Raw genomic sequence first — 72089 nt, 5'->3', positions numbered from 1 at the left:
TATTTTGATTCTTAAGTAATATACCGCTGTTATTATTATTATTTCGTTTCTAAAGAACGAATGCAATTTTCAGAAATGTAAGCACAAATATGAGACAGATATCCCGGCAGCTCATTCCCTTATTGTGTGACTATGGAAGCATTCCATTATACCGTAACTTGTATTAAAAAAAAAAAAATGTGCCGAATCCGTTGACTACATAATTGTTCCTGATTGCTTGGTATAGAAAACATTATCTGTCTCTAAACTTGACAATTCCACCTGGGAAGTCGCTCCCGTCTCTACGCTAAAAGCCTGCACACTGATTGAGAAAACATCTCCGCTTTTCCACTTTGCCTCTCGCTCTACATCGCTGTTTTTACGCAATTTAGAAAAATAGCAGCACTTACATTTTACAGGTGTGCGAATAAAGAATACAACGTTTAAAAACATAAGTGCGGCAATTTTCCTGGACTTTAAGAAGCAGATGGCTACCTGGACTCAAAAAGTGACCTATACAGTGGTGGGATCATAAGTGCAATAAAATGATGTTACACCGAGGGCAATGCCACGTGTCGATACAACCTGTTCAATCGCTTCATGACCAGACACAGTTTCAGGTTTTTTGATACATGTGGGTTTGGTGAAGGCTATAGAATTTTTGTCATTGGGGTTAGTCAAATACTTTTTGCCCTTTTTTTGAGATATATATGTATACTAGCAGTTACCCGCGACTTCGTCTGCGGGTTGGCGGTGGTGTTGAACCGCTTATATGTGTTGTCCCCCCCATCTCTGCCGCCAGTTCCTTGTCTCCCCATCTCTGCCCCCAGTTTCTTGTCCCGCCATCGCTGCCCCCAGTTTCTTGTCCCCCCATCGCTGCCCCCAGTTTCTTGTCCTCCCATCTGTGTCCCCCCATCTCTTCCCCCAGTTTCTTGTCCCCCCATCTCTGCCCTCAGCTTCATGTCCCCCCATCTCTGGCCCTAGTTTCTTGTCCCTCCATCTCTGCCTCCAGGTTCTTGCCCTCCCCCATTTCTGCCCCCAGCTTCATGTGTCCCCATCTCTGGCCCCAGTTTATTGTCCCTCCATCTCTGCCTCCAGTCTCTTGTCCCCCCATCTCTGCCCCCAGCTTCATGTCCCCCTCCTACATCGGCCCCAGTGTAGTAACACTCATCTTGGGCACGCTCCCTCACCGCTGCTTTCTCCACTCGCTTAGTGCTTATAGGTCGTGGGCTGCTGCCTCTGTGGCAGAGCGAGGCGCCGGTGTCAGGTTGCTATGACGCTGGGCCGCGCTCTGCTGCATATACGACACACACAGGTAGCAGCACGTGAACTATGTGCACTGAGCGAGCAGAGAGAGCGGCGGGGGTGCGTGGCCAAGGTGAGTGCTACTACACTGGGGCCGATGTCGGAGGGGGACATGAAGCTGGGGAACGTGGTTGATCCCTGGGGACACCCCCTCCACCCCGGGACACCCCCTCCCCCCGCTGCACTGACCTGTATGTGGAGTGTCGAGTGCAGCAGCCTCCTCCGTCCGCGATATGTGCAGGTGGCCTAGTATAGCTGTGGCTCCGGGACGATGTGGGCTGCCGCCATCTTGTTCACTGTGTCCCTGCTCAATCGGCACGCCCACATTCAGCCCCCAACCTATGGTGCCGCAGCCTGCCATGCACCAATAGGAGGTGCGTGGACAGACCAGCGCTGGCAGAATGCCAACTTCTACAGCCGAGCCCGGAGGGGTCTTTGGAGGGTCACGGTGATGATTTGAGGTGAGTGACCCACATTTTAAGTAGCCTACTTCCTTTTCCTGGCAAATGTGTGTGTGTGTGTGTGTGTGTGTGTGTAATTTCCCCAAAATCCATTCATGCCATGGCTGTGATTGAGGAACAAACATACAAACATACAAACACACAAACCCACAAACTTTCACCTTTATAATATTAATAGGATTGCCATTTTATTTTTGCTCAGTTTTTTCCTTTTTTTAGTATAGGGAAAATGTAATAAAAAAAAAATAATATGAAACATTTTTCATGTTTTCAAAGTGCTATTTAAATATTTATTAAAATTGATTTATTTGTTATGGTAATTCTCGTGAAGATGGCACAGAGTATTGTGTTGCTGGGGACAAGGCTAGTACCTGTGATTTGGGCGTGGTAACGACATTCTTTTTTATTTTACTTTGTTTTGTTTGTTTGTTTTTTTGTTTTTTTGGTCCTAATTTTTATGTAAAAGGACACAATTATTATTTTTTTAACACCAGGAATACAGCCCCTTTGCACTTACTGCAGAGCTGATTTACATAGTTACATAGTAGATGAGGTTGGATGAAGATATCAGTCCATCAAGTCCAACCTATAACCCTACAATCCCCTACAGTGTTGATCCAGAGGAAGGCAAAAAACCCCATGAGGCTCATGCCAATTGCCCCATTTCAGGGGAAAAAATTCCTTCCCGACTCCAATCTAGCAGTCAGTATAAAAACCCTGGATCAACGTGTCCTTAAAATCTAGAATCGATAACCTTTCGATTTGGGTCCTGGGAGCTCAAACTGTTTCTGGCTCTCGATGGACCACATGACCACCAGGATGGTGGACGCTGTATCATGGCATCTCCCCTAGCTATGTACAAGTACTCATTGAACTCTGTGCTAATAGTGATCAGGAAGGCAAGAACAGCAATAAATCAGCGCTGTCTTCTCTCTGGTCCGACTGTCACCGACAACCAGCAGACAACTGCTGACGTACAATGTTGTGCAGCTTCCACCTGGACGTATATAGTCAACAGGCATTTGGCAAAAAGTTAAACATGTCACTATTAACCAATCCAATTTTCCTTCTAAAGTCCCTAATTTATAAACCTAATATAAGTTTACCAAAAAATTTTTTGGAACTACAACTTTAGAAAAAAGCCACCTAAACCATAACATACTGTATATACTCGAGTATAAGCCAACCTGAGTATAATCCGACCCCCCCTAGTTTTACCACAAAAAACTGGGAAAACTTATTGACTCGAGTATAAGCCGAGGGGGGAAATGCAGCAGCTGCTGGAAAATTCCAAAAATTAAAATGATTTTTGGGTGCAGTAGTTGCTGGGTGCTCGGGAAGGGGAGGGGGTGTTTTGGTTGTCTGTCTGCCCCTTCCCTGAGCTTGAGGACTGTTTTTTTTTTTTCCCCCCACTTGGAATTCAGCCTCGCGGAATATAGGATATCTGCAGTGCTCCTTATTAATCCCTTCCTGATGGAAGAGGAGCACTGCAGATACCCTATATTCAGTAGACCGGGCACTGTCAGACACAGGGATACCTCATTTCTATTGCGACTGGTCATAGACCCCCCCCCCAAAAAAAAAAAAAAATAATAATAATAATTTTTTTTTGCTTGACTCGAGTATAAGCCGAGAGGGGCTTTTTCAGCACAAAAATTGTGCTTAAAAATTCGGCTTATACTCGAGTATATATGTACTTTATGGTAAGGGAAAGCTCAGCACTAACCTATTACCTGCTTGTATCAAATAGTCATGGCGTTTCCATACAGCTCTATAGCTTCCATTGAGTTTGGATACCTCCCTCCGTTGGTGGCTGCTTGTCTACAGAAGGGTATCATTTTGTCTGGTGGGATTTTTTATTTTAAAAACTGAAAAAAAACAAATTCCAAGTCATTTTCCAAGTCCCCCACTATTTGATCCCCCTCGACATGTAGGAATGACCGGTCACCGGCTTATTTTAGTATTCATTGTTTATACTATATTTCTCCACTGTTAAAGGGAATGTTTTGCTTTGCCATTGTCAGTGTTAGGTATAGTTAGACGTCTTATAATAGACAATATTTCTTTATTTCAGGAGTCACGCCATGCACCTCTCTCCTACACAGGCCTGACTATTTCAATGACTGGTCACAATTAATGAAACCTCTGTAATCATAGAAACAGTCATTGTGTTCCTCTGTTTGTCATCTTGTTTCCAGGTTTTCCTTCAAGCAATTAGTCGTTGGTGTCATGTCAGCCAATATGTCAGCAACCGACCTATGTTTTAGGTAGAATCAGATTTTATGCATCAAAACACAATCCAATATTTTTATAGCATAAATCTAAAATTTAAAGAGCTATTTCGGTCTTGAACGGATAGATTTTTTGTGGGACAAATTGTACTTTTTAATGGCACGATATAATATTCAATACAAGGTACTGGGATGTTGGAAAAAATACATTGCCCCATTTTCTTGCAGGTTTTTGTTTTTATGGTATTCATTGTGTGGTAAAAATGGCGTTACCTGTATTCTGAAGGAAGTATGATTACTGCGATATCAAATGTATACAGTTATATGATACCGCTACTGATTTTATGGGAGAAGCGCTGCAGGAAATGCGTTTCCGGTACAGTTTTTCCCACATAGTTTTTTCGATGTGGCCCACTATGTAAGGTCTTAGCATAAACCAAAATCTCATTCTTATTATTGGTACTGTAAAACCTAGCATTTTTTCTACCTCTGCAGCAGCCAGGCACGTATGTGTTTCCGTAATGTGGGATCTTAGCTTAATGAGGACCTTTCATGTCCTCAGGCACATGCCGTTTCATATACAGTCCTATGAAAAAGTTTGGGCACCCCTATTAATCTTAATCATTTTTTGTTCTAAATATTTTGGTGTTTGCAACAGCCATTTCAGTTTGATATATCTAATAACTGATGGACACAGTAATATTTCAGGATTGAAATGAGGTTTATTGTACTAACAGAAAATGTGCAATATGCATTAAACCAAAATCGCATGGATTCCACTCAGTATCAGCAGATTCTTGAGAATAATGTTCAAGAATCAGTGACGAAGTTGAAGTTATGCCGGGGATGGATATTTCAGCAAGACAATGATCCAAAACACCGCTCCAAATCCTCAGGCATTCATGCAGAGGAACAATTACAATGTTCTGGAATGGCCATCCCAGTCCCCAGACCTGAATATCATTGAACATCTGTGGGATGATTTGAAGCGGGCTGTCCATGCTCGGCGACCATCTAACTTAACTGAACTTGAATTGTTTGTCCAAAATACCTTTATCCAGGATCCAGGAACTGATTAAAAGCTACAGGAAGCGACTAGAGGCTGTTATCTTTGCAAAAGGAGGATCTACTAAATATTAATGTCACTTTTCTGTTGAGGTGCCCATACTTTTGCACCGGTCAAATTTTGGTTTAATGCATATTGCACATTTTCTGTTAGTACAATAAACCTCATTTCAATCCTGAAATATTACTGTGTCCATGAGTTATTAGATATATCAAACTGAAATGGCTGTTGCAAATACCAAAATATTTAGAACTAAAAATGATTAAGATTAATAGGGGGGCCCAAACTTTTTCATAGGACTGTACCACTAGAAAGTCGACAGTGCGCTGAATTCAGGCTTTCCCATTACGCGCCCCAGGACTGAAGATATCGGTGCCGTTAACGATCTCTGCCCACTGTCAGAAGGGCGTTCCTGACAGTCTAGCTGGGCTGTGAGGAACGTCCCTCCTGACACTACTCGTCCGTAGCTCTGTACTGTCAGAAGGGGCGTTCCTTACCACCCAGCAATGCCTCCATCTTCTTCTCTGGCCTGCCTCTTCTCCCGTGTCACCTTCGTGTCTTCATCCAAAAGCGCCGACTGTGCATGCGGGAGAGGCCACAGAAAAATGGCCGACAGACATGTGCAGTCAGCGCTTTTGGATGAAGACACGTCGGTACCGCAGGAGAAGAAGATGGAGACGTCACTGGTGAGTTTTCGAACAGCACAGGGAATACCCCCAGTGCTGTCTGAAAACTCATTTACATATGGAAGAAAGAAGAGGTTTCTCAGGGTGGCGCGGATCAGAATAATAAAGGTAAGAGAAGAATAGCTTTTCTTAAGTCTATTCCTACATGTACTTCTAATGATTAGAGATGAGTGAGTACTGTTCGGATCAGCCGATCCCAACAGCACGCTCGCATAGAAATGAATGGATGTAGCCGACACGCGGGGGGTTAAGCGGCCGGCCGCCGTCAAAGCGGAAGTACCAGGTGCATCCATTCATTTCTATGGAGCGTGCTGTTCGGATCGGCTGATCCCAACAGTACTCGCTCATCTCTACTAATGATAGAGTCCCTTTAAATCATTTATCACAATTTCTTTATTTTTTTATTTTACAATAGAATATATGTGACATGGTTTTGCCATTTATTTATATTAGCCAAATTTTAAGCCATCCCCGGAGAGAGGGGTGAATAGTGACACGCATGCTCGGCCGTAGTAATTCCTTCCACAATATACATGAGATACGTTTGTTATATTTTTGTACATGTGCACACCATGCTATCCATGTGTCATCTTATACGTTTGTATTTGCTGACATCTGTGTCTACACTTCATTTTTCCCCATTTACTGCATTGTGTTACATAAGATCGCCCCCCTCCCAAATGATTAAAAACCTCGACATATCTGAGATGAAATAAACGGCATTAAATAGAGACAGCTTATTGACTTCAAAGCGTTTGCTTTCAATGGAAAGAAATAAAACATGTTACTTCCCCAGTGATTCATCTCCCGAGGACCGCTTTCCACTGTCTACTTATATTTGCATATTTGCAGATTTTAATTAGTTTATTATTGTATTTAACATTTCGAAAAAGAATAATCAAATACATTCAAAGTGAGCTGAATAGACACCGTATCTCTGGCGTCACCAGCGTTATTTCCACAATGCCTCAATCTCTACGGATTTAACCCTTTCACAAACGTTTGGTCCGGATTCCACACGATTCTTTATATCAGGAAATGCGATATTGCAGATTTAGTCATAAATTGTATCAGATCCTAAAGAAAGGTGGGGCATTGATTTATTAAGGGGAACCTGTCACACACTTTCGGGACACTGAACACCACCAGTTCCTTATGGACTAGTCTCCCAAATTGTTCCATCCTCTATCCCTCTGAAATTAAAGGGATTATGCCATAGTATAGACCTGTTCGGCAGGGGTCTTGGTGGACACTTTAGGGTCCATTCACATGGAGGAATTTGGCGCTGATTCTGGTGCGGAATCTGGCAGCGGATTTTGACGTGGAATCCTCCTCAAAATCTGCTGCTCCCATTGACTTCAATGGGAGACACTTGCTTCTTTTTTCCACTAGCTAGTAGCGGAAAAAAGAAGCAAGCTGCCCTATCTTGCCACGGATTCCGCGGCTGTAAAAGCTGCGGCGCGAGGCTCAGGCCCATTCATTTGGACATAATCCATCGCGGTATGCCATGACGGGATGCCAGTACACTGCATCGGAATCCCGTTGCAGCAGCCACGACGGAATGTGTACACGCGGAACTCCGTGCGAACTAGCCCTATGGGTTCTTCTAGCTTTTTTTCCACTCGCAAAATTTTTCCGCCTGCAAAAACCAACGCAGTCAAAGAGATGCGTAAAATCTGTGTCATGGTATCCGCGCAGAATTGGGAATGGAATTTGCCAAATTCGTGTGGAAATCCCGTGCCAAAAAATGCGCAAAAAGCCAGGTATTTAAAAGGTATTTAAAAGCCAGTATTTAGCCTCTATCTTATGGATATCACCATACAGTGGTCAAAGTCCGTTCTATGCAGACCATAACTGAATACAATACAAGTAAGTTGAGTGACTAATGGGAGACGTCTTCACTGATAGTATTCATTCACCTTCCGTTTCGTCTTCATCTGACCCAGACCAGCCATGACGACTTCATCAAACAAACCATGTTCAAGAGACTATGCTACACCATTAAAAGGCATCTGTAATATAAGGACCCTGGAGTAATACATGCCACTGTATAGCATCTGTTACCGACCTCTGTTATACTACATTTTTAGGGATCTCGGTGGCTATATTTGGGCAGTTATCACTGAAGTTTCCCAAGCTGGAGAAGCCCTGCAAAGTGCTAGCAGTATAACATTGTGTATGATACAGCAGTAACCTGTGCAGCACAAACAGAATTGGGTCTAGAATGGAGCGGTTTCAATCGGGAGTGTCATAGGTCCAGTAGGTGGCGCTTCAGAAGTGTTAGTTGTGTGTCAGCTCCACCCACTAGCACATCACAGCTAATACACCCGGGTCCTTCGCATTTTTTTCAGATAGATGTGCAAGGCTCATACTAATAGTCACAGGAGGCTGCGCCACCTATTGGACCCACAGCATACCAGGCAGCACCTGATTTTATCCACTCCATTCTAGCATCTACCTAATAAATAGGCCCCAAAATAGAGAACTCACCCTCCCCGACCAATAAAGCACCATAACCAACAAACCTTAGACCTAGAAAAGCTCCTGCTGTAAAACTAGTACAACAAAGATAATGCCCAACACAGTAAGGGTGCATGCACACTACGTAACGCCGGGCGTGTATGAGAGCCGTACACGCCGGCGTTACAGCAGGACTGCCGAACACTTCCCATTCACTTCAATGGGAGCGCTCGTAAACGCCGCTGTTACGAGCGCTCCCATTGAAGTGAATGGGAAGTGTTCGGCAGTCTGCTGTAATGCCGGCGTGTACGGCTCTCATACACGCCCGGCGTTACGTAGTGTGCATGCACCCTAAGGCCTCGTTCACATCTGCGTCAGTAATTCGTTTGGGGGAGTCCGCATGTGGACCCCCCTGAATGGCCTACCGAACACACTGGCAAGCAGTGTGCAGTGAAAGCACATGTACCCCATAGACTATAATGGGGTCCTTGTGCTTTCCGCACTGTCTTCACACAAGTCATGGTGACAGGAAAGTAGATTGCCAACTACTTTTCTGTCCATCTGTTCCGTGCGGACACCACATGGGACCTCATTATAGTCTGTGGGGTCCATGTGCTTTCAATGCACACTGCTTGCCAATGTGTTCGGTACTTCGTTCGGGGTGGGTCCACCATACGTACTCCCCCGAACTGATTACCGACGCAGATGTGAACGAGGCCTAAAGGAGATTTCTTAGTTCCCTAAAGTAAACTAATTGTGTGGATAGGACATCAATATGAAAACCCCTTTACCAAGGCCAGGATGCACAAGTACTAAATTTCTTTAAGGCTAAGGCCCCATGTAGTGGGCCACAGCAAAAAAAAAGTGCTGTGGAAAAAACATTAGCGTTTTTTTCTGCAGCATTTCTCACAAAAGTCCACAGAGCTTTCCTCTTCTAATATACGTATAGGGAAACCATTTCTGTGGGTATAACTGACATGATGCAATTTCCAAAACCGTGATGGTTTTGGAAATCACAGCGTATCCGCTACGCCTATTTTTCTACAGTGTGTGGATGGAGTTTCGTTTACACCATGTGGGGCCCCAACTTTATGAAAATAATCCAAGTATATTCTGTTATATACTGTATATACTCGAGTATAAGCTGACCCGAATATAAGCCGAGGCCCCTAATTTTACCACAAAAAACTGGGAAAACTTATTGACTCGAGTATAAGCCGAGGGGGGGAAAAGCAGCAGCTACTGGAAAATTTCAAAAATTAAAATGGTCGGAGTTTTTGGGTGCAGTAGTTGCTGGGGAAGGGGAGGGGGTGTTTTGGTTGTCTGTCTGCCCCTTCCCTGAGCTTGAGGACTGGGATTTTTTTTTCCCCCACTTGGATTTCAGCCTGGCTGTATATAGGGTATCTGCAGTGCTCCTATTAACCCCTTCCCAACGGAACAGGAGCACTGCAGATCCCCTATATTCAGTAGACCGGGCACTTTCAGACACAGGGATGCCTAATTTCTATTGCGGCTGGTCATAGACACCCCACAAAAAAACAAACAAAACCCCCCCCCCAAAAAAAATAATAATGTGTTTGCGTTTCACAGTAATTTTCTACTTTTATATGTACTCTAGGGAAAGGAGGGATTTAGAACTTTTTTTTTTTTTATTATTATATTTTTTTTAAAGCTTTTTTTCACTATTTTATGGGAGATTCTATACATTACTATTGTGGCTGGTCATAGACACCCCCCCCCCTCTACACACACGCACACAAAATAATAATAATTTTTTTTTTTTTTTTGCTCGACTCCAGTATAAGCCGATGGGGACTTTTTCAGCACAAATACTGTGCTGAAAAACTCGGCTTATACTCGGGTATATACGTTACTTACATCTATAGGGGCTGACACGAAGCAGGATAGGACCCGCTCTATGTTCGTCAGAACACAACAGACCATCGGACGCCCCCTCACAGGAGCATCGGCCTGTACACTCCATAGAGTACATGAAGCCTTAGACTTCCCTGGCTCAGCCTCTATGTCTGATATTAATGCTGGATTAAAGGAATCGTACCGTATTTATATTCAAGAGACGCGAATAGAGGAGAAATTATTTGTGCAGGCGCCTTGACAGAACTGACTGCTGCCTGCTGTGTTTTATAAGATGTCACAATATTGCATAAATCCTATAATTATAAAATTCCCTGCTCTAACATTTAACAACATCCAAACATAATAAGAGCTGATTTCTAACCATTCGGGGACCGCCCAATGACTTTGTACGCCGTGGAGATTCATATAAATCAGCAAGGATGAATGGATGGATATATAGGGCCGGTCATGTAGCCACAGGAGGGGCACCGGGTTGTAAATGATAGCGGAGAAGGCACAAGCTTGTTCTTCCCTCTGTTACTATACACACAGGCCACAGAGATATATACAGCGAAAACTCTTCTGTTCAGTGGCAGATCCTCCTCCCATTATACTCTATGGAAGCTGCCTCTCTGTAAGGGCTCGTTCACATCTGCGCCCGGTCTCCGTTCATGCAGGTTTCCGTTTCCTGCACAAAACTGAGCAGGAGACGGAAACCTGCAGGACTCTTTCATACCCATTCATTTGAATGGGTTTGAAAGATGTCCGGCCGTGAGCGCCAGTGAGCGTTTTATGCTCTCTGCCGCGAAACGTTTTTTTTAAAAAAAAGTGACTGTCTCTCTGCTGTCTCAAATATCATGTCCTCACTCTATCTGAAACTAAATCTCTCTAAGACTGAACTACTACTGTTTCCACCATCTAATAGATCTGTCCCTGATATATCCATTGCAGTCTCAGGCCTTACTATAACTCCTACGCAGTATGCCCGCTGCCTCGGGGTCATGTTTGACGCAGACCTTTCCTTCACCCCTCATATTGAATCAGTCGCACGTTCATGTCACCTCCACCTCAAAAACATCTCCAGAATACGCCCTTTCCTTACCAGAGATACACTAAAGACACTTATTGTCTCTCTGATTAATTCTCGCCTTGACTACTGTAATTCCTTACTAATTGGTCTTCCCCTCACTAAACTCTCCCCTCTACAATCTATTCTGAATGCAGCGGCCAGGCTCATCTATCAGGCTAGATGCTACAGCGATACCTCTGGTCTGTGCCAGTCATTACATTGGCTGCCTATTCAATATAGAATAAAATATAAAGTTATCACTCTCATCCACAAGGCTCTCCATAATGCCGCACCTCCATACATTTCCTCCCTCATCTCTGTCTACCGCCCAACCCGTGTTCTCCGTTCACTCAATGACCTAACACTTACATCCTCTATTATCAGAACCTCCCACGCTTGTATACAAGACTTCTCCTGAGCTGCACCACTTCTCTGGAATGCTCTACCCCGGACAATCAGATTAACTCCCAATTTCTACAGTTTCAAACACAAACTAAAGACCCATCTTTTCAGACAAGCCTATCACAATTCCTAATGTAAACCCTTAACCCTCCTCTGTCCCCGCTCCCACATTTCCCCACATGATATGATGTCATCTCAGGATAACTTTATAGGTCCAAGCTCCATCCACATGTTAAAGGACATGACTGTTGATGGCTCATAAAGTCTTATGTTTGTGTAATGACAGTCACCTCTATTACAAAAGGATCTGACCTCTGCATAAGCAATACCGCCCCTGCAACCTCTTATGTCACCCCCTCTACCTCATAGATTGTAAGCTCTTGTGAGCAGGGCCCTCAGTCCCATTGTGTGAAATGACTTTCTTTGTAATGTATCTTTCTGTCTGTATTTGCACCCTACAAATTGTACAGCGCTGCGGAATATGTTGGCGCTATATAAATAAAATGTTTTATTATTATTATTACGGTACTCTGTGTCCGGCTTAAAAATAACGATTTCGCGGCAGAGAGCATAAAATGCTCACCGGCGCTCACGGCCGGACCCGGTCTGACAGCTTTCCGTCTTCTGCATGCAGAAGACAGAAAGCTCAGAACGGACTCCGGGCGCTAGTGTGAACCTAGCGTAAGCAGACCACGTGGACCATCTGTGAAGCGCTGCAGAATACGATGACGATATAAGTTAGCAAAATACATGAATATATTGGACTTACATACAATGCGAGGCTAATATGGACTCCGCTCCGTTCTATCACAGGACTATAGAGACTTCAAGAGAGAAAAGTCATCAGCATCACCCTGGCAGAGAGACATGTCATAGTCGATGCCACTAAGGTGCCCGCATACATGCCAACAGTCCCAATTTTGCTTGAACAATTTTGCAAACTAGGCAACAAAATGAGAAGGTTTTATGTAAACTCTGCAACAAAATGACTATTCTTGGGGCATTCCTAGTCAGTCTTTAACCCCTTAATGATGCAGGGTAGTTTGTACATTAATGCTCGGCAAATTTTTTCATATTTTCCCGCCTTCCAAGTTCCTAACTTTTTAAATTTTCTGTCCACATAGCTACGTGAGGGCTTATTCTTTGCATGACGAGTTGTACTTTCACATGATCTTATCATGGGAGATCCAAGGGGTGATGGAGGAAAGTCGATTTTGCCCCCTGACCACCTGAATGCCGTAAGTGATCACAGCATCTAGGGTGTTAATCCGCTGGAGTTAGAGTATTTTCCAACTGTGGCAACTAGTCCCAACCCTCGGCTGTGTCAGAAAGTATGGTCAAAGTTAGCAGTGTAGGGGGAAATGGAAAAGGGAATCATGTTGGAATCTGGAATGAGAGGGGAGCCTTTTTAGGAACCAGGAATGAGAAGAGATATCTCATACTGGGGTCCTTGAGATAAACTATGCTGAGGACCAGGAATGCGAGGGAACCATACTGAGGACTACAATTTATAGGGCTATTATTAAGGAGGCCACGAATGAGAGGAGGAGTCATGCTGCCAACTAGTAAAAAGAAGAAACCTATACTGGGGACCACAATTGAGATAGATGTCACCTGGCGAACAAGAATGATGGGAATTAAGGGGCAACATGGTGGTTCAGTGGTTAGCACTGCAGCCTTGCAGTGCTGGAGTCCTTGGTTCAAATCCTGCTAGGAACAACATGTACAAGAAGTTTGCATGTTCTCCCTGTGTTTGCGTGGATTTTTTCCCATACTCCAAAGACATACTGATAAGGAAAAATGTACATTGTGATCCCTCTATGAGGCTCACAATCTACATAATAATAATAAAAAATGATGGGAATTAGAAAAGACTAAGGAAGAACTGGGGCCCCCTATTGTTGCACGTGTGGGTTGGGGCAACTTGTGTACAGTACCACGGCTGTTTTATTAGTCCTAGTCTAGGCTTGTTTCTGTCTAATATGCTGTTGTGATACTAAGCATAAAATAAATAATTTTAGACTCTTTCATCATTATTTGGGGTTTTATTTGGGGCTGAGTCTACTGGGCACTTTAACCTCAATTCTGTATAGTTTTTCTTTGAGAAGACTAGCCCTAGAAAAGACTGATTTTCTCTGCAAATATGAGTGGTCGATACATAGAGGTTTCACTGTGTAATATCATCCAAACTTTGAAAACAGAACATGACCGGAGCACAGTATGTCACCAGAGATCCCAAGAGCAGCTTAACATGGTGCCCCATAAAGAAGCAACCATAGATGTGCCCCATACAATGCCTAATGGAAACTCTCTAAGGTCGGGGCCCCACCGGACATAAACGCCACGATTTGCCCACGGTGGAAACGCTGCGGGAAAAATTGCGGCGTTTTACACTGCAAGCAAAGGGGAAAGACCACTTTGCGGAAAAAAACGTAGTGCGGACACGCTGCGATTTGCAAAGTCGTTGCAGCTTTGCAAATCGCAGCATGTCAATTATATCTACGGAAACACCGATGGCTTTCCCATAGATATAATGGGAAGAGAAAGTCCGCAGAGGAAAACTCAGTGAACTTTCTCTTCAAAGCGCTGTGGAAAGAACCGCAATGCGATCACGCAAGGGATTCTTTCCGCAGCTCTCTAGCACTGCGATTACGGCCTGTGGGGCCTTAGCCTAACGCTAGGTTCACATCTGCGTTGAGGTTTCTGTTCTTTGGCCTATAATGGGGTCCACTCAGTTTCTGCCCGAAAAATGCATAGAGAAAAGTTCTCCTGAAGTAAGCGCTGATTAGTTTCTCCTTTTGTGGGAAGGATTCGTTGATCTGTAAGGGCCAGTTCACACGGAGTAAACTGGTGCGCAATCTGGCAGATCTTGCGTGCTTAAAAAAGATCCCATTGATTTCAATGTGGGTTATGATCGTATAACGCGCGTAATTTTGCGGCCGCATTGAAATCAATGGGATCTTTTTTTGAGTGTGCAAAATCTGACACGTGTATACGTGCCAGATTGCGCACCAGTTTACTCCGTGTGAACCTGCCCTAACAGTTATCCAAATCTGATAGTAACACTGAAGGTCACTTAACATCCTGAACTAGTCCGAGGACTTTTATGGGTCTCGGAAGCTGTGGCTCTCAAATCAGACACTGTTATAGAATTTTTTATGATCAGGATTTTTTTCAGCAAGAATCCCCAATATTCAGTCTATTGTTTTTTTTTTCCTATCTTGTTCTTTCCCAATTTCTTATTAAAATTATATACGGGAGACTAATTAAAGCACAACATTATAATAGAAGCAGATTTGATATCTCCGCGTTGGTCCTGGTATCCAATCTGGACATATCCTATGTCTTTCAAAATTGAGTGAACCCTCCTGTTACCCCTGTCCTTAACACTTGTGTACAATATTCATAAAAAGTATCCGCCAGGGAATAAAGAATTCCTCAATTCTATGCCATTCATAGACATCACGGGGCCATTTGGTAGAAAAATTCATAAAGATTTTAATGAGCAGATATTTCATAGGCTGCAAACACAAATAGCGAGAAATGTTTTTCCTATTGTGTACGAGAAAACAAAAGGCAATTAACGTGTAAATATCCGCGGCGGATGGAATCGGTGTTTAATGAGAGATTTTCATGCATAGAATTAACCAGGGAATATCCACTTAATCCACATTTTTATAGGTTCATTTTTTAGAAGTGATGAAAGAATAAAGTGATGAAAGGAAGAAAATGTGAAAACTGACAAAAAACATATAAAAACATCTGAAGGGACACAAAAGTATTACGCAGATATGAGGGACATAATAGTAGAGTCTACAATATCATATTTTACAAAATAATTGCCATAGAGTTAACATATTGAACAGTATGAATAATCCTTTATGAGAGAACAGTATACATAGAAAATGCAAAAATAAAAAATAAAAAAACGAGGAACTTCCTTTGTTCCTATAAAAGTACAATCAAAACGGAAAAACTCAAAAGCTCGTAGAAGTCCTATAGCAGCAATAACTGGAAGTAACGGGTTTTGTAGGACTTTAGACATAGCGAGCCGCAGCCAAAACTGTGCGGAAAAGACCATGGCGGAAATGCATTAGCGATTTTCACAGACTTTTTGTCCTTATAATACCTATATGGAAACTGCCAGCATTTCGGTAAGTATAATTGATATCCCACGATTTACAAAAACACTGCAGATTTTTTTCTCTAATGTGTGGATAGGATTAGCCAGAATCTCATTGACTTTGCAGGTACCGTAATACACTTTGTTTTTTGCCGCAGCCTAAGCACAGTGCATTTGCAACATGGGGTCCCGGCCTTACAATGTTGTTTTATTTCATTGAGGTTTGTGGGCATTAGTGTATACACACCTCTCTTAAACTCCTTCCACAGCAGTGGTGTAACTAGGAATGGCGGGGCCCCATGACAAACTTTTGACATGGTGCCCCACCCCAACCAACCGATGCCGGAGATCTCGACCGACCGATTCCCCCCCTACACACACACACACATTTCTGCAAACACTATTATTTCCCATAGTGGCCCCTACACATAGTATTATGCCCCATAGTGGCCCCTACACAGTATTATTGCCCCATCACACAGTATTATGTCCCATAGTGGCCCCTACACACAGTATTATGCCCTATAGTGGCCCCTACACACAGTATTATGCCCCATAGTGGCCCCTACACACAGTATTATGCCCCATAGTGGCCCCTGCACACAGTATTATTGCCCCATAGTGGCCCCTACACACAGTATTATGCCCCATAGTGGCCCCTGCACACAGTATTATTGCCCCATAGTGGCCCCTGCACACAGTATTATGCCCCATAGTGGCCCCTACACACAGTATTATGCCCCATAGTGGCCCCTACACACAGTATTATTGCCCCATAGTGGTTGCTGCACACAGTATTATGCCCCATAGTGGCCCCTGCACACACTATTATGTCCCATTGTAGACACCCATGAACAATTAATATTTTCTGGGGTCTTTTCAGACCCCAGTGTATAATAATTGGAGACCTAGGGGATGATACAAACATAAAAAACACTATTAATTACCTCTCTCCGGCTCCATCGCAGTCCCTGCTGATATCGGCCATCTTCAGTGATGTACGAGACGTCACTTGACCTAGACCTTGTTTGTCAAGAAGGACTTTTCTATTCTTCGATGTATCAACTACCATGGCAATTTGAACAACTTTGCCATCAAGAAAAAATCTCTCTTACTATTTGGATCCAAACCTATTACCATGATCTGAGGGACTAGAGAATCTCTAAACTGGATCTATAACCTGATCCACATCAGAAAGTGTACTGAGTGTAATACAGCCATTTATACCTGTAATGGTCAATATGAATGGCTTGCCATGCCCTTTGGTATCAGTAGTGATCCAGATGCAATCTACTCTACATCTGTGGTGGAATATGTGACATCCTCATCTATTAGCCTGATCTAACGTCTCGCAGGAAACATGTTGGTCTAAGCCATCCTGTAATAGTTATAGAAGAATAGGCTCTATGTCAAATTTGAGAAATGTCTGTTCAAGAAGTCTTCTCTTCAATTCTTGGGATACGTGATCCTCAACTCGAGTTTGTAGATGGATCCCCAAAACCTACTTGCAGTCTTTGATTATTGTCGCTCACTGGGCCCTAGAGGTACCCAGCAGTTGTGGTACTTTACCAATTATTACAGGCAGTTCATTCAATTCTTAACTTTCACTGCTCCTATTTCAGCCAAAAACTAGATGCCATAGACCGAAACAGCTTTTGAAGAACTCAAGTAAGCTTTCTCCTCCACCTATCCTACATTGTCCTAATGTTTCTGAATAATTCTGCCTGGGAATTGATGCTGTAGGTTCAAATGGCAAGAACCTGACACCAACTTCTGCTGAGAGGACATGTTCTATTTGAGACCACATATGTCTATCTATTAAGTTAGCACTTGAAGAATGGAAGCTCTTCTCGAGGAATCTTCTCAAGTAAGCTAGTCATCCTGTTGTTACTTAAATCTTCAACAAAAGCCTGAACTATTTGTAAACTGCTCAATGTCTAAACCTGTATCAGATTAGATGGGGACTTTCCTCTGACCGTTTTCACTACCTCCTTCACTTCCAGTCTGCAAAAACCAAGGGCAGATGCCCTTCTTGTTCATTTGGTCATGCTGATCAAATCAAGAAACCTCAAGGAATATAGTAATGGATCCTGAAAGTAAAGGACATTTCACTGCATAAAACCTTCGGCCCTACCACCATGAAAATTACTACTCTCCGGGGAACACCAGTCTACGAAGATTGAAGTTCATCCCGGTGTCTGTAAAATTATGGGGTTGATTTCTTTGCAATTGTGGTACCCTACATTTCATTGTGTTGTGTGTAACTTTATTTCTACATCTTTTCTTTGCAAAGAACAAGACTTCTCAGCAAAAACCTGCTGACCTCCTGCTTCAGTCTCCATGGCAATGTATCTTTATGGACTTTGCTGCAGATTTTCCCTCTTCTTGGGTGGCCTTGGACTGCTTTACCAAGATGGTTCATTTCAGTCTATTGACTGATCTTCCTTCTGTAGGTGTAACCAGTCTTTAAATTTAGGCACTAGAGATGAGCGAACAGTGAAATATTCGATGTTCATTATTCGTTTCGAATAGCCCCTCAATATTCGACTATTCGAACGAATATCGAATTCCATTATAGACTATGGGGAAAAAAGCTTCATTTCAGGGGAAACCACTATTCGACTCAGGAGAGTCACCAAGTCCACTATGACACCTCAGGAAATGAGGACAACACCTCTAGAATGCAACTGGGACAGCAGGGGAAGCATGTCTGGGGGCATCTAACACGCCCAAGTCACTGTATTACGCCACTAATAATGCGGGAGCTGACTTTTTCCCATAGGAATGCATTGACCAGCATTGATTGGCCGAATGCCATACAGTGTACAGCATTTGGCCAATCAACACTGGTTCTGCTGAAGGAGACGGAGTCTAAGATCGGTCCACAGCAGTCTCCATTGTGGTCTGATCTCAGATGTAGCAGAGTTCAGCGCACAGCCAGCTCTGCTACATCTCAGATGTAGCAGCGCTCAAGCACAGCCAGCTGTGTTCAGCGCAAAGCCTGCTCTGCTACATCTCAGATGTAGCAGCGCACAGCCAGCTCTGCTACATCTCAGATGTAGCAGCTCTGTAGCAGTGCACAGCCAGCTCTGCTAAATCTCAGATGTAGCAGAGCTGTGCGCTGAACTCTGCTACATCTGAAATGTAGCAGAGCTGGCTGTGCGCTGAACTTTGCTACATCTGAGATCGGACCACAATGGAGACTGCTGTGGACCGATCTTAGACTCCGCCTTCTCACACATGAGCCTCTGGCAGAACCAACGTTGATTGGCCAATGCTGTACACTGTATGGCATTCGGCCAATCAATGCTGGTCAATGCATTCCTATGAGAAAAAGGCAACTCCCGCATAACGCAAGCTGCCAGGGATCCCGACTAGCATATAATGGGATTCCATGAGATGTACTTGCAGGTGAAGTTTGAAAGTGATGAGACCTTGCCAACCCAAGCTAAATGCGAGAGTAAGTTCAATGCAAACACATCGTGGCAGCGCACCATATGCTAGTCGGATTTGCTGGCAGCTTGCGGTATGCAGAAGCTGACTTTTTCCCATAGAAATGCATTGACCGTACTCTTGCATATATGACGGGCTGTATAATAGTAACTCCAGCCAGTAATGGCCTATTAAAGAAAACCAAAAAAAAACAAAAAACAGAGGTTGCGGCTTTTGCCAGGCCCCCAATGTCCCAGGCCCTTTGGCAGCTGTCTCCACTGCTATGGCGGTAGCTACGTCACTGATTGGATTTGAATACCTCAAACAGCATGATATTCGATCGAATACTAATTCGATCGAACGCCGTTCACTCATCTCTATTAGACACATTTCCACCTCCATGGTTTGCCCCAGCACAGAGTGTAGTTGTGCCCAGGTTCTGGAGACCTCTGTGAGGGGTTACACAGAATGTCAAGTAGGATTTTATCACAAACAATGGACAAGAGGAACGTATTAGCTAGGTCTTGGAAATTATCTGTCATGTCATTCTTTCTCGTCAAGGTAATTGAGTTTTTTTTGCCTCCTTTGGCCACAATCTCCTATAATAACCACTCGGACAAATTTACTTGCTTTATGGGCAACATCCTAGGGTATGGCTCCCAGTCTCTCCTTACTCCAAACTAAATCAGCTACTTCTACCTAGAGGGACTCCCTATAGATCCTATAAGAGAATAAATCGTCCTGATCAAAGCTGCTTCTTGCATGAAGACAAATAGTCGGCACATCTCTCGAGGTGATAATGTCTGATTGTCCTCCAGGAGCATCTGCAAGAACTTTCCCTCTTACAAACGTGTTGCTCAGATTTGTTTTAGGTCCTGAAGGAGATAAACCCAGCTTGCAATAATCTGCACTTCCCACCATCTCTGTATATACCCAACTCCTTTTAAGCATTTCATAACAAACCTTTGGTCCTAAATAGTTTCTCCGGGACTCATCTCTGTCCCTGCTGCTGTTAGTCATGAATCCTAAAAATGAATTAGAGGTCAAAGACATTCTGGATGTCAGGTGTTTTGTGGTTTCTGCATTAAAGAAGCACACGGGTTAAAGGGTGAAAAAGTCACATAATTTAGAGGCACCATGGGTACAGCCGCTGCATTATAATTATACTTATTGATTGCACTGTAATACCTACATCTTTCAATGCAGAAGGCAGACAGCACTGTTCTCAATTTAGTGGCCAGACCAGGGTACTGCAGATCAACTTCCATTCATTTGAATGACTGCAATGACACCGTTCAGCCACTTCACAGAGAACGGCGCTGTCTGCTTCCTGCTTCCTTTCTTTGTGTATTTGCTGCTGAGATCAGTCGTCTGTTGGGTTCTGGGTGTTGGACTCTCACTGATCTGATATTGATAACCTACTGTATTGTTAGGATAGTTCACCAATAATTTATTCATCATCATGACTTACTACTGGGGGAAAAGGAAGTTTTCCTTCATTTTAATGCAGCGATCACTATTGATCACAGCTGTACAAGGGATTAATAACTATACCATGGCAAACACTGTTGGTTGAGAACAAGCTGCCAGCACTGTAATGTTATGGAGCAGCTCAGTATAGTGCTAACTGAATATATCATATATATTTATAGTTATCACAGTAATATTCTGTTCTCATGAAGAACTCCGTCTCTTCTATATAAATATAATTTTTTTTTTATAATATTATGGCTGAATACAACCACCCCCATTGGGAGCTTATTACATATTGTTTTATTACTGAGCTCATGGTACATACAGTATACAGTAAGCAGTGGCGTAACTACTGGGGTAGCGGCTGCCACAGGGCCTGGGACATTAGGGGCCCGGCGACAGCCGCTACCCCTGCGTTCTTTATTCTTTTCTTAATAGGCCGTGTTACTCCAGCCGGTAATGGACCCTATTTACTTACCGATCCTGGCAGTGGCTGGGATCGGTAAGTGACGCCACGGGCCCCACAAACATCATTATTATACTCAGGGGTCTTTTCAGACCCCTGAGTATAATGATCGGAGGTGCAGGGGAGGTAAGGGAACATAAAAAACTGTGTAACTTACCTCTCCGGGCAGGCTTCGGGCCTACTTCTGTGACTCTCCCTGACGACACATGACCAGGGCCTGCGTCCTGGGTCATGTGACGTCCCGGACGTCATTGAAGATGGCCGACACTACCGAGGACTGCAGCAGAGGCGGGGATAGGTAAGTAACATTGTTTTTTATGTTGGTATCCCCTTTAGTCTCCGATTATTATACTCTGGGGCCTGAAAAGACCCCAGAGTATAATAATTGTTCATGGGTGTCCACAGTGGGACATAATAGTGTGTGTATGGGCCACTATGGGACATAATACTATGTGTAGGGGCCACTATGGGACATAATACTGTGTGCAGGGGCCACTATGGGACATAATACTGTGTGTAGGGGCCACTATGGGGCATAATACTGTGTGCAGGGGCCACTATGGGGCATAATACTGTGTGCAGGGGCCACTATGGGGGATAATACTGTGTGTAGGGGCCACTATGGGACATAATACTGTGTGTAGGGGCCACTATGGGGCATAATACTGTGTGTAGGGGCCACTATGGGACATAATACTGTGTGTAGGGGCCACTATGGGACATCATACTGTGTAGGGGTTACTATAGGGAATAATACTGTGTGTAGGGGTCACCATAGGGCATAATAGAGAGCGCAGAAATGCGAGGGGGGCCCACGACAAAAGTTTGCCACGGGCGCCCGCCGTTCCTAGTTACGCCACTGACAGTAAGCTCATCCTCGTGGCTACTACAGATCCTTTTTTTTTGATACTGTGGTATCCCTGGAATCATACTGACCAATAATACAAAGATGACGTCAGTTTGGCTGCACAGCGAATGCCATAAAAATGAAGCCTGTAAGAAAGTCACACAAACGCAGTTTTTCTCCAATTCCACCCCATTCTGAATTTTTTCCAGGTTTCCAACAGATCATACAGAATTTTTAAGGCTACAATTACGAAGTGCAATTTTCTCACAAACATTAAGTCTTCATATGGTTCTGTGAATGGGAAAAATAGAAAAAAAGTTCTGGGTATTGGAAGGCGGGGAGTCAAAAACGAACATTGAAAAATGCCTGTGGCAGGAAGGGGTTAAAATTATTATACTAACAATATATCAATGCTTAGTGGTCTGTATACTATGGATTGAGTAGGTTCAGCAGTGGGTCAACTCTTATCTTTGGGCACCATATTATAGAATTTATCAAGCATTAAGGAAAGAGGTCATATAATAATTATTGTTATAATGTAAGTTTTTTAGAGAGATAAATTCAGTTAATAAAAAAAAATCTGATAATTCTGTCGTCATCCTGTTTTCTATAAAATCTCATATGTAAGTAAAGCAGACTCACTAGAAACTACACAATAATAATCTACTCTTAAGATCGCAATATAGAAAAAAAAATCAATGCTAATATTCTCAGAAACACATAATAAGAAACATACAAGAAATCTAGCAAAAAAAAAATCATCAAAACTGAGATTGCAAAATGTAAGTTTTCTGTCTATTATTGCTACGCCATTGAGCTGGGAGGAAGACAAATGTTATAATAATGAAAGGGTAATTCTGGGAAAAAATACTCATTGCAAAAATTAATTGCAGGGAATTTGTCAGCCTCATCTGTTGGCTTATGTAAGGACAGTATATTATAGCTATAGCTTTGTACTCCGGGGCATAGTTAAAGGTTCATAGTCTATGGTGCAAAAGTTCAGCTTGCCCTCTCCCCCTTGCCCTTTGCAACCGCTTTAATGCTGACTGGTCATGACCCGCACATAACTTTCAGCTGCGTTGCTGGCAAGGTTCCTGCTTTGCCATATAACTGAAGCTGTATGGGCCCGTCCCCAGCCGCTATCTGTGAATAGGAAGGATAGCTTAGGATAAGAGATTCAAGCGTAGTGAGGAAAAGTAGAACAATGTGATCAGGGGATGTGATAAGCCTGCCGGAACAGAGGTGACTTTAGGGAAACTTTATATCTACTATAGTTACTATAGATTGTCCGGGGTAAAACAATCCAGAGAACAGATGCAGCTCAAGAAAAGTGTTGGAGATGGGAGTGGGATGCTCAGATAACACAGGACACAAGTCTAAGGTCATTGGTGTAGACCAGTCTTTCTCAAAGTGGGCGATAACGCCCCCTTGTGGGCGCTGGAGGCCTATAGGGGGGCAGTAAAGGGCACAGAGAAGATTGGGGGGCGTTGAAGCGGTTTAGGGGGGGCGATGGCTAATTTAAAGGGGTGGTATCATAACAATGATTCTATCTATACTGCTTGTTAATGTGGATGTAAGACTTTTCCTAAATACACTGCTTCAGCAAAACTGCTTTCTTTGTCCACTATCTTACTTTATTCACTTCATTATGGACACTAGCACCTGGCCCCCTGCTCATTGCTGAGGGAGCCACATGACGTAGCTCCCTGCTGTGTGGGGGCTGAGTGTATGGAGCCAGCCTGTGTCTGCACCACACATACACATCACATACACATCACCTAGCTCCCTGCTGTGAGATAGAGGGGGGGTGGGGGGTGGAATAAGTGCTGCTTTCTTATATAAAGCAGTCTAAATCCTACTGGGCTAAAGGACCTGGTCTCTCTGTTCACTAGGATAAAGCTTTATTACAGTGGGGCAAAAAAGTATTTAGTCAGTCACCAATAGTGCAAGTTCCACCACTTAAAAAGATGAGAGGCGTCTGTAATTTACATCATAGGTAGACCTCAACTATGAGAGACAAAATGAGAAAACAAATCCAGAAAATTACATTGTCTGATTTTGTAAGAATTTTTTTTCAAATTATGGTGGAAAATAAGTATTTGGTCAGTGACAAAATTTCATCTCAATACTTTGTTATATATCCTTTGTTGGCAATGACAGAGGTCAAACGTTTTCTGTAAGTCTTCACAAGGTTGGCTCACACTGTTGTTGGTATGTTGGCCCATTCCTCCATGCAGATCTCCTCTAGAGCAGTGATGTTTTGGGGCTGTCGCTTGGCAACACGGACTTTCAACTCCCTCCAAAGGTTTTCTATAGGGTTGAGATCTGGAGACTGGCTAGGCCACTCCAGGACCTTGAAATGCTTCTTACAAAGCCACTCCTTCATTGCCCTGGCGGTGTGCTTTGGATCATTGTCATGTTGAAAGACCCAGCCACGTTTCATCTTCAATGCCCTTGCTGATGGAAGGAGGTTTGCACTCAAAATCTCACGATACATGGCCCCATTCATTCTTTCATGTACCCGGATCAGTCGTTCTGGCCCCTTTGCAGAGAAACAGCCCCAAAGCATGATGTTTCCACCCCCATGCTTTACAGTAGGTATGGTGTTTGATGGATGCAACTCAGTATTCTTTTTCCTCCAAACACGAAAAGTTGTGTTTCTACCAAACAGTTCCAGTTTGGTTTCATCAGACCATAGGACATTCTCCCAATACTCTTCTGGATCATCCAAATGCTCTCTAGCAAACTTCAGACGGGCCCGGACATGTACTGGCTTAAGCAGTGGGACACCTCTGGCACTGCAGGATCTGAGTCCCTGGCGGCGTAGTGTGTTACTGATGGTAGGCTTTGTTACATTGGTCCCAGCTCTCTGCAGTTCATTCACTAGGTCCCCCCGCGTGGTTCTGGGATTTTTGCTCACCGTTGTGATCATTTTGACCCCACAGGGTGAGATTTTGCGTGGAGCCCCAGATCAAGGGAGATTATCAGTGGTCTTGTATGTCTTCCATTTTCTAATTATTGCTCCCACAGTTTATTTCTTCAATCCAAGCTGGTTGCCTATTGCAGATTCAGTCTTCCCAGCCTGGTGCAGGGCTACAATTTTGTTTCTGGTGTCCTTTGACAGCCCTTTGGTCTTCACCATAGTGGAGTTTGGAGTCTGACTGTTCGAGGGTGTGCACAGGTGTCTTTTTATACTGATAACAAGTTTAAACAGGTTCCATTACTACAGGTAATGAGTGGAGGAAAGAGGAGACTCTTAAAGAAGAAGTTACAGGTCTGTGAGAGCCAGAAATCTTGATTGTTTGTAGGTGACCAAATACTTATTTTCCACCATAATTTGAAAAAAAATTCTTACAAAATCAGACAATGTGATTTTCTGGATTTGTTTTCTCATTTTGTCTCTCATACTTGAGGTCTACCTATGATGTAAATTACAGACGCCTCTCATCTTTTTAAGTGGTGGAACTTGCACTATTGGTGACTGACTAAATACATTTTTGCCCCACTGTATATAGAGCAGACTGCAAGTGGGCAGAGGAGCCAGGTCCTTTAGGAAACTCCGTACAAGGTAAATCCAAGTCTACAGGACCTTTTGATGACATCACAGGCCCTTCAGTCATCCCATAGGATCACGCTATGTGGTGGGCGGAGCTACACGCTAATTTGGGGGCAGGGCTAATTGACGCGAGCAAACAGGAAGAAGGAAGATTTTTAGGCAGCTTAGAAGGCAGATCAAGCTTCATGAGGCTACCCCTTTAAAATTGTTTTTTTGCTTTTAACACAAACTTTACCGCTCCTTTACGCTTAACGCGCGTTTCCTCGTGTAACGCCATCTAGGGGACTGGACAGTAACTATTTCCTGTCCAAAAGTTGTCAAACTGTACCATAGATGGCGGTAAGCTTCAATGCGAAGCGAGAAGTTTCTAGTCCATTCTCGAAAGTACTAGGCCTGCCCGCTGCCTCATATAAAAGCGCACGCGCCATCATGTCACAGTCAGTCATGTCATTCGACGAAATTACGAAAACAAGTGAATTTAGCCGCTAAAAAATTTTTTTGGGGGGGCGCTAGAAAATAATTAATTCTCGAAGTGGGCGGTAGACAAAATAAGTTTGAGAACCTCTGGTGTAGACAGTGAGGAGGGAGGAGATGTATTTCAATAATATCACTCAAAGTTGCTGATGAAATATCTAAGAGTTAGGAAATATCATGAACTATTGTTTAGAGATGAGCGAACACTAAAATGTTCGAGGTTCGAAATTCGATTCGAACAGCCGCTCACTGTTCGAGTGTTCGAACGGGTTTCGAACCCCATTATAGTCTATGGGGAACATATACTCGTTAAGGGGGAAACCCAAATCCGTGTCTGGAGGGTCACCAAGTCCACTATGACACCCCAGGAAATGATACCAACACCCTGGAATGACACTGGGACAGCAGGGGAAGCATGTCTGGGGGCATAAAAGTCACTTTATTTCATGGAAATCCCTGTCAGCTTGCGATTTTCGCAAGCTAACTTTTCCAATAGGAATGCATTGGACAGCGCTGATTGGCCAGAGTACGGAATTCGACCAATCAGCGCTGGCTCTGCTGGAGGAGGCAGAGTCTAAGATCGCTCCACACCAGTCTCCATTCAGGTCTGACCTTAGACTCCGCCTCCTCCGGCAGAGCCAGCGCTGATTGGCCGAAGGCTGGCCAATGCATTCCTATGCGAATGCAGAGACTTAGCAGTGCTGAGCCAGTTCTGCTCAACTACACCGTGTGCCGGTCAGCCCATCTGATATAGCAGAGCCGAGTGTGCACACTCGGTTCTATTACATCAGGTGTAGCAGAGCTGAGGGTGCACTAGAACCCCTGTGCAAACTCAGCTCACGCTAATAGAATGCATTGGCCAGCGCTGATTGGCCAATGCATTCTATTAGCCCGATGAAGTAGAGCTGAATATGAGACGGGTGTCCTCATTCCAGCGTTAGCCCGAATCCCATGGAAATTATAAGAGCAAGTCAATAGATCTAGACGACAGACAAAACAGAACCACCACTCATGTGAAGGACTTCCAATAAAATGTAGATTAGTGCGACAGATTATTATTTTTTTTAATTGTTGTATGTTATTACGATGTGAAAAATAACCAAGAATTTGCATATGATTTGCATTTTCTCATTTTCACTAAATTATTTTCATTTGCTTTTGACCCGCTGGCTTGCTCGGTTTTTGAAGAATCCAATCTCACCCTTTGGCATGGATTATTCTTTTTTTTTGCAATTTCTATTGTGACATCTGAAAAACAAAAGTTTAACAGCCTATAGCCAAAAAAGTTCCAGCAACGCGGGTGGTGACTGAACAGGGATAAAGGCCCCAAATCTGGTTGTGCAATCTACAGTAGGTGCACCGATATATTGGGTTATTAAAGGTTATATAAATCGGAGGCTTTGTCCATAAACATTTGTCAGGTGAGATTTCCCCATCCTCTTCTAAAAAGAAGTCAATCCAGTTTTCAATAGTAACAGCCAACATGTGCTTAAATTTTTATTGCTGCATCTGAGAGTACAATCTCCAATCGTATGTTCAACCCCCAAATCATCAACTACTCCTGTCTAATGTGTAAGGTCACCTTAAAGGGATTCTACCATTAAAACACTTTATTTTCTGGTTAACAAGTCGGAATAGCCTTAAGAATGGCTATTCTTCTCCTACCTTTAGAAGTCGTCTCCACCCCTCTGTTCGGTTAGAATCCCGTTTCTTGTCAGTATGCAAATGAGTTTTCTTGAAGCACTGGGGGCGGGCATCAGCACTTAAACAGCACTGGGGGCGTCTCCAATGCTGCGAAAGAACTCTCTCCAGCAATGCCTCCATCTTCTTTAGCAACCGCCTCTTCACTCGTCTTCTTCCAGCTGGGGTCACACTTCGACGCCTGCGCAGTCAGCGCTGCCATCGGGCTTCATGCAGATCCAGCTGCACATGCCGGCGGCCATTTTTTTTGTGGCTGTTTACCCGAGCATGCGCAGTACGCTCCTGTAGTTCAATGGCAGCACCGACTGCGCAGGTGTCGAAGTGTGACCCCAACCAGAAGTCGAGTGAAGAGGCAGTTGCTGAAGAAGATGGAGGTGTCACTGGAGAGAGTTCTCTCACAGAATTGGGGACACCCCCAGTGCTGTTTGAGTGCTGAGGCCCTCCCCCAGTGATGCGAGAAAACTTATTTGCATACCAACATAAAAAAACGGGATTTTAACCGAACTGCGGGCCAGAGACTACTTCTAAAGGTAGGAGAAGAATAGCCTTTCTTAAGGCTATTCCGATGTGTTAACGAGAAAAAAAAAATGTTTTAATGGTAGAGTCCCTTTAAAGGTTTCCAGCAACTGATACACAGAGAACAGGGCAGAAAGCAGATAGCTCCGTTCTCCGTGTAGTGGCCAGACCATGACACTGCAGATCAGTTTCCATTCACTTGAGTTCCACTTCTGCATAGAGAACAGAGTTATCTACTTCCTGTTCCATTCTCTGTGTATTAGTGGTACAAAGCAGCTGATCGTTGACGGTGCCAGGGCCCCACTAGATATGATATCTATGACCTATCCTTAGAATAGGTTTTTAATATTTTTAGCCCAGGTAACCCTTGAATAGACTTTTCCCACATCATCTTTCTACATTTCTTCATTGCAAATGTAAAGGAGTTGTCCAGCCTTTTGATATAAATGACCCATCCATAGGAGAGATCCTCAATATCAAAAAGCCAAACAACCCCTTTAATTACTGATTTTCTCTTCTGGTAGTTGTCTCCGGGAATGGTGTCAGCCCATCCAATTTAAGTTCCTTAGGAATTTTTATGAAATAAGGACATGCTAAAATAATCAAAATTGTCACTTTTATTTTAAGAATGAAAAACAAAAAGATAAGTTAAAATCATTAGAGAAATATTGAAAATGAATAAACTGGAAACGCGCAGTGTCACCTTCTACATACACTCAGCGGTAGCTGGATTGTACTTACATACCAGATCACAATACAATACACTGCAGGCAATACCAGTAAGATGGCATCAGAGCAAAACAATACATTGTCCGTACTGTACAAACATTAAGGAGGAATGGCAAGGGGATCAGTGACGATGGGATGTCCAAAGCAAAGGCACAACATTTTAACATGTCAATATACGAGTCTGTACAATAACTTTAGTGATATGCTCCGAAACATAATTTACATAAAGTGCTTAAGTTATATTGTTTCTCCATAGATTGTAAAGAAAGTCTGAAACCAATACAGCAGAGGGGACGGATTGGGGAGCCTTCAGTGCAGTGAGATGGGGCACTGCACAGGAAGGGGCCACCTTCTGGACACTTGGGGTCAGGGCAATGGGCTTGGTCATGTAACCCAGGTATGTTTAGTCCTCCATCAACATCACTTCGCACAGAGAACTAAATGATCCTGAAGTTTTTTCTTCCTAGTTGCTATGACTCCTGGTATTACTCTATCGACCATGAGCTTGTATGTGTTCTCTCTTGCTATATACTACTGTACTATCCATGCTGTTGTATCACACTGAATTTCCCCATTGTGGGACTATTAAAGGATCTTATCTCATGTAACGTAGTCAAAAGGAGTCACAATTCCTGCTTTTAAGAGGCTGTGTGTATATATAGGTATATAAATCAGAAAAAACATGGCTACTTTCATGCAGAAACAGTCACTATTGCCCCATCACAATGTGGTTAGATGTAATACCCCTCACAGCCCGTTATCAAGAGTGGCGCTGTTTCAGGAAGAAAGTAGCCATGTTTCACATCATTAAATATGAATATAATTGGAGTGTTCAGCAAACCAGACCTTGTGAAAGAAATACTAAAAAAAAGACACACAGTGAGATAGAGTTATCAAAACTAGTCCAAAAGATTTACCAAAAATAAAATTGCCAACACCAAATAGATCAGGTTATGGCTGAAAGAATAAGAGTTAGATTTTCATTGGTTGATAAGGAAAGCTCCTCCGTTCCTTTACACTAGTTTGATAAATCTCTCTCAATAGGTTACACAGGATAATATTCCATAGGTATGTACTTTAGACTACAGCTACATATAGTCCAGGGACTATGGACAAAATCTGGTCACTAAATAATGGAACGTTGATAGCAAATTGTAATTAGTTGTAAGTTACATATATATATATATATATATATATATATATATATATATATATTATTAAAATGGCAAAGTGAGGTTGAAATGGAAATATTCCTCATACAGATCTATCTGTCCTTACCTTCCCACCAATTTAGTTAGGGAGCCCAACTTCATACAATAAGAATTCAATACGACAACATAACATGCCTATAAAATTATAAGCAGGCTGTAATTCCCATCACAACCACTGGATGGCTACACACAGAGACATATAGCACAGACATCTCCTGACAGAGTATCGCAAAACGAAGTTTTTTCCCAAAGCTGGTCATCCTGTGCCAAATGTCTCACGATATGCTGAGCTAAAAGGAAAGGTAAGCAAGGACACATCTGTATCTAGTACTATCGTAGTAATGATACTCAGCTAGTTTATATAGCCAAGCTCTATGTTGCCCAACTGACCAAACAAAACTTTAGTATATGAAATCAAGCCACTTGGTATATAAAGAGGATAAAGCCCTGATTTATATTAAGGAAATGTGTTTATGGTGTGGCACAACCTATGATGCAATATTATAGTGATGTACAAGACAAATACGAAGCTAAACATAATGAGAGGTGTATGAAATAGCTACGGTATGAGGGGGTATCGTCACTCCATAGGGAGAGACCACCATATAGGTGTGTGGAGTCTTATTAAGCCATGAACGCTCCACTACGGTATATAAGTATAGCTTATATGAATTAACTGCCACCCAGTAAGAAGAAACAGCGCCACCTATTGGAAGTAGCTACCCAAGATGTCAACATTGGATTCTTCAACAGGACCGGCGCTAGAAGCCAAATCAGAAGGCCTGTTAGAGTTAGACATGGACTCACAGCTATATGGTAGCTATCCCAGATAGGTGGATCTAAAGAAGCAGCTTTCTTCCTCCTACAGGACAGCTAATGTACATACCTTTTTCTCCAGAGTGCACTGGTTTTCCTATACGATCCCCTATACCACAAGGAGAAACAGCAGCCACCTATAAGGATGTCAGTATAGATAATGGGAAAACGGGAAGAATGTGCTTATTGTATGCTTTTATGTCTAAAAAGCACACTTAATCAGAAAACATGATGAAATCTCCATCTGTAAATAAGGTAGCACCCCTCTGCCATATTATCAATTACTCATCACGTAGCAATCCCACAACACAGGATGAGAACCGGTACTTAATATTCAGTTCTTTTCATCTGGTATAGAATCGGTAACTCTATTGCCTCATATCTACTGCAGGCATCTTATGGTCACTCTGGCACATAAACTAGCTTGTATAGTCAACTGTATGACTCCTATATGGAGCAGTGTCCTCAGAGTGTGACTTACATGATGAGAGTTGTAGTTCTGGAACAATGTAGAATCACAACAGAACTCTAAAGTATTCATTTAAAGTATTCATTTAAAGTATTCATTTAAAGCGGTTTTCCAGGAAGTCCAAAATCACTTACCTCGTATGTAACAATGCCAGGGGTTCCAGGCTGGTTCCGAGCCTGCATTACAGGATCGGAACCAGCACCTCGCCCCAGAGTGGTCACCTGTATCATGGCCAAATACATCATTTGACTAGTAAACCCGATCCCCACGATACAAGTAACTAGCAGTGAATACAAGAGAGGACGAAATAGGTGGACAAACTTGGGGGCCAAAAGTTGGTTCCAATCACACAACCCAAAGACGGAACAAGCCCGGAACCCCCTGTTGCATACAAAACCCTGGAGAAAGCAAGAAATGATGGACTCCTTGGAGAATCCCTTTAAAGAAACCTCAAAAATCTGTGTTTATTACGATGGATTTCTTAACTCTATACAAATAAAATCAGAATAATTTTATATTTTTACAAAGTATCTCACTAGATAACGCTTTTCTATAAAATCTGATATTTTGTAGTGCAAAACAAGAGAGGAATTAGTGGAATGGCGCTGAATAATTCCCATGGCAATTAAAGGTCATCTGCAAAAATCTATCAAATTTATGCATACCCACGCCAGGTAGCAGGCAGAAAGCATTCATGCGCCATTGACGTAATGGAAAAGATGAGGATAAAAATCAGTTCTAATATATCATGTAATGCGGACTGTAATAATTACGTCTAATAAAATAAAAATGTCTCTTCCTTTGGTTAATACGTTACTTGCTGGTCAACAATTTATTACTGTTTTTATGGAAAACCAAACTTGGTCTACTTGATGCACAACCACCAGCATTGTACTGTAAAATACACGCTCACTTGGTCCACAAATAAAGTATACACAACATAATAATATATCAGGAGCAAAGACGCAAGCGTACAGGGATTGTGTCCTCCAAATCACCATTAAAGGGGTATTCCACTGGGGTCAATAAAGGGCTCAGAATGAGTTTAAAATATACAATAAGAAACATTCATCTAACACTCCCTGCTGCTCTCCGCTTTGCTGCTGACCAGGTTCCCCACCAGTCAGCCAGTTACTAACGGAGGCGGGTCTCCGCAGTAACCAGTGATGGGCTGAACAGCAATAATGTAGAGAGGGAGGAGGAAGTAGAGAGCAGCAGGGAATCAGGGCAGTGTTGGAACTGGAGCTGTGCCCTTTGTAAAAATGTTTCCGCACTGGACAAAGCCCTTTAAAGGGGACCTGTCATAGAAACCAAAATACTAAATGGCATACATCATTTTACCATTCCCCTCAATTTTTTTTTAATCTGCCTGCTTATTCAAAAAAAGTTACAGAACAGAAGGTTACCGCCCACTTGGAGAATCAGAGCTAATTTATATATAACTATTCAGGGGCCATATCTGTCAAATTGGTGGACAGTTGTTTAGGGCACAGTGGGAAATAAAAAGATGTAGTCACCTTTAAAGAAGAACTTTCAACATCTTCACCAATTCTAGTTTTTAACATGTCAATAGGCTCCACTCCACTGATTCCATCTCAGTTGGAATTTTCTCTCTAGCCCCCACCATTCCTGAGCATCAAGCTCTGTTAGCTTTGATGCCTGATGTGCCATTTAAGCTCTGTAATGTGGGCAGTGTCAGGCAGGGGTGTGGCTCAGCCCTCCAATCAGAGGCAGTCAGTGTCAAAGCTCAGAGTCCCACCCCTTATCTGCTCCTGCCTGACACCGCCCTCCTGACAATAGAAACCAAAACTAACAACATTGATTGCTCAGGAACGGTGGCGACTAGAGGAAAAATTCCAACTGTCTCGGAATCAGTGGAGTGGCGCCTATTAATTGTTGTATAGACATCGACTTATTGGAGGTATTGAAAGGTCCTCTTTAGGCAATGGACATTTTGTGGGAAAAGTTGTGGCAGCATTTCACAGTATTTCAGCTTATTTCTATATATTTTATTAAGCAGATGTTTTTTTTTCCTGGCATTAGAAGGAACATCAATATAAACCCAAAGTAGTATTTAAAAAAAAAAAAAAAAAAAAAAAGGTAGTGATAGGACATTTTTTATCAAAATATCTATTCTTCTGCAAGCTTCAGGTTAATGAAAGTTTAGAAACTATTTTAGAAAGTGCCTTTAATTTACAATATTACTGTACAAGTGGAATCTATACCAAACAGCTATGTTATCGTAGATATAGGTGGCATTCTCACCAGTCATTAAATATAGATACATCACATTCGGTCTAGTCTCATACTCGGCATTGCACGATGGGTCCGTTAGACTCTACAGTATATTAAGCATAGAAAATAAGTTCGGGTATCTGTCCGCCTTGCACCCCGGTGCCATTAGTGCTGTCCGAGGAGCACTGGAACTGCACAGTTACTTTTCCGCACTGTACCTCAGTCATTCCTTCCTGTCCAAAGTAGCTCAGCTCATTGCCATCCAGGACCACACTGGCCGTGTAGAAGGTATCTGGTTCGATTTGCACAGGGTACTCAAACCAGACCGGAAATGTGTTACTGGACCCATCGGAAAAATATTTGCTTAGATTCTGTCCTAATATCACTCCTTGCCGTTTCAGTTCAATTTTGGCGCTATATTCAGCTGACCCGCAGCTGGAGCCATAGAGGCCGAAACCTGCAATAAACACCCTTTTATCCACAGAGAACTGAATGCTGTCACAGCGGCCTCTGTAACGCCATTGGTTACTACGGTAGGCACATGACTGAAAGCGGTGACATCTCTGAGGGACTAGACCTTTTCGGGGTTTGCTTACAAATTCTAAATCTGGCTTCTTAGCAGCTGTATACCAAAGAAATATATCATTCGTTTCATTAAGCGTCAACACTCCGGACTGGGCCGCGCCGTTGGCAAAATCGTCAAGTGCCATGGTCGGGATGCGGATTAAGTAGAGAGCTTTGCCCAAAACTTTCCTCTTGTTCTCTATAGTGGGGGTTAATTCTTGACGTTGACATTCGACTTCAGCCCAACAAAGAGCTGCCTCGAAGACAACTATTTCTTTGGCGTTTAAAGTCTCTCTTTTAAGGATACTTTCAAGCGTCTGAAAGTCAATGTCGCAAAAACCTTCGCTTTTCAAAGCAAGTTCCGCTTGGGCATCAATCACTTCCCAACACCTCTGGGTCAGATCAGGTTCTTCAAACAGGCAGCTCTGAGAGAGGAGAACACAGGCATTCTTTGCGCTCAAGCTGGTCTCTAGGAAGTTGACACAAGCTCTGGCAAGATGGGGAACGATATATTTTTTAGCAGCATACAAAGTTGCCAGAACGGTATCGGCGGCCAAGTCAATCTCATCGCAATACAAATACCTGCATAAGAGAAAACAGCATGTTACAAATGGTGGTTCCCAACAAACGGATTTTGGTCAATGGATCTAAGGTTGGAAAAATCCCTGGAGAAACTAAGCGAGATAACTAAATGTAACTACTTTCTGTGCTGCTATTCTCTGCGTTCCAAGCCAAGTACCCTCTACATGTGTAAGTGTCCTCAAGACTATGATCACACACTGTACTGCCTAAACACAAAGCATAAGGATAGTACAAGGACCCTCAAGAGACATCGAATCAGCCGAAAGTGAAATCTCTCAAAAGGACCAGCTCTTTTAGAAGCCATCCCTTACCTACGACGGATTTTCAGCTTTCCATAGTCACCATCTTCTCTGAGAAGACCATCCTCCTAGAAGACCACTTCTTAATGCAAGTTTGAGTTGTTGTCTCGAAGAGGTTTCACCGTACCATTTCCAAAGGTCACAAATGTCACTTGTTGTCTACCCCCAACCCCATTTTCTGTGATGATTTTCACTTTTCCATCTCAACTATCTTCTTTGAAAAGACCGACCTCCTCCGTGGACCACTTTGTAATGCAATTTTGGGTGGTCATCTCAAGCACTGTGTATCTCTTAGAAACGGGACCCACATTTTATGCTCCGAAAACTTGGCAGAAGAACAACAACCACAAGGTCTACATAACCCATCCTTATATTGCCCTTCTACCTTAGGATGGATAGACAGTGAAATGTTTTCGAGAGGACCACCCAACATTGTATTATAAAGTGGTCTTCTAGAGGGGTGATTGTCTTCTCAAAGGTTAATATGGAAAATTGAAAATCCTTTACAGAAAATGTGGTGTGGATAAGGGGGTGGTCTTCTCTTATGAGCTGGTCTTTTGGAGAGGGTTCACTGTATGTTGATCCCACACACCTTTACATGTACTTCGGTAGCTACACATAAGAGAGGATATTTCTACAGCAAATCCACACGACTTTCTTCCTCTACAATGAAAGGTGTAATATCCGGAGTGAAAATCTGCTGCAGAAATGGACATGCCGTGGGTTAAAAGAAACATCTGCACTAGAGATGAGCGAGTACTATTCGAAACTCCAGTTTCAAATAGCACGCACCCATAGGAATGAATGGACACCGCAGGCACGCAGGGGGTTAAGCGGCCGGCCGCTGGCAAAGTCTGCGTGCCGGCGGCTTCCATTCATTCCTATGGGTGCGAGCTATTCGAAACGGGAGTTTCGAATAGTACTCGCTCATCTCTAATCTGCACCACAGGTCAATTCCCAGGTGGAAAATCTCTGCAGAACATAGCGGAGATATATATATATATATATATATTTATTCTCATTACCATGGCTGATGCTGGAACATGTTGCGGATTTTCGGTGAAAATCTGTATGGAAAATCTGCATCATTTACTCTACATGAGCATTCACCCTTAGGGTGCATGCACACTACGTAACGCCGGGCGTGTATGAGAGCCGTACACGCCGGCGTTACAGCAGGGCTGCCGAACACTTTCCATTCACTTCAATGGGAGCGCTCGTAAACACCGCTGTTACGAGCGCTCCCATTGAAGTGAATGGGAAGTGTTCGGCAGTCTGCTGTAATGCCGGCGTGTACAGCTCTCATACACGCCCGGCGTTACTCAGTGTGCATGCACCCTTACTGAGGATTTTCCAATCACATCTTATAGGAGTTTCTTCTAAGCATCTCCTACTCTACGCAAGTATTTTTCTTAGTAAATCTCATTAAATAAGAAAATTAACCCCTTGTATGCCACAATATGAATGTAAATACTGCAGGGCACATGTACTTTACACTTCCGTAAAACCAAAAAATAAAACTCACGAAAATAAATGCATACAAATAAAAAACAGTCAAAAAGTGGAAAAAAAAAATAATCATCTTTCCATTGTCTTGTAGTCATAAATTGGCAGCACAGTATTATGTACACGATGGCTCGAGCACTTTTCCCTACTAGCGCTTGGGTTCGAACCTGAACAAGGGTAACATCTGTACACAATCCGTTCTCCCCAACTTTGTATGGGTTCCCCACTTTCCCGACCCATTCCATAGGTTAAACTGCCATGCTATGAAACGAGAGCTTGTGTGTAAGTGTCCGATATCGGGAAGTTACACTGTGACAGGGACAATCTAAATACATTGCCATGGAGTAGGTTGGTGCTATATTACGTTACTTAGCCGTGTTCCTGCCTCTGTTCTTACATAATCGGTGCAGGGATCCTGTGTCTCAGTACACTGCAGCAATAGACAAGCCCCACACTGTAGAGGGGTCAATGGCACGCTGCCATATCCTTGCCTAAGTACCGCACAGGCTACCGCTAGTATAGAGTCTACCCTCGTGAAAACAGCTGGAACGTTTCCGACATGCCCCATTTTCAGCTCCTTTCACACTTGGAGTGAGAACTGATTTGTATTGCAGAAGTCTCGCACTTTGGCGTCTCTTCTGCATGCTCGCTGCTCTTGGATCTAGTTTCATGCACCATTTCCCTGTACTTGCACTTGCATGTATATCGCTGCCCTCTGCCTCAATATATTAGTCCTAGGGACAGGAGGGATTCATCTGCAGCCCTGAAACCTAACAACCAATAGGTATATCAACAACATGTACTGCGGCGCTGCACACATTCACACGACTTATCGCACACTATATTATATTTAGTCACTCTTTACTGTACAGGACTGAGGTGTCCAAACCCCAAAGCTTTAGCATTTTATTCCATTTGTTCAGCAGGGAAAAAAAAAAAAAACAATCTGACAAATAAACCTGAACCGGCTCTCGCAAAGTTAAAATAATGACTCTAATAAGTCTCTGCTTAAAGGACATCCAGTGATTTGCTAAAAGCAGCAGCGAGGCTATGGAAGGATGGCGGCTAGATCCGGCTAATCGAATCTGCAGAGAACATTGACATAAGTGGACGACTTATTATAATATAGAGATAAAGCTTACTTCAGCATGGCAAGGAAAGCAGCAGGTTCAACATCTGGTATACGGATTTCATCTTTGTCCTCTGCGAGCTCTCCGTAAAACATTGCATGGAACACCGAGCTGCCGACAGCTAGGACATACTGGCGGTGAGGAGCACAAATGGTTAAGTGAGCATGTATACAGGATTCAGGGTCGCGTGTATATAGCACAGTCACAAAAATATAAATACACACACACCTATCCAAGAGGGATAGGTGGATGGAGAGAAGGATAGATGGATGGATGGATGGAGAGAAGGATAGATGGATGGAGAGAAGAGAAGGATAGATGGATGAATGAAGAGAAGGATAGATGGATGGAGAGAAGGATAGATGGATGGAGAGAAGGATAGATGGATGGAGAGAAGGATAGATGGATGGAGAGAAGGATAGATGGATGGAGAGAAGGACGGATGGATGGATGGAGAGAAGGACGGATGGATGGATGGAGAGAAGGACGGATGGATGGATGGAGAGAAGGACGGATGGATGGATGGAGAGAAGGACGGATGGATGGATGGAGAGAAGGACGGATGGATGGACGGAGAGAAGGACGGATGGATGGACGGAGAGAAGGATAGATGGATGGACGAAGAGAAGGATAGATGGATGGACGAAGAGAAGGATAGATGGATGGACGAAGAGAAGGATAGATGGATGGACGGAGAGAAGGATAGATGGACGGAGAGAAGGATAGATGGACGGAGAGAAGGATAGATGGACGGAGAGAAGGATAGATGGACGGAGAGAAGGATAGATGGACGGAGAGAAGGATAGATGGACGGAGAGAAGGATAGATGGACGGAGAGAAGGATAGATGGTCGGAGAGAAGGATAGATGGACGGAGAGAAGGATAGATGGACGGAGAGAAGGATAGATGGACGGAGAGAAGGATAGATGGACGGAGAGAAGGATAGATGGACGGAGAGAAGGATAGATGGACGGAGAGAAGGATAGATGGACGGAGAGAAGGATAGATAATATAATGATAGGTACATGGATAGACAGATGGATGATAATAGAACAGATATATTAAACAAGTAGAGGAACATACATAATAGACAGAAGGATAGATAAATAGACAGCTAGGGATGACAGATTAGAAAGACAGATAAATAGATAATATAATGATAAGTGAACAGATTAATAATAGAATACGTAGATAATACAAGGAGAGATCGAAAAGTAGGCAGAAAGAGAGATGGATAGATAGGCAGAGAGACTGAGGAGTAGATATAGAATATCTGGATCAGTATATAATACAAGAATAAGTAGATACATAACACAGTAGATAGATGTGCAGAGATAAGTCGGACTTCACTGCGATATCCTGCGTTATCTCGATTTCCATAGGACTGCCACTAAGTGTTTTGTAGTAACTCACTAAGTTATCGCACTGCACAAAAACATGTGACAAACTTAGCTCTGCTACATCCGTCCATCCATCCACACTAACCTATCAAGTCTTCTGTATCACATTTTAAGACTTGACTGAAGCTTAACTTTCTCAGGACCAAGACCAGCAGGGCTTACCTTATGTCCCGGCAAGCGCTGAGTCCCACTCGGGGGTCCCACCACAAAATACACATCTGCCATCAATTCATTATTGAACATCACAGAGTTCCTAAAGAGTTAAAACGGTTTACATGAACATTTGGGACAATAAAGAGATCTAAAATATAAGAGTTATAAAATTCTAGATAGGACACGTCTGTATATAAAGTCAGTGGTACAGACCCCCCAGAGCTGCCTCACCTCTCTCGGATGGTGCCATAGAGCCCCTGCCAGTTCGGGGATGGGATAGTGTTGTTGTTATTCAGATTTTGCTGGTGATATTGCTGCACGGAGTTAGAGTTGCCGTTGGCCGGCTTCTTGCTTGGAAAGATCTCAGCAGCCATCTTCTTCTTCTTTCGGTTTTTTAATGTGATTATTTCATAGCAAACTGGGGGTAACTTGCTGCTACTACTGGAACTGGCTTTTTTGGGACCCTTCTTTGACCGATTCTTGACAGTTTCTGGAAGCATCAAAAAGAAAGTGAGACATTTCATGTTCTTTCCCTTGGCATCTACCATCAGTATTTTAGTTCATGCAGCTTCAAAGTGGAATATCTGCAAAATCCGAGCGCCAAAATAATAAAAAAAATAAATAAAAAAAAGACAGAGACTTTTGCTCTTTGCAGACTTCAAGTTTGATCCAGCACTTGATGTGATAAATCTATTCCGAGCATGTCTCCTGTTTTATTTCCTTCAGACACGGCACAGCTGGGCCACCTATTGTGCGGCGGAGGAAAGGAGAGTGCGGCTAGTTGTCTGCATTTCTTATAGTAAATTAGGTTAACAAGATCGGATTCTGCTTAAAGCACAGATAGTGCTTTGGCTGACTCGAGTCGTGCGCTGAATGGATCTGAAGAGAGTAGAGATTGCAGCTTTGCAGATGGTGTCAGACAGTCAATAGCTTTGAGCCAATAGCTGAAGCCACAGATAATGATTGGACCGAGCGTCGCAGCAAGAGTGTTTGGAATATACATCGGCTCCCGGTTAAAGGGGACATGGTATACAAAGTATATAGGGAAGCACACAAGCAACACCGGCTAAACTGTATAGGGTATACACTATATACATACACACACACATATATATATATATATATATGTGCACTAATATATGGAGGTCATTCAGCATCACATCTACAAGAACACAGATTAACCCCCGTCTTTTACTAGTGACACCCTCGCCTTTGGAAACAGAACAATTTTACTCCCCCCCCCCCCCCAACTAACATAATGGGCTCTGACAGCGTCTCCGAATTACTAAGCCGTGTTAATGAGGCCAATGGCTACGGCAGACGTACAAGAGGGGGAAAGTGTGAATATTCTCCAAACAAGATGCGCCGAAATAATAGAAAGTGTCACTTCTCCCCCCACCCCTACTGCAGATTTGGCTTGGAAGGGATTTTAGGGAATACGGGGCAAGCAGTCAGATTGTCACCATCGACCTTTTTTTCACGGATCGGAGTTGAATTGATTTTAAAGGCTGATGTCACATCTCACGTCTGGGGAGGGGGCACTGGCACTCCTAATGAATCATGTGCCAGCGTGTATTAGGAACCAGTGTTTCCTCTGGTGTCACACCGTTTGCGGGATGATGTTGTTATACAGTTGTGTTACAGTATAGGGTGTATACCGCTGCTTACCTTACCCTATACGCTGCATTAAGCGTGCAGGATCCATAGGTCCATCTATTTATAGCCCAGGAAAGCTCTTGTAACAGCACAATGACTGATCTCTATCCAGGGAGTTCCCCCGCTCTATTGCTTGCTGCAGGAAGGCATCGGCTCTGATGTTAACCCTTCAGGTCTAAACTGTTACAGGATAACATTTTCTTATTACGTTTCAGAATCCAGAAAACTTGATAACTCAGCACATAACTGCGATAGATGGGACCTCACAAGATCCAAACCAACTGAGCAGAGATAATGATCTAGGAAATGTCATGGCTTCAGGGCGCACAGGCAAGGATTCTGTACTGCAATGTATGGAATATATACGTCTCCGCACTATAGCGTCGCACGGCCTCCATGCATTGCCATAGAAGCTCTATAGGCCTCTAAAAGACAGAATAACAATGAATGGAGCCTGATAGAGCATGCCGTGTCAGAATCCAACATTATGTACTGTTATATCAATGGGGGGGGGGGGAGCCTTAAAAAGGATGTTTTATCACCTTCACCTCCATTAATAGACATCCCGCCACTGGTTCCAGCACAGTTGGAATTCTTGTTCTAGCCCCCACGGTTCCCGAATAATCAGTGCAGTTAGTTTCAGCACATAACATGCTAATCAGGCTCTCGACTGTCAGGTGGGCGGTTCCTGGGAATAATTAACATATTAAGCGTTGAATCTGACAGATAGGATTGCTCAGGATTGGTAGGGGCTAGAGAAAAAATTCCAAGTGCACCTGGATCAGTGGAGAGGGACCTGAATAATGATCCTGGAATGGAAGAAATTTAACGGACTGAAAAAAAGCCCCTCGGCCAGGAGGTAGCGAACACATAAAGGTTAAGAGGTGCCAAGTGCACTTGGAAGCTCTGGCGGCCGTCCTTGCAATAGAGTCTTTTCTCGAGGTGTACGATTTACGTATTAGACGGACCCTTTATAGTCACGCAGCCAGCTGGATGCCGGAGATGCCATGACGCCCAGTACAGGCCAAATGTAAGAGTTGACTGTATGCCTGGAGAAAAGACTGCCAGTCCCGCAACGGCTTGTCCAAATGTCACTAAGTGCACGTATCTTGACTGATGACCCTCAAAACAAAACCTTTCCCATAAAGGGTTTAACCGGCAATATTAGAAATCTTCTTACCAGATTTACAGATTCAGGCTGGAGACACACAGAGGTTTTCTTGGCTTCTGGTGCAGATTTTGCTGCAGTTTATTGAGCCAAAGCCAGGAGTGAATAGAAAGGGAATGAAGGAAGCTCTTCTACGTCTCATTCCTGATTAGAGATGAGTGAACACTATTCGAAACAGCCGTTCCGAATAGCATGCACCCATAGAAATGAATGGCCGCTTCCATTCATTTCTATGGGAGCATGCTATTCGGAACGGCTGTTTCGAATAGTGTTTGCTCATCTCTATTCCTGATGCTAGTGTTCTCCTTGGGGACCTAAAAAACGGAAACCTAATCCTCTTATATAGCTGTGGTTACCTGCGGACCCCTTAGAGAGGAAAGTGCTGCATGCAGACCTGCCTCAGGTGCCTTCGGGGAAGGAAACCCCGAACGTAGTTCAAATGCTAATGTGAACACAGCCTAAGTTATCTCCTCCAGGCTTTGTCTCAATAAGCCGCAGCAAAATCTGTATCAAACTCTTCCGCGTGTGACTTCCATCTTCACTACCAATTTTTTTTCCCCAATAATACGGGAACTGTACCGAGAAAATGACCTCGTGTGTGCAAGACAATGCATGCGCATGACCAGCTTAGGTTTCCTGTCACGGGCGACGTCCTGCTGGAGCGCGGGAATGTCCTGTTTCTATTCTTCAATGACATATACGGCGGTTGTAGGCGGGTTAAAGTATCCGATTCCCAATTGGAGATCAAGGCAGTTAATGGGTTGAACAGATTTTCCCACTAACAACTATCCCCTAGGTATGGAATAAGGATCTACTCACAAGAATGGCGCTCTCCATTTCGATGATAGCAGTCGTCTGCAAATGTGAAACCAGTCTATTCGGTGTTTACCCCCCCCCCCCCCCCCATATTATATTCCCTACAATGCCCTATATCATGTACTCAGTGTATGGAGACCTTTAGGGAATGTTCACCGCAGCTTTCATCCACTCAATAGGCTAGGGATGGATGATTATGACCCAACAACTCCCAGCATGCATACTCGCTTTGCTGTCCTTGGAACTCCCATGGAAGTGAATGGAGCATGCTGGGAGTTGTAGTGCCGAAGGTTGCTGACCCCTGCACTGAAATGTGTTATTTACCTCTGAGGACGCTTATTTTTCTAGTGACCTATTTCCAGCTTTGCTTTCCATTGAAAACAATGGCAAGCAGAATCACAGCCGAATATGGCCTGATTGTGAGGCGGAAGCCACTTTTCTCTCTGCAATTTTTCGGACAGAAACCAGACAGATCCCATTATAGTCAATGGGGTCTGCGGAGAACCGCTTTTTAAGCAGATTGGTTTTCCGTTTTCAGGTTCCCAAGCGGACCCAAAGAAGAGAAACTTCTATGTAGGTGTGAACCTAGAGTAACACACTCAGTGGACACCTTATGAGTGATTTAGTGTCCCAAATAGACCTGACGGGTTCACTTTAAACAGCTGAAAGGTGGGGTGCAGGATACTAAGGGCTAGTTCATACACGGCTAGTGACCGCATATTTTGGTCCTGACTTTGAAGCGTGTCAGAATCAGGCCCAAAATACGCATGCCGCGACTGTTGCAGCTTCCTGTTCCGGCGTAGGCCCAAATGAATGGGCCTAGTCCAGAGAGATTGTCTTGATGTGGATGCACCACAGCAATTTCTGGCGTGGTGTCCGCCTCAAGAAAGGGCAGCTTCTTTTTTTCCACGACCGGGAACAAACCGCTAGCGGAAAAATGATCGCTAGCAGTCCACATAGACCTCTATTGAGAGGCGGCGGATTCCGCGCCAAAATCCGCTCACTCTTGCCCTGTGTGAACTAGCCCTAATAATTCACAATATATACAAATTATGCCATAAACGGATTAATGGATGAAAACAAAAAATAAAATAATTGATGTAAACGAAAGACAAAAACTGAAGTTGGGGCCTCACGGTGGCTCAGTGGTTAGTACTGCAGTCTTGCAGTGCTGGAGTCCTTGGTTTGAATCCCGCCAAGGGTAAAAAAAACATCTGCAAAGAGTTTGTATGTTCTACCCGTGTTTGCGTGGATTTCCATCCCATATTCCAAAGACATACTGATAGGGAAAAATGTATATTGTGAGCTCTATGTGGGGCTGACAATCTACATTAAAAGAAAAAAAAAAAAACGATTTTTTTTTTTTTGGGGGGGGGGCGGGGAGACAAAAGTATGGTATACCATGATAATGTAATATGGCACATCTTAGCAGACATGAAAAGTCCTCCTTAAAGAGAAACCTCCTTGGTGAGACTCGTCTGATCAGTACAGCTCTGGTATTAAGGACCAATGCACACAAGGAATACCTGCCAGAAAGTAAGATACAAACATCGAGCAGAACTCCTGGCATAGTGATCTAGGAGTCCTTATTTCTGTGCAACTCTACTTTCCCTCACATGGCGTTTATGCTTCGTTTTCAAGCGAATCTCATTTCCAATTCGTGGTAGAAAAAAAGCGTTGTGGACAAACGGCAATTTCCAAAGCCTTTGTGGTTTCCCTACAGGTATAATTGAAGCAGAAAGTCTGCTGAGAAAAATTCTGTGGACTTTCTGTGAAAAGCTGCGGGAAGAACCGAGATGCATTACCGCCGCAGTTTTTCCCGAACGCTTTATTGCTGCAGGACTCCAAGGACACCTTAGCCTTATACAGTACAGATGGGCAGACGGGGACCAGTGACAAAGATCGCTACGATGCAGAAGAGTCCCAATCTCCTGGCTGGATAATCCAATCAATGTAGACTGGATTTTCCGCCTCAGATTCCGCATCAAAATCTGCCTGCAAAAAAGCTAGCCCTAAGTAGGTACTCTGACTCCAAGCACCATAGTCTATGAGGTTCGGAGTGCCTGCCGGGCTACTGTCCTGTCCTGTGACCACATTCTCAGTATGGTACAGCAGTGACAGAGGAATCCTAGCATTATATAGGACTAGCATGCTTGGCGTTTGGGTGTCAGGTCAGTGCTCAGTCTGACTGATAGATGTCCACGATGTGGAAGAGCAAATACACCCCTGTGAAGACGGCCTAAGGTTGGGGTTCAGTGGTGACTTTGACAGAGACACTCATCACATGGGAAAAAAAAAAAAAACTCGCCCATTTACTTCAATGGGACTAAGACTGAGTTCAGACAGGGTTTTTTGGTCCAGAATTTGATGTGGGGGCCACCTCTGACCAATAAATGGCTAGCTGCGACTGGATGCCAGTGCAGTGCAGACAGTACAGCGGCATCCTGCTCTGGATTAGGCAGGTGTCGTGGAATCCACCTGAAGAAAGAGCAGGAAAAAAACTGAAGGTTTTCTGCAGCGGGTTTTTGCAAAATATACTGCGAAAAACCCTAGCTTATTTTTCCCGCCTCTTATTTATTCCAATGTACTTTTCAAGGAAGAATTGACCAAAAGATGGGTCATGAGGCTACTGAAATCTGCTCCAAACTCCTACTGAAATGAATGGGGGAGTAGGGAGGCATTTATAGAGGAGGATTCCGCCTCCAAAATCTGCCTGTAAGAACCTCAGTGTGAACAGGCCCTAATGAAGGGAGCGCTAGGTTCACATGGTGTTTGAGCCTCTGGCAATGTTGGGTAGTCCGCGAGTAAGAACTTTTAAAGCTGTCAGGGTTTTTGTTTATTGGGTCCCCAACTGGACCGAAAGAATGGAAACACAAACACTGGTGTGCACCTACTTACAGTCACAACACAGTGGTCACAAAAAAAACAAACGTCACCATTGTGTCGCCGCAACTCGCCAGATGTAACGCGACCGTATTTACCGCCATTAGATGCAGACAGTTCAGCGCGGCCATCTTTGGCAATGTCATGTGTGTGGCCACCAAAGTCGCCATGTGGTCTTCTGGTACACACATCAGCGCCAAAGTCTCCACTTTGAGACTGCCGGGAACATGCTGCGGTTCTGACTTTTTCAGCAAACGACGGACACCGAACGGGCCCCCATTATAGTGTAACGTTGTTGTTTGCTATTTTAACAGTCCGTGACCAATGGATCAGAACAATGGACAGCTCAGCTGACTTACAGCTATAGTTTACACACTTGCAGAGTACTAGGACCAATGCATGGATTTACGGAGGTTTGCGTTCCTCTTGGAGAACCTACGCCATTATTTACATTGAGGATCAGACACCTATGTGCAGGGCAGAAATCAGAGAATGACCCTGATGAATAGATGCACCTGTCACGTGACTGTATGCAGCACACAACACTACACAGCAAAATCTGCATGCAATTCCCTTGTGTGAACAGCGCCCTACAACTTGGTTCCCATTCTTTACATGACAATCTCCATTACTCTTTGCACACACACCAGTCTATTCCACCAAGTGCATTATTCTGCATTTGTCAAGGAAAACCCAACAAATTCTAAAAACTATTTGACAGACAATTCGATCACGTGAGCGATAGTTGGCTGTAGAACTACAAGTCCCAGCAGTGACTAGAGAGCTGCCCTAGCGATTGCAGGCAGTGCCCCAGCCATGTTGATGCCGCGCACAGTCCGACAACCCTCCGCTATGACCTAGCACAAGCCGCCGGCCATCACTGCCCACAGCCACGTATCGTCCTCCTACCTCTCCTGCCCGCACGGTGCCACCCGGTGACCGACACTCCGAACGTACCGGAAACGGAGACTCCGTAACCCAGCAAAACAATCTCTGCGGTAAGTCCCGCCCCCTGTAAGAGCCTCAGCTCCAATAGGTGACTGGCGAGCGCGCGGAAGCCAATCAGATCGCAGCTAACAATGGCGCCTAGCGACCGGACGGGTGAGAGGAGAATCGTGATTGGCTGGGCGAGGCGGTGGTCGTAGGGAGAGCGAAATACGGGGAGGAGCCGAGGGAGAGGGAGCCGGAACGCGGTTATAGTGTGAATGAAGATGAATAAAGGAGACCTTTAACCACTTCAGTACCAAAGACCAGACACATTTTCGGTTTTTTTTTCCTATGGGCAGTTTTGACGGCTCTGACATTTTTATCTACTATAAAAACTTTTTAAAATAGTTTCTCCTCTGCATTACGGTATTTTGTATGCTGTCATGAGGGGGGAGAAGGGGCTAGAACCATTAATAAGGGCGTGTTATTGACGTATTATTTTATTTTAAATTATTATACTTCAATTTTAATTTTTACTCTTTTATTTATTTACTAGCCTCTGCCCGCGACTTCGCTTGCTGGTTGTTGGCGCCATATAATGAGCATGTTGTTGGTATTGATGATCCGCCTGCTCTGGCGTTTCAGCAGCTGTCAATCTTGCCTGCCGCTGAACTCGTTCCTCGTGCTGTGCCCGCGATTGTTCCAGCATGTCAGCAGCTCGCTGGGACGCCATATAATGAGTGTGTTTTAGAGTCGATGATCCCCCTTAGCTGCGCTTGAGGAGAACTGTGCGACTTCTGGCTCCTTCATAGCTGTCGTTGTTTGCGACAAATTAGATTTTCTTCTCCCCGACATGTTTAAAATTGGCAAACTGCCAATTTGGATTAAAGGTGTTTGCCCATGTCCTTTTGTCAGCACTGCCTGGAGCAGATCAGATAATATGCAAATATATATAAACACTGAGGGTTAAGTGTGTTTACTCAGGGCTTGGTCACATCTGCGTTCTGCTCTCCATACTGCAGGTTTCCGTTTCCTGCATAAAACAGAGCAGGATACGGAAACCTGCAGGAGTCTTTCTCACCATTCATTTGAATGGGTGAGAAAGCTGAGCGGCGGTGAGCGTTTTAGGCTCTCCGCCGCAAAACCGGGTTTTATAATCCGGACACAGAGTCGGACATGCAGTACTCTGTGTCCAGATTAAAAAACCCGGTTTCGCGACGGAGAGCATAAAACGCTCACCGCCGCGCACGGCCGGACCCGATCTGTGGTTTCCGTCTTCTGGCATGCAGAAGACGGAAAGCACAGAACGGAGACCCTGAACGCAGGTGTGAACCTAGCGTCAGAGTGATAACAGCCCTGGCTGAGATAAGCTGCTGCAGGAGCAGTATAATATAGTATGTGAACTTAAATTCATAACAGTCTTGAAGCCATGTGATTTATGGGGATAAAAAGTAGCCTATGTTTTAATCGCAGTTACAATTTATCTGTGTGCCGAATTTCATTCAAATCCGTTCAGCCGTTTTTGCGTGATTGACAAATTTATAATATTAGTAGGATTAATGTATGTATATTTTTTTTACATTTTGTCCTTATGAGGTCATAAGAGACCTTTGAGGACATCTGATCACATATTTTTTTTTGATAGGGGAGGGGGGTCAGATACATATAGCCTCAGTTGCAGGAGGAATACAACCTCCTGTCCATAACTATAGAGATGATTTAGGTCCTGTAGAATCCAACATCTCTAACATACGCTGATTCGGCGGATCACGTGATCGCTGGGTCAAAGGGGATCCACATCATGGCAGCTCCCATAGTGATTGAGAAGGCAGGGATGGTAATAAACTGTCCCTGCCTTCTTTATGGGAGCTCTGGCTGTAGTTACAGCCGGCTCCCCATTTCTGCTGTTGCACAATTTTGTGCAGCTGCTGAAAACTACAAGGACGTTTTAAAAACCTTCATGCACAACTTTTTTGATGGCCCTTTCAGTTTAAAAACAACAGGCACTTAACAGACCCCACTATAGTCCCTGGGGTTCTTTAGGCTCAGTATCCGCTATTTTATCTGTCGGTCCACCTGATAGCCAATGCTAGTGAGAACAGTATAAAAATGGCGGAAACCCGACGGACACTCGTCAGACCCCATAGACTATAAAGGTGGCCCGTGAACCTAGCTTGAGACTGGAAATTTTTGTTCAGGCTGTGTTCACATTTGTGGTAGACTGAGAGTCTGATTGCTGGGGGCCCAATAACTGAATGAGGGACTGAAAGTCCTAACAAAGCCTCTTTGTGGGGGCCACACGGTGGCTCAGTGGTGGAGCCCCGGTGTTCAAATCCCACCAAGGACCAAAAAAACCATCTGCAAGGAGTTTGTATGTTCTCCCCGTGTTTTCATGGATTTCCATCCCATATTCCAAAAAAAAAAGACATACTGATAGGGAAAAATGTACATTGTGAGCTCTATGTGGGGCTCACAATCTAAATTAAAAAAAAAAAAAAGCCTCCTTGTGAATGGAGCACCAGTGCCTGGTCCTCCCCTCACCCCCATGGTGCTGCTGGGACTGTGATGAAGCTAGCTAGCGGGAATAAAAAGTGAGTGACTCCCATTGAAGTGAATGGGAGCCTTTTTTGCAGGCGGATTTTGAGGCAGATTCCACATCAAAATTCTCCTGCAAAAAACTCGGTGTGAAAAAATCCTTCCCAACTCCAATCTGGCAGTCCGTATAAAAACCTTGGATCAAAATCATCTTACAAAAGTGATAGCCCTCACACAGCTATGTAAAAGAAAAAAGAAAAGTCAGTAATCTGGTGATGTAAGGAGAAAAATGTGATTTGTGCCCAGAGAATAGGGTTAACGGGGGTCTCCAACGCAGAAAGTTAAGGGAACCACTGAGCTACATTTACAATTCCCTATCATTGTATTTCCCTACATAGCAGCTCTCTCGGCCACCCAGACAGGGATCAGCGGCAGCGCCCCGTGCCCAGAGTTATGGAAAGTCTTGTTTCTACTTAAGAACATAACATTTCTGTCTTCCAGAACGAGCGCTCTGGCCAGACCACCTACTTGTTAAATGCTCATAATACTCCTAAGAGGTATGATGGACTATTTCATAACTACTGCGCGTTTGTTGTGATGAAAAAAAATGTAATAGACGTACTTGTGGTGCAGGAAATGTAGAGAACAGCTTGACAATCCAAAATAATATCCGTAAAACTAAATCACTACATGTTTAGAGCCAGAAATAGTGTCAGGACTTGGCATTTGCCCAAGAAGACCTTCTGTTATTTTCATACAGTTGCTGCTTCCTGTTAACACCCACATAATGTATTGTTTTAATTATTAAGTAAATAGGCGTCATTATATGCAAATTTACGGAACTGTGCACAATACAAAGACCGCCATTTTATATGATTTCCAGGAGAAATCACAAAGCGTAGACTTCTCAGAAGAGAAGACAAAACCATCATGAAATAGAATATAAAATTTTATAATTAAACTACCGTACATACTCGAGTATAAGCCGAGTTTTTCAGCACAATTTTTGTGCTGAGAAAGCCCCCCTCGGCTTATACTCGAGTCAAGCCCAAAAAAAAAAAAAAAATATTTATTTGGGGGGGGGAGGGGGAGTCTATGACCAGCCACAATGGTATGTATAGAATGTATAGAATCTCCCATAAAATAGTGAAAAAAAAAACAAGCTTTAAAAAAATATAAAATAAATAAAAGTTCTAAATCCCTCCTTTCCCTAGAATACATATAAAAGTAGAAAATGACTGTGAAACACAATCACATTAGGTATCCCTGTGTCTGACAGTGCCCGGTCTACTGAATCTAGGGGATCTGCAGTGCTCCTGTTCCATCAGGAAGGGATTAATATGAGCACTGCAGATCCCCTATATACAGCCAGACTGAATTCCAAGTGGGGGAAAAAAAACCCAGTCCTCAAGCTCAGAGAAGGGGCAGACAGACAACCAAAACACCCCCTCCCCTTTCCCAGCACCCAGCAACTACTGCACCCAAAAACTCAGTGTATGTCAGGGGTTTAACTATGGCGGCCGCCCGGGAGTCGGGTGGCCGCCATAGCCACCAAGTGTCTACTGTGACAGCCAGCGCTAATGCCTCTGATCGGTCCCCGGACTGATCGGAGGCATTGATCCCGGTGGCGCCATTTTCCCGGAGGTGCATGGGTGGCGCAAGCTCCAGGGCCGACATCACGTTTCCATGATACGTTTCCAGCTTGTCTGCAGTAATTTCCTTTTGCAAGCTGGTCTATGCAGCCTGCAAAAGAAATGATGATTTTTTGCAATGCATTAGCATTGTAATGCATTGCATTAGTGATCAGACCCCCTGGGGTTCAAGACCCCTAGGAGGTCTAATAAATGCAAAAAAATAAATAAATAAATAAAGTGAAAAAAATATACTTTTTTTTAAAAAGTATAAAAAATTCAAATCACCCCCTTTCCCTAGAACACATATAAAAGTAGTTAAATACTGCGAAACACATACACATTAGGTATCCCTGTGTCCGAAATTGCCCGCTCTACAAATCTATAAAAATATTTTTCCTGTACGGTAAACGCCGTAGCGGGAAAAGTAGTCAAAAGTGCCAAACCGCCGTTTTTTCACTGTTTTGATTCTGATAAAAATTTGAACAAAAAGTGATCAAAGCAAAAGAATTTCCCGAAAATGGTAGAACTAAAAAGTACACCCGGCCCCGCAAAAAAAGATGCCCTATGCATCCCCGTACACTGACGTATAAAAAAGTTACGGCTGTCAGAATATGGCGACTTTTACAAAAAAAAAAATTGAACACAGTTTTGGATTTTTTTTAAGGGGTTAAAATGTAAATAAAACCATATAAATTTGGTCTCCCCGGAATCGTACTGAAACACAGAGTACAGGGGACATGCCATTTTGGCTGTACAATAAACGCTGTAAAACCGAAGCCCGTAAGAAAGTCGCAGAAATGCATTTTCTCTTCAAATTCACTCCATTCTGACTTTTTTTTCCAGATTCCCAGTACAGTATACAGAAAAATTAATGGCGGCATCATGAAGAAAAGAGATGGAGATGTTAGATAGTAAGGCATGATTACCCAGCTCTATTGTGAAAAAAAACTGTCTCTCTATAGTACAGATGTCTCTCAATTTTGAGGAGTTCTCTCTTCTCCCCCCCCCCCCTCCATAGACTACATAGTCACAGATTTGATATATTTAATAAAGAAATATTTTTAGTTACACTTTAATGTAACTGATGTAACTGGTCATTAATATCAGATCGATGGCAGTCTGACACCAGATATACAGAGAATAATACAGGAAGCAGATAGCTCTGTTCCCTGTGTAGTGGCCAAATCATGTTACTGCAACTTGGCTTCCATTCAAGTAAATTGGAACCAATCGGCAGTAACCTGGTTTTGCCACTACAAAGGGAACAGATTGGCACGCTTCCTGCTCCATTGTCGGTGTTTCGGTTGTTCAGTTCATTGATGGCGGTCAGATTGTCGGATTCCCACTAATCTTATTATGATGACCTTAGTATAGGTCATCAATATTATCAGCCTGGAAAAGCCCTTTTTCCATTATGTTAAACTTTTCTAAGATACAGAGGTTGTCCAGTCGATAATATTTTTTAAATCAGACTCGGAATGCTGTAAAAAATTTTTTTACCTTACTAATCTCTCTCGCTTCCTAGGTTCCCTGCTGGTCTCTACCGCCTGATCTTGACATACATGAAATGGCTACTCATTCAATCACTAGATCGGGGGTGGGGGGATCACCACTACTGCCAATGATTGACCGAGTGGTCATTTACTTGTGTTGAGAGGGACCAGAAAGCAAAGGCTGGAAGTGGACCTGTATAGTGTGGGACAAGATCGGGGAGAAGCCGGGGGTCAGTGAGGTGAGTGTGATTTTTTTTAAATTAGACAGCATCTTTTTGGGCTGATATTGACAAAGATCCATGTGGTTCAGATGAAACACAGAAAACCAATACAAATATAGAACTCCACGGCAGCCAAAAGAGAAGACATCGGCCCCATCATGGTTAAACCAGTTTGACTTGTATTCCCTTTAAATATAAGTATAATGCGATACAAAACTACAACCAGTAATAATAGTTCTCCACAGTAGAACAGTGTCAGCGTCTTTTCTGCAGGCAATAACTGTTGAATTTTAATTTAGGAATAACTTCAGAGACCAAAGGCAACAAGAGTGTAAGAAGAGATCAAATCAGACAAATCCCATTTATTTATTTGACCGTGTCATTATAATATGTTAGCCGAGGGCTTGCTGCCAGCAGAGTCGATCTAACTTTCGATAAAGCATGCACACACTTCTGCTTTCACCATCTCATTTTTTTCATTAAGCATTTGAATACTTATATAGTATAAAGAACACCAGTCAGTAATGTCAGGGGTACAGTGTCATGCAAAATGACCAGTATGTTTTATAAGGAAGGGCAATAATGCATTGACACACTCATTGCAATTAAAGAGGATCTTTCACCAACTATTCCTTCACCAACCTTCACCACCTATTCTAATTCTTAGCATTTGTTAGTAGACACCGCTCCACTGATTCCAGTGCTGTTGGATTTTTTCTGTAGCCAATCCTGAGCAATCAGTGCAGGTAGTTTTGGTGTCTGATGTGCTACTTAAGCTCTGTAATGTGGGTAGTGTCAGGCAGGGGGTTTGTTTCAGTGCACCAATCAGAGGCAGCCAGTGTCAATGCTCAGAATCACACCCCTTTTTTGTTCTTGCCTGGCACCGTCCTCCTCACAGTACCGAACCTAAATAGCATATCAGGCAACAAAACTAACAACAGTGATTGCTCAGGAAGGGTGGGGGCTAGAGAAAAAATTCCAACTTTGATAGAATCAATAGAGAGGTGTCTATTAGATGATGTAAAGAGTTGGACTTTTTGGAGGTGGTGAAAAGTTCTCTTTAAATCTAGTGATAAAAAAAAGTAAAACTCAAAAATTTCATAGTTTGGTGACGCTAGCAAAATATATAAAGGTGAAAAAGGTGATGATGGCTGAGTCTCCATTAGCTCTTACTTCTTGGTTTTCAGCTTGAAGAAGCCTACTCAGCCAATTGATGGCTAAGACTGGTCATTGCAGAGGCCTGTACGGGGCATTTCAAGGCATTCCCAGTGTCAAGATATGCGCAGCATGGTAGACAAATCAGTATCTTATTTTACTCTTCCCTGTAGCCATACTGGATGTACTGTACATATTAAAGAGGACCTTTCACCATCTGGGGCACATGCGATTTAATACACCTCTAGAAAGCCGATAGTTCGCTGAGTTCAGCGCACTATTGGCTTTACCGTTCTGTGCCTCCAGTGAAGAGCTATCGGTGCCGGTACCGTAGCTCTTCACTATCAGAAGGGCGTTTCTGATAGTCAGTCAGGAACGCCCTTCCTCACAGAAGCGTCTATAGTGCTGTACTCTGAGAGGGAGCGTTGTTTACTGCCCAGCAATGACGCTGAGCGATGAGGAACGCCCCCCCCCCCCCCCAGTACTTGTCTATGGACGAGTACTATCAGAAGGGGAGGAGGCGCACTTCCACAGGTAAGAGACGAATAGCCTTTTTAAAGGCTATTCCGACGTGGTAACTAGAAAAAAAAGTGTTTTAGTGGTAGAATCCCTTTAAGGAAAAGAAGGGCGTTATACGGTACAATAAAGGAGGAATGAATTGTCTCCAGTCTTTCATCACTGCTGTGTTAAAAAAAAATCAGTAGACTACAACCATTGAAGAAAAAAAATAAAAATAAAAAAAGGAAGATATATGTCAAACTTTGTTCAGTCATGCTCATTGTAAAAATGAAATATTCCAAGAAAGAACATCATACCGTGAATGTCAATAAAAGGGAGATAAAAAATAATAAAATTGGACGAACGACTTCAAAGCCTTCTACCTTCACATGAAAATCTAATGGTCACTCTTTTCCTCTATTTTCCCTCTTGCCTGTGGGCAGTACAGTGTAGATTGCTGATCGGGAAGTGTAAGTATCGCTGCAGGCTAATGTCAGCCAGCTCGACAATGTTTTTACCTTCATATTATCAACTTTTACACTAGGGCTATACAGACTCTTTATGTAGTTCTGATTTATTTTAGTAATATATTGTAATATTTATGTAGTACGGTGCAAAAATTTTAAGGAGGTGTGAAAAAAAAGCACCCGCACAATAAAGTCATATTCACAGATAATAATTCACAAATAATGCAGATGGCAAATGTAAACATTAATTTCGGTGTGTTCATTCAGATGTCGTTCATTTGTTTTTTGTGCAAAACCCTACGGAGCCCATCCTGTTCACTGATGCTGCTGATGTATCTCAGGTGCATCACATCAATGAAAGTCTATGGGTCAGTGAAATAAATCATATACTCGTGCATCTCAATAAATTAGAATGTCATCAAAAGTTCTGGACTGTTACTCACTGTGGTCAAAGTGGTCAGATGAAAGTAAATTTTGCATTTCATTTGGAAGGTCCCAGAGTCTGGAGGAAGAGCAGAGAGGCCGCTGTACACAATCCAAGCTGCTTGAGGTCTAGTGGGAAGTTTCCACCATCAGTGATAGTTTCGGGAGCCATGTCACCTGGTGGTGTAGGTCCTCTGTGTTTTATCAAGACCAAAGTCAGTGCAGCCGTCTACCAGGAAATTCTAGATCGCTTCCCTCTGCCCACAAGCTTGTCGGAGATGGAATTTTTATTTTCTAACAAGACTTGGCCCCTGTCCACACTGCCAAAAGTACCAAGACATGGTTTAATAATCACAGTATCACTGCGCTTGATTGGCCAGCAAACTCACCTGACCCTAACCCCATAGAGAATCTATGAGAGACCCCAGACCCAACAATGCAGACGAGCTGAAGGCTGCTATCATACAACCTGGGCTTCCACAACACCTCTGCAGTGCCACAGGCTGATCCCTCCAGGACACATTGCCACATTGATGACGTCATTTATGCAAAAGGAGCCCAGACCAAATACTGAGGGGATTTACTGGACAGACTTTTCATCTGGTCAACATTTTATATAATATTCTAATTTTCTGAGATAATGACTTTTGGGTTTTCCTTGGCTGTAAGTCATAGTCATCAACATTAACAGAAAGAAACACTTGGAAAATGTCTCTCTATTTGTAAAGACTCAATATAATATATTATTATTATTAATTTATTATTATTATTTATTATTATTACTATTATCATTTTTCAATTAAGTTACTAAAAAAATAACTTTTTGATGATATTCTAATTTTTTGAGATGCATTAGTATGAGGATTTGATTATTGCAGTGAATTATTACAACTATTAAAAACAAAATAGATTAATTTATAACTATTCCTTTTATTATTATAATACACAGAATTAAAAATATCTTTCTGTATTCTGTGTGCCGCTGCTTTGCAGACTTTCCATATGTGTCTCTACGGTAACAGACTACAAGCAATCCTTTTGTAGTCTGATGCTGTAGTCATGATCTTACCCTTCATTCAAATCTGTGTTGGTATTCCATTCAGGGGAGTCCGCATGGGGACCTCCCCCCAAACGAAATACCAAACGCATTTGCAAGCGCTGTGCAGTGAAAGCACACAGACCTCATAGACTATAATGGGGTCTGTGTGCTTGCCGCGCACTGCCTGCGTGAATCATGCAGACAGGAGAGTAGATGGTGAACTACTTTCCTGTCCGCACGATCCCTGCGGAGATCTGGCGTTAAGTACACGGACGCCATCATAGTCTATGGGGTCCATGTGCTTTTACTGCACAGCGCTTGCAAATGCGTTTTGTATTCCATTCGGGGGGGGGGGGGGGTCCCCATGCGGACTCCCCTGGACGGAATCCAAACGCTTCTCTGCCATGTTTTATAGCTGTAGAACAATTTTTTTACTAACCGTTTTCTATGTTTTTATTACACTGATTTTTTTTTATGCTTACTTCTACGTTGTAGTTTTCTCCTCTAGATTTCAATTGAATTTTTTTCAGGTATCCTTGCAGAAATAAAAATAAAAACAATTTCCATCTGTGAAGTTTCTACTGTTGCTCCTATTTCCTCTGGCTTTACTAATGGCCTTTGCCATTTAGCTGAATCATGTATATTTATAAGCGTGACCCCAAACCCTTGACATGATGATCCTGCTGAAATGATATCAGGTTGTTTCTCACAGTGTTCTATAAAATATCCTTTTAGTGGCTTTATTGCCGTGCGCTGGGCTCAGCTGGTCATTGTCAGATAATTGCTGAGTTCAACAACAGAATCTAGAACAAAAATCAACAAGACGAGGGAATGAATAGAATTGAGATACCTTATGATTTATTCAAAAACAACAGACGCAGATACATGGAACAAACGGAAACAGTCATGGCTAAACCTTATATTAGAAAATATCAAAAAGAGGATTCGCTACGTTCAGATTATAGCTGATTTGATTTGGAAATAAGGCAGCAGAGTCTAAAAGCCCCTTCCACATTAAGGGACCGTGCACACGGAGTTAAGTGCGAGCGCATTTTAGCATAATACACGTGTATAGAATACACGTGTAAAAATAACACTCCCATTGACTTCAATGACATTTTACACATGTAAAAAACATGTCGTGTTTTTTGGCGCGTATTTTGACGCGTTTTTTACAAAGTCATTTATTGCAAAGTCAATGGGAGTGTTATTTTTACACATGTATTCTATACGCGTGTATTATGCTAAAATCCGTGTGCACGGGCCCTGAGGCTGAGGACCCACATTGCAGAAACGAAGATTTTTTTGTGGCAGATTTTGCTGCAGTTTTTCTGAACCAAAGCCAAGAGTGGATTGAGTAGAAGTATAAGCATAAAAGTTTCTTATATATTTCCCATTCCTTTTGTAGCCATTCTTGATTTTGGCTAAAAAAAAAAACGCAGCAAGAGATCAAGCGCAGTGAGATATCGAGAATAATCGAGGTTCCCGCTTCAACAGTGATTGGACGGAACCCATTACACCGACGACATGAGCTCCCAAGTCCGTCAGAACTACCACCAGGACTGCGAGGCCGCCATTAACCGCCAGGTCAACCTGGAGCTATATGCCTCCTATGTCTACCTATCCATGTCTTATTACTTTGATCGCGATGACGTGGTATTGAAGAACTTTGCAAAATACACCAATCCCACGAAGAGCGTGAGCACGCCGAAAAACTTCAGAAGATGCAGAATTAACGTGGAGGATGAATTGTCTTCCAGGATGTGAGGAAGCCAGACCGTGATGAGTGGGGCAGCGAATGTGCCTTGTAGCTGGAGAAGAACGTCAACCAGTCCCTTCTGGATCTGCACAAATTGTCTACAGATCGGAATGATCCTCATCTCTGTGACTTCTTGGAAACGCACTACCTTGATGAGCAGGTGAAATCTGTAAAGGAACTGGGTGACCATGTGACCGACCTCCGGCGAATGGGAGCCCCACAAAATGGCATGGCCGAATACCTCTTTGACAAACACACACTGGGAGAATGCCACGACTAAGATCTCTCCTCTATCCTGCTTCATATACGCTTTCCTCTTAATATTCTTTTGTGAAAATTTATTTGTTCCTTGCTATTTTTTGCCACCAATAAAGCTCTTCTACTAGTAAAGAAAAAAAAAAACGCAGCAAAATCTGCAACACAAAAAGCTGCGTTTCCACAATGTGGGGCCTTAGCCTAAAACATTGAAAAATAGATATATCAACTACTGTAGATCATTGTGTTCCAGCAGTGAGGTTCACCCTGGCTTTTAGAAGTTATAATGTTGTGTTCATAAGTGTTACCTAAGCAGGAAAACACACTTTTGGGCAGGGTTAGGCTGGGGTCCCACGTTGCCAGAACACATCGCTTTGGCCAAAGCGTTTTACATTACATTTACATTTCTGGCGAATCCCATCCACACATTGCATTGCTGTCTGGGCATAATAGAGGCAAAAATTTAGCAGAGGAAATCTCTGCAGATTTTCTGTAAAGCGAAGGCCAGTTCTTCCTTATGCGGTGCTTTGCACAGAAAGTTCGCAGAGGTTTCTTCTGCAGGATTTAAGCGATGTATTTTCGCAATGTGGGGCCCTGGCCTAACCCGGCCCAAAATTGTGTATTCCTGTTTAGGTAACATCTATGAACACGACATCATAACTTCTAAAATAACTTCTTTCTACTTCAATTATACCCATAGGGAAACCACCAGCATTTCCCTAGGTATAATTGATATTCTGCGATTTCCAAAACTGCTAGAGGTTTGGAAATCTCAGCGTATCCGCTGCGCGACTGTAAGGGTGCATTCACACTGAGTAAACGCTAGCTTATTCTGAACGTAAAACACGTTCAGAATAAGCGGCGTCTAAAGCAGCTCCATTCATTTCTATGGGAGCGGGGATACGAGCGCTCCCCATAGAAATGAATGGGCTGCTTCTTTCACTCCGTGCAGTCCCATTGAAGTGAATGGGGAGTGCCGGCGTATACGGCAAGCTCTGCTCATGCCGGAGCGTACACGCCGGCACTCCCCATTCACTTCAATGGGACTGCACGGAGTGAAAGAAGCAGCCCATTCATTTCTATGGGGAGCGCTCGTATCCCCGCTCCCATAGAAATGAATGGAGCTGCTTTAGACGCCGCTTATTCTGAACGTGTTTTACGTTCAGAATAAGCTAGCGTTTACTCAGTGTGAATTCACCCTAAGGCTGATGCCCCACGTTACACAATCACAGCTTTTTTTGTTACAGGTTTTGGTGCGTTTTTTTGAGCCAAAGTCAGGATTAGATTGTGAAGAAAATAGAAGTATAAGAAGCTTCCTTTATATTTCCCATTCTTTCTGTGCCATTCTTGGCTTTGGCTTAGCAAAATCTGCAGCAAAGAATGCTGCATTTCCGCAAAGTGCGGCCTCAACCTAAATCACAGAGTTTTTTTCCGCCATGAGCAAACCGTGCCATTTATGCCACTGGGTTCCCAGCCTAAAGAACACAACGCGTTTCCGCCACGGTCTTCTCCCAGCATTTTTTTTTTTGCTGGGACTCACCACATGGGACCTTAGTTATGAAGTCTACCCCCTTTCAGAAGCCAATTTTTTCAGGAATTTTTCTGAATATTTAGGACAATCCTGTGCTTGATACCACATTGTGCATTCCACCATTAACAGAAATTAGACACAGAAGCCCAGAGATCCTGGCATAGAAACTCCGGGGGGATCCGCAAAAATGAGTTTGGAAAACTCTTGAATAAAGGATAAAGAGCTGCAGTTTTCGAAATGAAGATCTGTCTCATAGTTTAGTTTGTCATCTAAAACAAATAAATGTGAAAAGTTTTTTATAAAATATCATGCCCTAGAGTCTTTGTGTCTACATTTCATCTGCTCTCGTGCAATTTCTTCTCCTGATTACACATGGCATTCTCTGGACTGTCAGTTGGTTTTAGATTAAAATTTAATTGGAAAGTTTGTTTGTCGGCTGCCGGATTAGCATTATTATAATAGAGTCTCACTTCATCTGGTGTGAATACTGCTGGCACTTGGTAATTGATTTTACAGTGTAGGATGTGGCTGTTGTTGTTGTGGGATACCAATAATTATTTTGCCTAATTTTGATTACAAGAAAATTTTTAATGTTTACAATTTATATAAAGATATCTGTATATTCGTAGAATAAATTCTGTATACCTGCCTAAGCAAAGAGCCAAAATCATCCAATATATATATATATATATATATATATATATATATATATATATATATATATATATACAGTCCTATGAAAAAGTTTGGGCACCCCTATTAATCTTAATCATTTTTAGTTCTAAATATTTTGGTATTTGCAACAGCCATTTCAGTTTGATATATCTAATAACTGATGGACACAGTAATATTTCAGGATTGAAATGAGGTTTATTGTACTAACAGAAAATGCGCAATATGCATTAAACCAAAATTTGACCGGTGCAAAAGTATGGGCACCTCAACAGAAAAGTGACATTAATATTTAGTAGATCCTCCTTTTGCAAAGATAACAGCCTCTAGTCGCTTCCTGTAGCTTTTAATCAGTTCCTGGATCCTGGATAAAGGTATTTTGGACAAACAATTCAAGTTCAGTTAAGTTAGATGGTCGCCGAGCATGGACAGCCCGCTTCAAATCATCCCACAGATGTTCAATGATATTCAGGTCTGGGGACTGGGATGGCCATTCCAGAACATTGTAATTGTTCCTCTGCATGAATGCCTGAGGATTTGGAGCGGTGTTTTGGATCATTGTCTTGCTGAAATATCCATCCCCGGCGTAACTTCAACTTCGTCACTGATTCTTGAACATTATTCTCAAGAATCTGCTGATACTGAGTGGAATCCATGCGACCCTCAACTTTAACAAGATTCCCGATGCCGGCATTGGCCACACAGCCCCAAAGCATGAAGGAACCTCCACCAAATTTTACAGTGGGTAGCATGTGTTTTTCTTGGAATGCTGTTTCTTTTTGGACGCCATGCATAACGCCTTTTTTTTATAACCAAACAACTCAATTTTTGTTTCCAAAATGAAGCTGCCTTGTCCAAATGTGCTTTTTCATACCTCAGGCAACTCTATTTGTGGCGTACGTGCAGAAACAGCTTCTTACTCATCACTCTCCCATACAGCTTCTATTTGTGCAAAGTGCGCTGTATTGCTGACTGATGCACAGTGACACCATCTGCAGCAAGATGATGCTGCAGCTCTTTGGAGGTGGTCTGTGGATTGTCCTTGACTGTTCTCACCATTCTTCTTCTCTGCCTTTCTGATATTTTTCTTGGCCTGCCACTTCTGGGCTTAACAAGAACTGTCCTTGTGGTCTTCCATTTCCTTACTATGTTCCTCACAGTGGAAACTGACAGGTTAAATCTCTGAGACAACGTTTTGTATCCTTCCCCTGAACAACTATGTTGAACAATCTTTGTTTTCAGATCATTTGAGAGCGGGCTGTCCATGTTCGGCGACCATCAAACTTAACTGAACTTGAATTGTTTTGTAGAAAGAAATGGTCCAAAATACCTTCATCCAGGATCCAGGAACTGATTAAAAGCTACAGGAAGCGACTAGAGGCTGTTATCTTTGCAAAAGGAGGATCTACTAAATATTAATGTCACTTTTCTGTTGAGGTGCCCATATTTTTGCACCGGTCAAATTTTGGTTTAATGCATATTGCGCATTTTCTGTTAGTACAATAAACCTCATTTCAATCCTGAAATATTACTGTGTCCATCAGTTATTAGATATATCAAACTGAAATGGATGTTGCAAACACCAAAATATTTAGAAATAAATATGATTAAGATTAATAGGGGTGCCCAAACTTTTTCATAGGACTGTATATATATATATATATATATATATATATATATATATATATATATATATTTTAATCCTTTGTACTAATGTTATAAATGTGAAAGTTTGTGTGTTTGGATGTTTGTTACTCAATCACGCAAAAACGGCTGAACTGATTGGAAAGAAATTGGGCACATATATAGACTGTAACCTCGAATAACACATAGGCTACTTTTTATCCCGGTAAATGACATGGCTTCACGACTGTTACGAATTTATGTTCATATACTATATTACACTGCTCTTGTCAGCAGGACTCTCAGCTAATTGGAGATCACTGATAAAGATGCTCTGTTATCTCTGTATGTAAACACACGGATAACCCTGAGTCCATTGTGAACAAGTATTTACATATTATTTGATCTGCTCCAGGCAGCCCCTTTAATCCAAATTGGCATTTTGCCAATTTTTACCATGCTGGAAAGAAGAAAATCTAATTTGTCGCAAAATTCTAAAACAACGAGAGCTATGAAGGTAGCCAGAAGTCACAGACTTCTCCTCAACCAGAGCTCAGGGGGATTGAGCAAGCTAGGCATCAAGTGGTTCTTAGAGCAGCCAAAACGCCAGAGCAGGTGGATCATCGATGCCAACAACACACTCATAATATGGCATCCCAGACAGCCGCTGATATTCCGGAACAATCACAGGCACGGTGCGAGGAACAAGTTCAGCAGCAGGACAGCTTGAGAACTGCCGAAACGCCGGAGCAGGTGAACCATCAACGGCAGCAATTTGCTGAATATAGGCGGATCATCAATGCCAACAACACTCAGACAAAGTCACGGGTAGAGGCCATTTACTTATATTTTGCAATTATAACTATTTAAAAATGTTAAAGATTTTCTAAAATCATCCTAGTGGTGACATTTTTTATCTTGAATGGTTACCAATTGAAATGACCATGAATGCAGAAACTTTTTATGGTCTGGCACTTGTCAGAAACCCAGCCATGACTTCCTTATTGTATCCGGGTTATCTTCTCATACACGTCGTGTCTCTGCCTGATAACCCGTTGTAAGGGAATTGCTAGTTGTGCGTTTCCCCAGTACTGCTGCTGAAACAGGAAGAAGGGAAGACAGACACAGTGAGTCCTAAACTTGACCCAGCCCCTCTCCTTACCTGCTTGCCACATGACAGCAACAACTTGGCGGCAGTCTTTTCTCTGAAATAAGTGTCACACAGAACAAGAAAGGACAAAACTACACAGAAGAGCCAAGTCAGCAAGCCAAGGGTCAAAACCAGAGAGACAAAGGCATACAAAATTGTAATCCAAAGAGAAGTCACAGGGGAAGCCAAAGGTCAGAGGTCAGTAATTCAATAAGAGCAGAAAGAGGAGCTTAGCGGGGACAAAGTCATAGGACAGAGTCACCAAAAAACTCTAAGCAAAGAATCAAACTGAACACCCCTCCTGCGCCACAGGGTAGTGAGCAGAGGCTGTCGCAGAGACCTGAACAGGCAGAGACGTTACACATAAGGAAATGAAGGCTACGTTTGTGACAAGTCCTGGAACATTCAAAGTTTCTGCATTCATGGTCATATCCATTGGCAACCGATCAAGGAAAAAAAGATATCACCACTAAGATGGTTAGCGAAAATCTTTAAAACTCTGTAAATTTTGCAATTACTTATATTTGCAAAAATGTTTCACAAATTAAAATCTGGTTATGTTCTTGGGAAATCCCCATTGTGCCCCCCATAAGACCTTAATAGAACTTGGGGGGGGGGAGGGGGCATTTTAACATTACTTGTTTTTCTACTGATATCCCTTGTAACTGTGTTACACTACAGAGCTGATCCAAGTCCTCTAGGACCCAGTAGTTCATTTAGTTCCCAGTGGATCGTATGACATTGGGCCAGAAGGAAAACTGCATCATAGTGGCTTCCAGAACTGTTAATACAGCAGTTTATGACAGTCCCTGCTTTCTCTATGGTTGGTCCATCTGTTGTCCTGCACGTCCTTGCAGAATTAAGAGTGGACCTCCGCGACATCTATTATGGAGGGCAGTCAGGCAGTTAGAGTGATTTATTAGCCATGTAAAATGATATCTCTAAATCTATAGGGACCAGTTCTTGGTCTTGCTTTAAAGCCAAGATCGCGGCTCTAGCCCTCCTGGCCTCCGCGGCTTCTGTTTAAGTTACAGTGTTTCTGAATGTGCCGTACTCGGGGTGACCAGTAATGCATTTAGCTCAAGCTCCAAGTCTTGCTTGTCCAAAATTGTAGGAGGGTTAATAAATCGAAGTGGATAGAAATCCAAGTGGCCCGTGAACTAAGATGCCCTGATATAAGGGGGCCTGTCTATCTACTTGGTCTAATAACCCGTTACCTGTGTTAAATATTATTTAATTTTGCAGCAATCTATATATTGATTGAATATTAAATGTAATTTGATAAAAGCCCGCAATTCTGTCCAGAAACGCGTTTCTCTTATTATTGTAGCATTTCTGCTGCTTAAAGTTCAGATGCATTTATTGATTGAATTAAAGAATAGGGCTTTCATTTTATTGAAAATAAGGCACGTGTTTAATATTCACTTTCCATTCCACAGGGTGTCTTCTATCCATCTCTGTTAATGAGATTTCTGGCCATTATTACAGACCTGAGAACTCTTTGTCCACACATTGTAACATAGGTTTCTTAGGATTGAGTGCCGATTGGCCGTGGTATTGGAGGGCCACCATTGTGTCGTGGTAAACACTATTGTAAAGCAGTATTGCTATTATGGATTTTCTCCTCAGTTTTATTGAATTCCTCTTCTTGCTTCAATAGTCAGAAATGCTTTATGGCGCTGCTTTTAAAGAAGCAATAACCTGAGATGGAATGTAAAATGTAACAAGAAACAAGTTGCTCATACTGTTTGTCATTCTGCAATACTGTGTGATGCTCAAACAGTGTTATAGAAATGAGAGAACACAAGGGTTAACTCCTGTTGAGTTGCTCCATTTTTAATGATTGCTAAGGTGCGGGCCGGAGCCTCCACTGCGATGTACGGAGGCAGCTGACCGGAGGCAGTATCCTCCTCAGACAGGAATGGTACTTCCGGGGTCAGGGGGTCAGCAGCACGCTGGAGACTATTTGGGCCTCATTCTGGCTCCAGCCTGCCGCTGGTTATTTAGTTTCCTTTGGGAATCAGCTCTCCTGCGCCTCCATTCCTGTCTGTCTGCCTTTTCCCTGCCTTCCTGTTTCTAGACTCTGTGTATGACCCTGCTTGCCTCCTAGACCACCTTCCTTGACCTGTGATTCCTATACCTCATGACCTCCAGAGTATGACCCCGGCTTGCCTAAAGACTACCTTTCTTGACCTGTGATTTGGATACCTCATGACCTCCAGAATATGACCCCGGCTTGCCTAAAGACCACCTTCCTTGACCTGTGATTCGGATACCTCATGACCTCCAGAGTATGACCCCGGCTTGCTTAAAGACCACCTTCCTTGACCTGTGATTCAGATACCTCATGACCTCCAGAGTATGACCCCGGCTTGCCTAAAGACCACCTCTCCTTGACCTATGATTCGGATACCTCATGACCTCCAGAGTATGACCCCGGCTTGCTTAAAGACCACCTTCCTTGACCTGTGATTCAGATACCTCATGACCTCCAGAGTATGACCCCGGCTTGCCTAAAGACCACGTCTCCTTGACCTGTGATTTGGATACCTCATGACCTTCAGAGTATGACCTCGGCTTGCCTAAAGACCACCTTCCTTGACCTGTGATTTGGATACCTCATGACCTCCAGAGTATGACCCTGGCTTGCCTAAAGACCACCTCTCTTTGACCTGTGATTCGGATACCTCGTGACCTCCATAGTATTTTCAGCATGGTGTCCACATGAATCATGCAGAGAGAAAAATACTTCAAGCAGCACTTTTCTCTCCACATGACTCGTGCGGACACCGCGTGGAAAACACGCTGACTTCCCTAATGGAATACCGAACGCACATGTGAACCAGGCCTAAAGGAGAAAGCAAGCCAGACAGAGAGCCTTGGTGATTTTTTTTTTTTTTTTTTTAAATGTAGATTGTGAGCCCCACATAGAGCTCACAATGTACATTTTTCCCTATCAGTATGTCTTTTTTTGAAGTATGGGATGGAAGTCCATGCAAACACGGGGAGAGCATACAAACTCCTTGCAGATGGTTTTCTGCCTTTGGCGGGATTTGAACACCAGGACTCCAGCGCTGCAAGGCTGCAGTGCTAACCACTGAGCCACTGTGTGGCCCCTAGCCTTGGTGATTTGTACAGCCTTGGTGTACATGGCTCCAACATGACTTTAGTGTCCCGGTGTTCTATAAAACTAGTCCTGTTGGATAGAAAAGATAAATTAGATTTTTATCTCATTTGGGAAAGGTGGTCATTGGACTGAATACAGTGTATACTAAGCCGTGTAGAATGTAATTATAATATGCAAATAATTCAAAATATTGACCTGGTTGGTGGGAACCAAAAGCAATCCAGAAAGAGCATCTGACGTTGGCACCATTAACCTATTTCTAAGTTACATGTGCCAGTGGGTCCAGACTAATGGAGCTGCAAAAAAAAAAAAAAATTTTTCTTTGTTGTCAGCTTTTATCTGGAATTTCTATTTAAATACAACATTAATAGTCATTTTCTTCATTATATGCATATGACAAGGAACTAATGACTTTGATCTAATCCTTGGAGTGCAGCAAAGGTCTATTAGTTAACATCAGATTAAATAAACATATAACACTACATGTATTAATTGGAATTAATTGGTATACTATACACCATGGCTACCAAATAGAACCTTAAACAGATTGTAGATCATTAGTTTAAGGGTCAGTTTTGTTCCAAAAATAATGCCGCTCTTGACTATGGGTTATATCTGTTTTTGCAGCTCAGCTTCATTTACTTGAATAGAAAAGAGCTGCAATACCATTTACAACCTATGAGCTGCAGTAGTGTGGGATTAAAGGAAAAGCAAACCCATTTTTAGACCAAATATAATAATATGCATAATGGGTGGATGATATTAAACAAAATCGCATTCAATTTGAACTGAACTGAAATTTTGCAGCCAAAAACAGTGTGTTTCCACAATGTGCAGCCCTATACTGTACCTCCAGTTATAAACAACTCTTCATAAATGAGTAATGCAGGTTAATATATTAAACTTTGTAATATCTTATTAAAGAAATAAGTTTCTTTCTCCTCCTTTAAGGCGGAGTTACTTTCTACATATTAGTCTAGGAAGAGAGGAGGGGGGATAGAAAAGCCATTGAAATAATTGCTGCTGCTACACTGCGCTTGTCCTTGCTCTTTTAACACTACTAGGTTTGTAGATAAGAGGCTAACAGTTCACAGAATAAGGCAATAATTGAATTAACCAGCCTTCTTCTTCACCCCTCCCCTCTCCAGAGGGCTTCATGTGTGAGGCTGAAAACAGTGAAAAATCTTATGTAAACTAGCAGTTAGACTGAAGATAAGGAGGAGTAGAAGAGCTTAATAAGTGAAGGAGGAAATAGATCTCCTTAAAGTGGTTGTTCAGGTAAAATTGGACAATCCCTTTAACTTTTAAATTTGCCAAGGGCAGTGAAAAAAATGGAAAAAAATGCATACTCACCTGTCCTTGTTGCTCTGGTGTCCAGCAGCCTCAGCAGGCCTCAGGAAGAGCCTTCCGATTTCATGGGTACTGACATCACATGCCCCTCACTGATTGGCTTCAGTGGAACTCCGGAAAGGACATGTTGAACAGAATTCCCGGAACGCATGGATAACAGAACATCGGGTACAGGTGAGTCTGAATTTTTTTAAAAAAATTTTCACTGCCCATGTGTTACATCCGCTCAAACTTCTGCACCATCCGCTTGCACGCTGTGGTGCAGAAATAGTGTTCAGTTTTAATTTTTTTGCTTAGGGTTCTTGTTGTGTTGTCTGAACACTGTCCTATTCCGTCACCTTGGTAATTGATTTACCGCCACACCGATCTCCTTCACCTTTGTTTCCTCTGTCCCTCTAATGGTTAATGTTAGTCTTACCTGTGTGATTGACAGCCTATCTTCCTATCAAGTCTGGGACGGGTTCTTCCTTCCTATTTATTGCTTGTTCACATTCACATTGGTGCTTGCTATTGCCTTGTGCGTACTGGCGTTACTCTTGCTTATCTGTTACCTGAACTCTTATTATTCATCTTTGGCTTTACCTTTGACTATTCTCTTGGATTACAATTTTGTACTGCCCTCCTCCTCCAAGGACCGGAAGCGCCAGACACGGCGCCTGAAGCAGAGCAGGTGCATCGCAGAGGAGGCTCCAACCCGCACCTTAACAATCACTAAAAATGAAGCAAATCCGCATCAGTTAACCCTTGTGTTCTCTCTTTTCTATAACACTGTTTGAGGATCACACAGTAAATATTGCAGAATGACAAACAGTATGAGCAACTTATTTCTTTTTACATTTTACATTCAATTCCAGGTTATTATTTAACCCTATTCAAGTGAATAAGCTGCAATACCAAATATGACCTACGGACAGGCGTGGCGCTGTTTCTGAAAACAAAACATATTCTTTATCAGTCCAGGAAGTCTTTCATGCCTGCACTTCTATCAGAGTTACGGTAAACAAACAGGAATTCAGCACTGTGCAGTAACCCTTTAAGGGTTTGGGTACAAGCCTCGTGATCGTGATACATAATCCAGCGTAAATAAACAAAAATAGGCAGCACTTCAAAAGCTTCAGTTAAAAAGGAGATGGATTTATTCCAAAAAAAACAATGTTTCAGTCGTCACATCATAGATTGAGATGTTTTGAGATCTGAAAGGTTTCTTTTTGGAATAAATTAATCTCTTTTTTAACTGAAGTTTTTGGAATTCTGCCTCTTCTGTGTTTACTTACAATAAAGATATTTCCAATCTATACTAAAGGGAAAGCTATTTTCACTATTTCACCTGAAGCCTTGGCTGTAGAGTAACCAACCCTGAGTCTACAATTACTTTTAAGGCTAAGACCTCATGTGACGTCCTGCTGCAAAAAAGCGCTGCAGGAAAAACTGCGGCGACAACGCATTGCGGTTCTTCCCGCAGACCATTGTAAGGTATATCACTGTATAATACATCCAACAAGAAATTGATTCCAGCCAGGTTACGTGGAAAGATGCAAAAATACTTCTTCTTTATTGTTAAAAAGTTTACAAAATCACAGCAGCATGAAAAACAGGAATGTGGGCGTCAGACTGACGCGTTTCGGATATGTAATCCTTTGTCAAAGTCTTTGACTTTGACAAAGGATTACATATCCGAAACGCGTCAGTCTGACGCCCACATTCCTGTTTTTCATGCTGCTGTGATTTTGTAAACTTTTTAACAATAAAGAAGAAGTATTTTTGCATCTTTCCACGTAACCTGGCTGGAATCAATTTCTTGTTGGATGTACTATCGTTTGGCTCCGGACCGAGGGAGCATATTTTTTCCGAGCCGGTCTATAGATCCACGGATCTCAGAGTGGGAAGCGATATATGGGAGAGTGATTTTCACTACAAGTTGGCTGAGTATATTTTCCTTTCCCTTCCTTCCCTTTTTTCTATATCACTGTATAAGCACATATCCAGGATCCTGTATGAAGTAGCACAGCAGACTAAGCTTTCCTAAAAAATAGATTTGCCAAGGCATCCGGCCCAGGATATGCCATCAAAATTCTCTTTTGGCATTCACATCATGCAGGAGACCTCGTAGATATATTGTGTATGTGTTGGCAGCTTTTCTGCTATGCTGAACGTGTCCACAAAACAATATGGGAACAGAGCCTCAACACCAAGAAGCTTTTATATGTGGAAACATACAGATCTGTGTTGTTTATTGAGAATTCTTTTTTTTTTTTTCAATAAATAAAAATGGAAATTTAGGGATTTTTATTTTTTATTTTTTTAAGCGATGCAGAATAAATAATGTAATAGTTGTATAGTTCAAGTCAGTATGAATGCTGTGATACAAATTAGATATTTATCTTTTTTACCTTTATGTTAAAGGGGTTGTGCAGGATAAACTGATAATTAACCCCTAAACTCCCTACCCCCACCTAACGTCTAATATACTTCAAGTTAAAAAAAATCTATAATTACCCATATCCCTGGAGCGGTCATGTGACCACTCCAGGGACACTTTCTGATAATCCATTGACGTTCTGTTTCAAATGGAACGTCACCATCACTCTTCCCCCTCCCCTATCCCCATCAATACTTACCAAGCCTTGCTGTGTCCGGGGAACGGCTCCTCTATTCTACAGTGGGCAGAATAGGTTAGCCAGGGAGACAGGGGAGGATGGGAGGGGCTAGTAATGGGCGGGGTCAATAGACTTAGTGAAATAGGGAGAGTGGGAGGAGCTAGTAATGGGTGAGATCAATAGAATTAGGGAGATAGGGAGAGTGGGGGGTTTAGTAATGGGTGGGATCGCTAGTCAGTGAGAGTAGGAGGAGCTTGGTTTAGTGAGACAGTGAAGGTGGAAAGGGCTAGGCTTGGTAAGATGGAGGGTTTTGTAACAGAGTGAGAGAGGAGGAGGGCCTGAGTAACAGGGAGTTAGTGTGGCAGCTACATAGGAAGCTGCAGAGCAGGAAGCTACACCATGTAAACAAAGGGAGAGAATGCCAGAAGCTACCAGAGACACCCAGAAATCTCTCCAAACACTTCTAAAGGTATATGGGTGTATTATTAACCCATTACTAGCACTAGCAGACCTTTCTAAAAAAGAGTTTCTGCCTGGAAAACCCCTTTAAGGCCCGACTTAGTGATATGCAGCAAAGTAAACGCATTGCATTTCATTTGTCATTGCATTTTCGCAGTGTTTTCCTCTGTGGACTTTATGCTTCCATTATACAGTACCTATAGAGAAAACGCCAGCTTTTGCAAAAATGCAGCATTTCTGCTGTGGATTTTTTTCTGCAATGTGTAGGTGGAAAACAAAAACATAGAACAGAGCTGTACACAGAGGAACATGTTATGTGACGGAAAAAATTAAAGGTCCTCTTGTGATTATCTGTACCCCTTAATTTGCGTGTCTCTACCTCAGAAATATATGACACCAGAAAAAAAAAAACAAAAAAAAAAACGAGGTAGACTGTACACTCAGCATACGGAAAAAATGTGTAGGTGGGATTAGCCAGAATGCCATTCACTTTGCAGGTATTGTAAATCACTGCGTTTTTGCAACGTGGGGCTTCAGCCTTTTTTTTTTTTTTTTTGTGCCTTTGATAATGGATTTACGAAGGGGGACATTTCACTTAACTTGAATTTTTCTTATTTTTGTAAAAACCTTTCAGGCTGAGGCCCCACATTGTGGAAATGCAGATTCTTTTGTTGTGGATTTTGCTGCAGTTTTTTCAGCCAAAGTCAATAATGGCTATCTAAGAAAACTGAGATATATAGGTATATAAGTTCTTATACTTCTCCCTTCTACTCAATCCACTCCGGACTTTGGCTCAAAAAAACCCAGCAAAATCTGCAACAAAAAAAAGCTGTGTTTCCTCAATGTGAGGCCTCGACTTTAAACTGTCTTCCCATTCCTTTTATAGCCATTATTGGCTTTGGCCCAAAATCCACAACAAAATCTGCAATAAAAAAAGCCGCGTTTCCGCAACATGGGGCCTCAGCCTTCCAGTACTGTTTTGATTAATCTCATTCACACATTGTGGGAAAAAGGCTGTATTTTAAAAATTGGTAAAATTCTGTATGTTAATTGTAGCTGTGGCATGACAAGCATTTCCCTTATATATTTAATTGGGGAAGAAAAAAATTGCAGCAAAAAAAATAAATAAATTAAAAACTCTGCAGTAAAAAGTGCAATATTGTGTGTGGTTTTTTTTAGCTGCGTTTTGCTATGTGGGGCCTTAGCCTAAAAAAAAAAAAAAAAAAAAATGTACTAACTAGAGATGAGCGAGTAGTACTCGATCAAGTAGGTATTCGATAGAATACTACAGTATTCGAAATACTCGTACTCGATCGAGTACCACTCGCTGTTCGAATGTAAAAGTTTGATGCAGAACCAGCATTGATTGGCCGAATGCTATACAGTCGGCCAATCAACTCTGTTTCTTCTCCTACCTTTAGAAGTCTTCTCCGTGCAGCTTCCCCGCGGCGTC

At 42.8% G+C, this 72089-nt stretch overlaps 1 protein-coding gene and 1 pseudogene across 2 annotated transcripts; one reads left to right on the top strand and one right to left on the bottom strand.

Moving 5' to 3' along the window:
* Positions 1 to 33450: 33450 nt before the first annotated feature.
* BTBD3 (BTB domain containing 3) lies at positions 33451 to 46730 on the bottom strand. Of its 2 annotated transcripts, XM_075267371.1 has the most exons (5): positions 46631 to 46730; positions 39430 to 39688; positions 39208 to 39298; positions 37658 to 37776; positions 33451 to 34710 (listed from the first exon to the last, which is right to left on the bottom strand). In XM_075267371.1, the coding sequence occupies exons 2-5, from the start codon at positions 39570 to 39572 to the stop codon at positions 33678 to 33680; spliced, it is 1386 nt and encodes a 461-aa protein (XP_075123472.1). In that variant the 5' UTR covers positions 39573 to 39688; positions 46631 to 46730; the 3' UTR covers positions 33451 to 33677. The 2 variants fall into 2 exon arrangements, with proteins under 2 accessions (XP_075123472.1, XP_075123471.1); XM_075267370.1 differs by lacking the exon at positions 46631 to 46730 and having other exon boundaries at positions 39430 to 40098.
* A 10834-nt stretch (positions 46731 to 57564) lies between these two features.
* On the top strand, positions 57565 to 58251 carry LOC142196566 (ferritin heavy chain, oocyte isoform-like; annotated as a pseudogene).
* Positions 58252 to 72089: the final 13838 nt, after the last annotated feature.

The sequence above is a fragment of the Leptodactylus fuscus genome, chromosome 3 (genome assembly GCF_031893055.1).
Source record: "Leptodactylus fuscus isolate aLepFus1 chromosome 3, aLepFus1.hap2, whole genome shotgun sequence".
NCBI classification, from domain to species: Eukaryota; Metazoa; Chordata; class Amphibia; order Anura; family Leptodactylidae; genus Leptodactylus; species Leptodactylus fuscus.
This window is presented reverse-complemented; position numbering and strand designations above follow the sequence as displayed.

Excerpts from the sequence above, each read along its gene's own strand:
- BTBD3 (XM_075267370.1), bottom strand. The coding sequence starts at position 39,746 with ATGGTAGATGCCAAGGGAAAGAACATGAAATGTCTCACTTTCTTTTTG. Across the intron at positions 39,299-39,429 it reads TATGGCACCATCCGAGAGAG|GAACTCTGTGATGTTCAATA; the intron begins GTGAGGCAGCTC and ends TTAACTCTTTAG. Across the intron at positions 34,711-37,657 it reads GCTTTCCTTGCCATGCTGAA|GTATTTGTATTGCGATGAGA; the intron begins GTAAGCTTTATC and ends TCTCTTATGCAG.